Raw genomic sequence first — 72089 nt, 5'->3', positions numbered from 1 at the left:
TCACTTTCGTGTTATACCGATTCCTATGACAGAGAGATAGCCATGTGTTTATTTTTTTCTTTTCTATTGCATTGCACAATGCTACCTCCTAACTTTTTCCCTCCTCCAAGCCGGGAATTCCACGTTTACCAACGTGCTTAGCAGCGCAGCACTTCTGTTGCTAGAGGCAGCAATGACTGTAATGAGTGAAGCAATCAAATGAAACGATGGGAGGCAACAACGAAATGTGTCAACGTGAAGTGAATCTCGATCGAAGATCATATTTCCATATCAGAAACGGCTGATCGTCGACAAGTGCACGATCAAGAGACCATCATTTAATGGAAAACGGCGCATACAAATACGCATGTTTCCAGCGCGTCTTCGAGGGCATATTTGCATAGGTGTGCGCTGGCGATGTCTCATCCCAGCACCTTCCCCCCCCCCCCCCCCAGCCCTCATTGATAGAGGTCGAAAAACAAGAAGCGTTGTAGATGATGCAACAATGAGTAATGACGCGATGACGTGCTTCCAGCAACGGCCTGTCTTTGTTCCCTGGATTTGCGGGAATCAAAATGGGAAGTAAACTCTTTGAATGCAACACCGGTGGTCCTCGGCCACCATTATCGCCATAAACCTGAATGGCTGCAGCCTCACAATTTAAAACATTGAAGGGACAGGTCCGACTTAGTGAATGTACGGGGCAGACGCGACGCCCCTCTCAGACGTTTTGAGGGATTGGCTCCCTCCCCCCGTGCGCACGCCTATGTACTTTGGCTATTCTTGTCATTCATTGTGTATTATAGTTGTTTGTATAGGGAATACTTATTTTTGTATATCTATGTTCGGTTTTTCCTCTCCTGTTATAGTCCAAATGGGGCTGACAGTATAATAAAGTGAAATGAAATGCCACTTTGTATACACCCGCATTTCAGTGCACTCACCGCCGCTACCGAAATCTGAAAATCATAGAAGCATCGCTTAATGCGTGGGCTTGGAACAAATACGTGTGCAATTTAGAGTAGCACATACTCCATTGTTGGAAGGTCAGTAAGCCCTGCCTTGCAAGGACGAATGCCTTACCGCAAGCCATACCAATACTTGTTTAGAAAAAGTTTATTTCAACTCAAAACGCTACGAACACTCGCGTACAACAAGGACAGTAACATGTGCAAATAACTAAGAACTATATACATGAAACATTTTTATAGAAATGTTCAAGTCCACAGGATGTCCCTAACACATTCTACTAGGGACTAATATACACACTTATCACAAACTAATTTTCAGAAAACATACGTGACTTCGTGAACACGCAAGCATATATGTACAACAGACGTTACGGCGCAGGCAATTTGCATAATTCTATATGTTTACGTGAAATGTGTCTATACAGGAACACGCACGCACGTGGGGACGTGCACACATAGATACAATAAATACATACACATTATATATATACATTCGTCAATCACTGTCTGATGACCTGGCTACAAGCACCAGGCCAGATGAAAAAGCGCGTGGCAGCTCCACTACTACGAAACCTGAGGAAGTGCATAGCACGGGCAGCCAGCGATTCCTATAGAGTTTCCACTCCTCCGTTTACCAAAGCGTCGATAACTCCAATGTTTGAGGCAAGCATATATGGTTTCCCCGGCACGAGAACCTTGTTAGGGAGATTGCAACATGTGCGCTACTTTTTCCTGCGCTTTATCGACTTCCTGTTTGTTACGGCTGTTGAGATACACGTCGTCGGCAACCAGTTCCGTCAGATTGCTTCTCCCATCATATGTAGCAACGTAGCGCTCGCAAAGCACAAGGGGAGGGGCATTCGCTGGCTCGGTAAGGCGGTGGCGCCCTCTCTTGCGCCCCGCCGGAGTCAGTCGAATGTTTCTGAAACGTTTTTAGCGATATTAGATTAATTATTGCGATGACTTCTTCGTTACATTTGTCAATTACATTATTTTAGACCTTGCTGGTTCATTTTACCCATTTTGAAGCATTGTTAGCCTTGTTATGGCCTGTATTGAGCGCTTTACTGTGAGGGTGATCACGCCACATTAGGGCCCGTATTCACAAACGCTCCTCGACTCGAAACTCGACTTCAAGGGATCCTTGAGGACTGTTTCGCGTTGCAGAAATCACTCGCGACTCGAAACGCTCCTCGAATGGAGAGAATCCTCAGTGTGCTCCTCGAGAATCTCGAGGTAGGTCAGAAGCTCCCTTGAGCGCTCCTCAGAACAGTTTTCAGGCAAACATGGCAGACGTACCGTTACTTGACTGCTTTTTGGAACTTGCTTTTCACGTTCATGATGTTTCCGACGAACTTGCAAGAGAGTCAGATGCCACGAATTGTGTGCCTAGGCACTGGCTAAGGGATCGCTTGAACCCTTTAGAAGAGTACAGGGACACGGAGTTTCTCTCAAGGTTTCGCTTTACGAAGAGCACCGTAGCAAGTCTCCTGACATCTCTCCCGCTCAAGTCGAGCACGGACAACCGCGGACAACCGCGTGTGCAGTGCGCGGACAACACGGACAACCGCGCGTGCAGTGCGCACCAACGAGCCGACTGTTGTGTCGTCTGCCATACACAAGGGCCCTTGCACAGCATCGAGCACCCAAGGAAGTTGCTAGTTAAAATAAACTTTTGTATTATAATAACTACGTTGAGTAAATTAAGACTTTTCTCTTTTGTTGCTGTTAAAACTAACCAAAATGAACTACAGGTGCGAACAACTCATTTACAAACAGACGGCACTCGCAGAGAAATGCGGTCGTCTGCAACATTTGGTCGTCTGCTACATTTCGTTCGTCTGCGAAGCAATCGTTGCATCACATTTTCAGTGCGATAGAATCTATGCCGTGATATATAAGTTGAGCAGGTCAAGGTAAGATTCAGTTGTTGTGGTCTTCTGTTTTACACCATTTTATACTTGTTTGCCACCTGACAGCGGAATATATCTGTGCGAGAACTAAAATAAGAGCACACTGCGTGTGTCCCTTTCCAAATGGTCGTCTCGGGCGAGCAATTACTGATCCCATTGCCTACAGAACAATATGCAGGCGGCACGTACACGTGTTGGGATCTTCGATGCGTGTAAATAAGTAATATCGTAACCTGCTTCCGCTCGATCGCATACTAGGCTGTTATGTTGCCAGACACAACAACGTCAGTAGCTCAGTCGCCACAACACACGATAACATCCCCTCCGCTGCATCACCGACTCAAAAAAACGTACAATTGTTTAGAATGGAAAATAAAAAGAAACTTTCTTGTTTTGAGGCTCAAGGCATGCTTTAGACAGCATAATTTGCATATTCACTTCTCCGTGCGTCCCTCAAGTGCGATGAGGTGGAAGACGCCTTCGTGAAGGGCTCCTTGTCAGAGAAAACGTTGAGGGACATCCTTGAATGTCCCTCGCCCCTCGAGTTGAGGAGAATCATTTTTCTCAACTCCACGGAGTCGAGGTAGAGGGTCGAATCGAGAAGCGTTTGTGAATATGGGCCCTAGATGTATGGATGGAAGACAACCCGGTCCTCTAAAGTGCTCCGCACTTAAAACCAGCTGAATACGTTCATCAACCACCGACAGGAAACGGCACGATCACTGCCGTAGAAATTCCCCTTCCCCAACAAAGAACATCTCGTCCAACAAAAAGGACAGAAGTTCGGAGTATAACCGTACCAGAATCGGAAAAAGCACGGCGACGGCCCCAAACAAAAAGACACTGCTGCTCTTAGAATACGCAAGCAGCGGCCAGATGTGACGAAACGATTAACTCCTAGGCCACGGAAACCAGTGCTGACGGCTCCCCAAAATACCTTTGCAATTACACACTGCTGTAGCACATGCTGGTTTGACTCCAGTAGTGCGCAGTTAGGACAAGTCGAAGATGGGACCATGCCCCACATCTCCCGTCTGCCGCGTGCTGGGAGTACTCTCTATCCCCACATGAAGTGGCGTAGATGGCCAGGCAGAAAGGATGCCGTTATCGCGCTTCACGAGAGACGACTCGAACGTGCTATACGGGCTGGAGGGACCAGAGGGAGCAGCAGGCAAGATCACCCGTGGGACACTGATCACCGTGTAACAAGCGAAGCAAGAATCGCAGAACAAGCAGCCGGCAACGAACAGACATTGATGGAAACGCGAATCCACCGCTGGGATGGGGTTGCCCAAGCGCACCACGGAAAACCAGCTGAGTTCCACCTGACCAAACAAACCAATACCAATACGTCGACTGTATTAGAGATTGATTTTAGGGGCGAAGCTCCTTAAGGCGGCACCCGTTCGTCCCTCGTAGTCGTAGTCGTAGTAGTCGTAGTGCGTAACCAGTCTTACGCTTTGACCTCCAAGGTGGTGCCGGTGGGGGATTTTTCCTGTGCGTTGTTGAACATCCGAAGCTGCCCGACAAGCGGAAGAGTGCCGCCAACTCGCGCGCACCTTTACATCCCAAGAACAACAGCGCCAGAAGGAAAACAACGCCGACTCACTTCGAAGTCCCAGCTATTCCTCTGGATCTCTTGTATGGCTGGCTGTTCCCTACCAAACTCCTGGGCTTTGCTCAAAACTCGTCCCAAAGTACGAAGGGCCTTACCGTGTTTTGGAGCAAACATCCCCGGTGAATTTTATCATTGAGCCAGTTTCCCCATCTGACGACATGCGCCGGCGGGGACGTGACCTCGTCCACGTGGCACGTCTCAAGCCATACCACAGCCCTCTGCCTCCTGACTCCTAGGTCGCCAGGATGGCTCTTTTTCGGCGGGGGCGAATTGTGAAGAAGAAGACGCGCCGCCGGTCAGCAGTATCGCGAACGCTCGCCGCGCGCTGCTGGTCGCTGGCATCTTTCTGGACGGTGCTCTGCCCCGACTCGCTGTGTTTGGTCAAAGCGTCACCACAGGAACGCATCGCCAATAAACCTCGTCTCAAACAATAAAAAATTCGCAGCGTGCGCGTTAACTAACAGCCGAATTCTTCTGTCTCTCATTCCCCATTAGCAGCCATTGGCATGTTCCAGTAGGAAACGTTAGTAGAAGTAGAAGTTTAAGTGTTAGCTAAAAGCCGACTTCTTCTGTCTCTCATTCCCATTAGCAGCCATTGTTTACCTCCAAGGTAGTGCCTGGTGAGATTTCTCCTGTGCGTGATTAAACAATAAAAATTTTGTTCAAAACGCCGTTGATTGATGAAATAAACCAACGAAAGACGCCAGATGTTTTGTAAAAGCAAAACGAAAGAACGCCAGATGTTTCTAAAGCAAAACGAAAAGACGCCAGCTGCTTAACGAAAGACGCCAGATGTTTTCTAAAGCAATGGTTTTCTAAACAATGAAAATTCACAGCGTACATGTAAAATTAAAGTGAGCTGCAAGTCGTCATAACTCATCGAACCTTTAGTATAAACGCGCCCGATCTCACGTCGGTGATGATGTACTGGGCAGAATTCACGGAAGATTCACGGTTTACCGATGAACCTCCGCAGCTTCGCCCATTCATCATCATTCACTCCGTGGATATGCTGTGATTTTTTTAAGAGCACGTAACAAACATATGTACGCGCTCGTTATCTTACATTGCCTTCGTTATCGCTCAAGTTGCTTGCGCAGTTTTTATCAAAATATATCAGAGATGCTATTCGAGAAACTGCGGTTACAGTGCTTCTATTGCATATTTGCTTCAGAGAATCACGTCTTTTACTCGAATTTCAATGAGACATAATCGTACGTCGAAATGAGGTTTGTAAGTGACAGATAAGGTGGGGAGGGGAACTATAAAGCCGGCATAAAGCGACCATAAAAGAAATTGAAAGCGAATCGAACCGCACTTCATGCATGACGGAAGAACTACAGTGTTAATGAGACCTCTTTAAAGCGCTGTTTAATTCAATTCTAGTAATTTACCATCTCAGTTGTGCATACCACCCCCCCACACAAAACATTCAGACAACTTCGCACTAGTGGTGCCAAACCTGAAGTAAGTGCTGAGCTGGGCAGCCTTCTTTGTTTCTTTTCGGTTTTCTCTTTCCTTCATCCTGTCCTTCCTTCTTTTTCTCTTTTCCAGTTTTTTCTGCCTTTTTTTAGATGCGAAGCAGCTTTTGCTCGGGGCTGTGTCCAGAGGTGGCGTCCGCGCTCCACTGCGCATGCGCCTACTCTCTCTCCCGCTCTCCTCCTTGACACAGCTGTTCGATCGCCTTCTCTCCTCTCCTCGCCCGCGCTGCAGCCGCGGCGCAGCCTCTCCTACCACGTGATGCAGCCGCGCCGCAGCCAAATACTGCCTGTAACCCGCTCTCTGCTTGTCCTGTGCACTCTGTGTTCCCTTCGTCTCCGTCTTTAGCGCTGCATCAATCATGCATCAATCATGAACCCACTCTCTCCTCTCCCTCCCCCATTTCATGTGCATATGAGCGCGTGCGCTCGGTCCGCTTCCGTCATTCTCGCTTCACTCCCGTTCAGATGAGTTGTAACGTCAACGTCGGCGCCACACGTTCACTCGGCGCTAACGGAAAGCAACGCACAAACACAACGTAATAACACAAACGCTAACTACAAACCTCACACACTAACGGAAACGCCAAGTGAACGTAACGGAAACTTTGTGTGCGCCCCCAGTGCTGCTTCGCATCCCCTCATGGTTCCCTTGAGTGGGAGATGGTGTAATTTTTTCTCTCTTTATTTCCATTTATTTGCATTTTTCTCTTTTTCTCTCTCTCTTTCTCTTTCTCGCTTGCTTCCTTTTTCTTCTATTTTTATACGTGATTTTGCCTGCGTTCCGCCGAGCGACGACAGCATAGGACAGCCCGGGCCCATAGAGTGATCCGCACTGTTATCATGAGCAAGGCATTCGAAGAACAAGAGGAAGAGACTTCTCCTTGGCGCGAGCGCACGTTCAATATGCTACAGATGGCTATGACCCTTGCGCTGTTTACAAACACAGTTGCTGGACGGCTTCCGGTTTTGTCCGCCGGCGTAGCCCAGTAGCATTGACGGGGAACAAAAGCCTTAGCGAGTTTCCCGCACATTTTGGACACTTTCTCCCTGTGTCTGGCCAAATATTTAAAATTCATATTCTTATAAGCTGCACACACAACATTATAAGAGTTAGTCCTTAACTTTAAGCGCCTTCTTTTACCTGAAAACGGAAAAAGAATCTTTCCTTACTCTGGCACAACTTAAAAAACAGGCTTTCTGCTTCGGCGTTAGAGAGTGATAAATGAAGTGACCGGAAGTTTCTTGGGGTACAACGCGTGCTGCTGCTACCGCAATCTTGAAAACGACTGGAAGGGCGAACGCCAATCTGCATTAGATGACGGTCACAATATACGACAGCATACGACAGCATACGACAGCCCGGGCCCCTGAAGTGCTCCGCACTTTAAATAACGTCCCGCAGTCGCTTATGTAATCGTGTTATCCGACTCGAAGACGAAAGCCATGTTCTTTTTCTTCTCAGCCTCCACCCCCCAACTCCCACCCCCCGCCAGGCGGTCTTTCTGCACCTAACCTGGTTTTGCACTACCTCGAGAATCAGAGGCACTTCAAGGTTTAAACAGCGACGCTGTTTACGGGCTAGCAATGTCTGTGCAATGCCTCTGGCCGGCACGCAGAACGCACAGCTGGTACCCCCGCAGATTCCCCGCTGGGTCACGTGCCCTTGCGGTGTGGCCAAAGTGAGGCTCAGTAGAGAGGGGAAAGGGCAGCGCACCGACGGGAGTGTCGAGAAAGAGGCTTGCTCGGATAGGGAAAGGGTTTGACGACGCCTCGTCAAACATTCCCGAACATCTCTCTCTATCTTCTTGGCTAAGCGGGCATGTCCAACAAATCTTTAGGTGGCGTTGGCATGTCACGCACGGCGGCAACGCTTGCAACGCTGCTTGAGTTCAAGCGCAGCAGACTATTAACATGCGTTTTGGGCGAATGGCCGGGTGGAATGGACCACGGCTGCACCGTACCGCTACCGTAGCGTTCCCTCGCGGCCGTGAATGAGCATAAGGTCGCGCGCGCGATCCACATGGCTTAACCTGAAGAACAAATAAATCCTTAGTGTCCAGTTTTGAAACTATACCGTCGGCCTTAGCCTCCAGAAACCTGGGGGCCCTCTAAAAAGGTTCGACTCATTTTGAGGACGACACAGCGAGCCATGGAAAGGAAAATATTGGGTGTAACTTGAAAGGGCCCTTATAGAAGCTCGGAAAATCCGAAAGACGAGCGCGTTCTTCTCACTTGGTATTTCCCTTCTTTTCGGTACATTTTCGGGACTCCAGCTCTCTGTTCACGTGACGTCATAAGGAAATGAGCTCTCTATTGATCCATATACACGAGGGATACCAGTTGTGACTTGTCTCCCGCCCTGCTTTCCCATGCAGTCGCACGCCCGTTCTGCCTTGTCTTGCACGACTATCGCGCGCGATCAACTGTTCTCACTTCGTTTTTTGCGGTTGTGGTTGCGCAAGCGGAGAAAATAGCGTGTAGCCGAAAAGCCTGAATTGCTGATAGGCTCAACGCTTGGTGCTGAGGTTCCATGTGTGTTATGAAGAAATAAGTGGCGAGAAGAAGAGAGAGAAAGAATATAAGAAAGGTAGGGAGGTTAACTAAATTATAGCTCCAGTTTGCTACCCTACACATGGGGAGGGGAATAAGGGAGTAAGAGAGAAAGGGAGAGAAGGAGAGACACATTGCACATCACACACACACAGTGTAGGGTTTCACAAACGGTCGCTCAATGCTGTTGCCTTCAAGCACTGCAGGAGGGCTCGCGTGGCTTCCTGGGCAGATGTGCTGTGAGACCAGGCTCGCAAGATCTTTCCTTCAATAAAGGGCCGATCATTGAGTCTATTCAAGGCACACTGGAGAGTGCTATTGTTCAAATTTAGGACAGCGGCAAAAGAGATTATCAATAGTTCACAGTTGCGTTTATCGCACGTGGATGAAACACCAATCGTCGCCCACAGAAACTTGAGTCTTTACTCCAGCTACAACTGCGATCCAAGATTTCTCGACGTGACGCTACAATGTTATGTCGGCGAGAAGAATATATCACCTGCAGTAATGGTAGGAAAGTCGAGAAAGAAACCACTCCCTAGTCTTTGAACTTGGGGTGGCTTAGGGGTTCTTTAATGGACAAGAAGAGAGCAGAGTGGGTCAGGAAACACGCCGCTTTCGGTTGTTGCTGTTGTTTTGAAACGAAACTAGCGACATACGCCGATGCTTCTTCAATGGGAACCATCCGAACCATGCAAGGTTCCCTGCCTCTGCGATCCTATCGCGTCAACAAAGGTAATATATAGCACAAAAAGCATGCTCAATCGCGTTCTTCACAATGTGACCCGCTTTATCCTTGCGTTAAAAGTTGCGTCTCTTCTGTCAGCTTTCGCCGTGAAACTAGGTCATATGAGTGCCAGATAAACAAAGGGTAAATAATAAGGCACATTTCGCATACATATGGCGCCCACTTTACATCTACATGCGCGCATGCGCTAGTGCAACGTCCATGTCGTTACACCGCAGTTTGAGTCTACGAAGCTGCTCTTACATTTCAAAACCAAACATAACAGATAACAGAGTCGACGCATTTTTTTTTTTTGGCAGAAAGTAGAGCTATCACCTGTACCAGTTATAAAGATTTCTCACGTACCGCTGAATGGTAGAAAATAACAGGCCTAACATCGTTCTATAAAAACATACGTTTAAAGCAGCATCAGTAAAGAATCATACGACCCTCTGTCCGAACACGTAACCGCCGAGTAAGGCTTCCCGGAACAGAGATCACGCACATATCTCACTCACTGTTCGAGTGCGCCCGGGAGGATTGTCGTGAATAAGTCAACTGTACAACGGAAGGATAAGTCAGGCGTGCTCTTCCGCCCCGCAATGGACATCTGACCTGGCTCCTGCTTCTGAACTTTGAGCAAGCTTACAGATGCCCCCCCCCTTTTCTTTCCTTTCCCCCAACCCTTCGTTCGTAGCGAGCTTAGCTTCCCTATGTCAGCTCGTCAGAAGAAAATGAAGTAAACGGTTCCAGGGACTTTGACACGAACAATCCATTTTCTCGTTCACACAACGGCATTCTCAAAGTGCGTATATATCATGGCATTACTGCGCGCAAAAAAAAAGAAGCTGCATGAGGCGTAAAGTGCTTATCGCTTGGACCAAGAGGAAACAGACATCAGGTGCACAGCAGATCTCGCTCAGTACCAACCAGCAGCATGCCAACACACGCGAAAGAAGCGTTGCTCATTCTATCATCAATCGCTGTAATCTCAGTTCTCGGTAAGTAATGCTTGTAATTTCTCGAATTGGGGCTCCTCAACATTGTGGTGACAGAATCGCCGACTGAGTACACGTTCTTTGGGACCTTTCGCGGATTGTTCACCCAATCATTCTATCGACGGGTTTTCACCTCTTTAACGTGAATGCTTGGGAAGAGTTGGTACGGTGTACTTGAAACCTAAATAGCGCAAAAGACAGAAGGGCAGTAAAAAAGGACAAGAGAGCGTGTGCATTAGCAGGCCTTCAATTGCTTCATCAAACATATGTATTTCGTTGAGCCTGTTTTTACGTGTGATGTTCACGGCGTACATTGATGATGCTGAATAACAGGTTATTTTATCATTTTTATCAGTTTTATCGTTCTTTATTTGTTTTGTTACAGACTGCGCAGGTGTATATCGCGCGGTTGTGAGAAATAAACATTTCTATAAGTCAGTGCTATTGTCTATGTCCTTCTTTTGCTGGTCCTCTGTCTCTTGCGCCGTTTTAATTTCAAGTTTTCACCTCCTGCCTTCATCATGTACATGCCAAGTCTCAGAAAATCGGACTCGAATGAATTAGCGTGACCTGTTTCACTGCTTTAGACGTGGCCAATCATATCAGACGTTTGCATGTCGAGTCGCTTTTTACTCAAATTTCTGAAGAGTGGGTTTCTCTCGGTGGTGCCGGTCAAATGTGTTTTCAGCACCAGAAGAGGTAGCAGCTCTGACTGACCAGGACATCCTAAACGAGAGCGAAAAATCGATCCCACCAACCGCAGTGCTTCCCAGAGCTAAGGTGAGTGGTCTATTGCTATTTTTTCTGCAATTTGCTCACAAAGAAGTCATCCAACACATTATTCGCCTCCATGCATTGATAATTGATCGGTGGTTACAACATAGCAAACTTTCATAGTTACGTTGTCAGAAGCAGGAATGCGATTGGGATGAACGATATCGTCTTAAGCACAACTTTAGTTAAAAGGAATTTTGATGGCCACGTGGGAGGCCTAGGCCAAGGAGCTTAAATTGCTGGTTGATAATAAAGTTTATTCCTCTTTCCTGGTGAAAAAAAAAATGCGATAACGCCATTGTACTTTGATTTACGCGCGCGTTGAACATAGTGACTCGGCTAAAATTAGACAGAATTTTTCCGCTACAGTGTCTCATAATCATGTCGTTGCTTTGGAACGTAAAGCGCGTGTTGTTCTACACCAGAGCTATTAATGTCGAGGTTGGCGGTGTGTCGTAGATAGAAAAGAATTATCACCATGAACCGGCACGCGCCATCCTCGTCTTCTCCATCATCGCCTTCCTCTCCTTCACCTTCAGCTTCGATACCAGAAGATGCGCGCCGATTTGTTCGTCGAATGCTGCAGCAATAAGTTCATGGGCGAGAGAACGAGTTCAGAGATAGAGAAATAAAGAGAGAGAGAGAAAGAAGAATAGAGAGAAAGAGAAAATTTTTCGGCGAAGAAAATTTTTTGCCGTGGCCAAATTCGAACCCGCGCTCCCAAAATACAAAGGTGAGAGGGCTAACGACTCAGCTATTCAGGCACGCTGGTAGAGCAGACCATAGCTTTGTATAGTATAGTACAGCAAGAAACAGAGAAAACGATAGAAGGCGAGAGACCGACTACAGTAAGAGAGAAAAAGATAATTACAAATAGAAGAAACAGGTAAAAAGACAGAGAGAGAGAAAAACAAAGACATAGAAAGATCAAGAGAAGAAAAAGAGAAGGAAGGGGAGAAAGAGAGAAAAAGACAAAAGACAGACAAGGAAATAGACACAGCGAGAAAAAGATAAAAAAGCACCCGACACAAAAAAAGATACAAGAACAGAAAGCATAGACATGTATAGTACAGTGTAGCAAGTATAATTTGTCGTGTGGCGTAGAAAAATTATCATCTTCATGAACCGGCACGCGCTTTCTTCATTAACTTCGTCAACTTCGTCGTATTCTTCCTCTTCTGCTTCGCTCCCAGAACACGTGCGCCGAATTGTCCACAGTGGGATGCAATAACAACGATGGCCGAGAGATGCCACGTTGGACGACGAGGACGAGACGGACGACGACGATTGGTTCTAGCCATCAATTCAATACATAATAATTGCATTGCGCTAGTCCACCACCAGTACACCAGCTCTGCTGCGACCCACACTTGCGCGACTCAGTGCAAGCTGCGCAGTTTTTTGTTCTGTCTTTTTCTTTAATGCATGTTGGAGCCAGGGCTGTTTTCTTGCGTTTTGTTTAACGTATACTTCTCTTCCTGCTTTTTTTTTCAGAGGACAGTAGGCTGCTTCGATACCACGACGTCAAACGGAAACCTTTGTTATGTAAGTGAATATCAAGAAAAGTGCATTTCTAATGTGCATTAGGGTGCATTTTTACATGAGATGCAACTGTTAACTCGTTCATGTTACTATTAACGGTAACTATTATATCGTGGAAACCATCTACCTTATATAGTTCTTCTAATCGGTGATTGATTACCTTTATGTGGATTTGTCCTCTTAAAACAACATTAAAGGAGCTTTGATTGCTATGGGCTCAATCACCCGGCCTCACTATACGAGCGCATATGACCTTGCACGGCTTATCACGACATCTATGTGCTCCGGATATCTATACGATTTAGAAACTGCACCTCTGGTCAAAAATTACGTTGCGCTCTTTTCACCTCACAAACACTGAATTCCTTCACAGCGTAAACGATTCTTGACGTGTGATGGTGATCGGCTGATGCCGTCACCAACGTAAAGCTTTCAATGATTTATGGCTCTATAATACAGAGTTGGATGGATGGATGGATGGATGGATGGATGGATGGATGGATGGATGGATGGATGGATGGATGGATGGATGGATGGATGGATGGATGGATGGATGGATGGATGGATGGATGGATGGATGGATGGATGGATGGATGGATGGATGGATGGATGGATGGATAACTGTTATTCATCCAATCAGAGTTCTAGTGGTCGTAATTACATTAGTAGGAGCTTTTGTTGTCTTCGTCGTCATCGTGTCTTCGACATATCTGTGACTTGCCCTCACAAGATATCGACAAAATTGGAAGACTGCAGTTGAGCCCTCGCTGTCTTCTTGCATATTTAGGCCAGACACAGCTATCTAGATTTTCGTGCACGAGCTTCCATGATGTCCAAGTGAATAAGAATCACTAAAGAGGATATTTACATTGATTGGAAGAAATAAAACAGGCACTCGCCTTGTTCAAGGTAAAACGACAAGGCGAGTGCCTGTTTTATTTCTTCCAATGAATCCCCCTCGCCTGACGAGTTTTCGTCGAACCTTGGACTATATTTACATTGACGTCGTCGATTCTTTTACATCGACTAATGTATTAACGCGATAGCGTTAAAGAGCTCGTTCCGCTGAAATTCCGGTGTCGGCGTCGGTGTCGCTGGTTGTGAGCGAAAGACCATCATCTTGTCCGTGACCGAAAAAATAAATAAAAAAATCCTACGTTCGAGTGAGAATCGAACTCACGCCGTCAGCGTGGCAAGCAGGTGTTCTACCACAGAGCCACTCCATTCCTTGGAATGGCACTGAAATTAACTTTAATGCTTCACAAACATACGCATCCTGTGTACATGTGTCGCATTACGAGATGTAATATCGCAGTAAAACGGGATACAAGCGTATATTGTCATCGGGCGTCACACCATGTGAACTGCATAACGATTTGATGGTTTAAGCCGGCCATGCATTAAAAAAGGCACACACATTACTGCGCGTATTCCCTTACGAACACGTAGTGAGTGCATCGCAACTTCGAAAAAGTATCACGCGCGTAATTGCTACTGGTTTAAAGCATGCCACCCATTACAAAGAGCATACACATTAGAGCGCGCATTCTGTTACACACACGTAGTGGGTACGCTGTTGTCATAAAACTGCTGTTGAACAGGGCGGAAATCTTTACCTTTACTATAGGTATGTCCAGTGTGTGTGTGTGTGTGTGTGTGTGTGTGTGTGTGTGTGTGTGTGTGTGTGTGTGTGTGTGTGTGTGTGTGTGTGTGTGTGTGTGTGTGTGTGTGTGTGTGTGTGTGTGTGTGTGTGTGTGTGTGTGTGTGTGTGTGTGTGTGTGTGTGTGTGTGTGTGTGTGTGTGTGTGTGTGTGTGTGTGTGTGTGTGTGTGTGTGTGTGTGTGTGTGTGTGTGTGTGTGTGCGTGCGAGACCGGGCGACTGAACATCATGACAAACGAAACGGAGCACGTTGAGGATGGGACCGGATATCGCTATCGCGTTGAACTCTTAGAGGCGAAGCTTAAGCGTCCCCCAATTTTTCACTATCCCTGTAATTACCACCGTCGCCATCGTAACTAAAGCAAACTTAAACAGCGAGAACTTGGGAGTTTGTGCAAGCGTTTTACTTCAGACAGCTGTATGAGCACCGTGTAGATCTTTTTTCGTTGAAAGCTTTCTCTTTTTACGGTCCCACAGAACGCCCAGTGTCCATTTTTCTCCATGGGGGCCTGCAAGGACGGCTTGTGTGTATGCGCACCGAAAGGAAAGAACATGGCTGCAATCAGAGAGGTGTGCTACGACAGCTGCTACGCAAGTTGCACGCAGAGTTGTTCCATGGACGACTCTATAAGGGCAAGCCTGAAATCGCCCTGCGACACTCAGTGCACCAAACTATGCTATGACGATTAGCAAGTGCTGTAAAGGCTACCAACGAAAGCATGGTTCGAACTGCAAAATAAACTTTGAGAAGCATAAAAAAGCCACAGGCACAGAAACGTTTCATTATTGTTTTTACTAGACGCGATAATGAAATCCAAATTTACAGTATTAAACTAAAGCAGGGACATACGTTTAGAGCAACATACGAAAAGCCCCATGTGATATGATAAAAGAAAATCAGCCAAGGCTATCGCAAGGGCTTGCGGATATTGTAAAAAGCAAAATATGCGAAAACGCGTCAGCAAAATACAGTGTGCGAAGAAGAAAACTATACTACCAAATTTAAACAACAGAAATGCACTATTAATAACACGTGGGCGAATTTAAGAAACAAACGGTCATAATGACACGACCTTTATTACAGTATTTTTCTTTATGCACACAGCATAACTGAGAAACGTTTCTGATGTCGTGCCTCTTGCATTCAATAACGACCTGCGCATATTGCTCTTAGCCAACAAATGCCTTTTAATCTCTTCAATACGCAAAGCAGCAGTGCTGCCGCAAATATGTGTTTCTTTTTTTTCATGAAGTGTATTGAAAGGCGCCGATGTTGATTTTAATAAAAACGTGCGATCAATGCTTATGCAGCAGATAATTTTATGGCTCTAGCGCCTAGCGGCGTTCTGTTTTTCAAGGAGAACACCAGAATCCACTCCCAGCCAACCGGAAGCTGAGGGTTGGCTCGAAGTTTATGAAACCCCAATAAAAAGGTAAGAACTCGTGTAACAAGGACGTAATTGCTTAGTTTAAGTGTTCTGTACAATACATGTCGGAGAATAAGTTCATTTAAGATAACTGGCAGTGAACTGCCTAACTAATAATTAAAGTTAAATGAATGAAATGAATTGAAAGAACAAACTGCTTTCTTGTGAGCATCTGGGATCGTGGCGGCACCAGGTGGATCAGATCTTAACCCCGCCCCTCTTTTTGGAGGGCCTGTGCGGTCCGCTTCGGTGTCACGGCGGCGCACTGCCAGAGTTCATTGCTGGAGGTCAGGCAGAGGCAAAGCAGCTCAACTCGTTCAGTGCGTTCAAAATATATGAATGAGTTCAATGAGAGAGCAGACTGTTTTTTTTATGGTTTCTGCCATCAAGGTGGCATACACCCACTGCAGAACAGTCTTTTTTTACTCTAAAGTCTACCCGAGTGAACCAAAAGTTCCCTAAGCGCTACGGACTAGCACCATTAAAGACTCTCAAGTGGAACATCACGGTCGCCTAAAGTTTTTTTATTATTTCTTAGCGAGCTTGTCATCTGTGATACACTGTCAACGCTTCTGTGACGCCGTCCAGCCCCTTGACCACGCCAGCGTTGAGTGACGCCTGACATATGTTAAGGCGCTTTTCCTTCTCCACATCAAATCTTGCCTTTCTTGCTGCATCGTCCCAAACCACAATTTGTATATGAGAGACGCCGTAGTGGAGGGCTCCGGAAAATTTGACCACCTGGGGTTCTTTAACGTGCACCTAAATCTAAATACATGGGCCTCTAGCGTTGTCCCATCATGTCACGCAGTTATAATATCATCACAGGTGGCTAAGCAGCAAAACTAAATCTTGCTCTTGCTCTCAGTGTTGTGCACTCCAGGAAATAGAAGCAAGTGGTCGTTTGACTCTTGTTTGTCGCATATATAACTGTCACCTGTATAAGTATTTAAATAAACGCGTTAACTCTCTTTTGTAGACCCGTGGGACGCACGGCTCCCTAAATTTTTTTCTCTTTCATTTATTATTTCTAATATTACTTTTTCAAAGCACCACACAGTTCTTGGCTTAACCCCCATAGTGGGTACGTGTCAACAATCGTGATAATTATTGTTCTCGTCGCCATCACGAAGAAGACGATAAGGCACAAAGCTTGCTCTTAATCCTTCTTCTTATTATCTTCACCGTCTCCGAAGTACGACAACCGCCAAGGGAAGGTGTAGATAGCTTGGTCCAGAAAGTGAGTACGTCGCTTGAAGGTAGCAGATATGCTCTACCTTAAGGGCTGAATATCTTGTGAACTATAACGTCAATCAGCTTGTTAGAAGTATCCTAAGATCATATTTCGTCGTGTGATCCTTGGTGAGTGGCATGTTTCTGTAGAAGCTCATCAGGTCTTTGAGAGTCCTGAACACCAATTTTTAGATGCGAAGCATCTTATAGCTAAGTTCAAACCGGTGGTGGTGGTGGTGGTGGTGTGCGGCGTGACCACCCTTACTGAGCATGCCCATATCCTCTCTACACACCTCATCTTCACTCCCCCTCACCACTCCTCCTCTTCACTCTCCCTATCCCCTTCCCCCTCTCCACTCACACTCTCCGCTTCCCCTCTCCACTACCCATCTCCCCTTTCTCCCTCTCCACATTCTCCCTTAGCTTTCCCCCTCTTCACTTTCGCTCTCCCCTCCCCCTCTCCACTCTTCCTCTGAAACGCGGGCTAGACATGCTGAAATTCTCTCCTGCGCAACGCCGCGATGAGCGCCAGCGCATGCGCGTCTCCTCCCCCTCTCTCTCCTCTCCTACGCTGCCCCCTCTCGCGCGCCTGTCGACCGCGTTCCCTGCTCGCCCTGTGATAATTAACGGCCAGGCTAGAGGGAAGACAAGACGCACGTAGCGTTCCTCTTCGCGTTCCACGACGCGAGGTTGGTAGCATGCCCAACGAACGCCAACGGAACGCGATCGAGCAAGTTCTCCGGCTTCGCATCGCCTCATGGTCCCCTTTAGCGGGAAATGGTGTAATTTTTTGATAAACACTGGCCTAAAGCTTCGTAAAGCGTCCATCATGTTATTTCAGACAATCGTTCTTTTAGTCGCAAATCTGTAATTCCTGCAAATTACATCATCGCCACGAACGCTTAAACTCCGTTGTGTAAGGCAGTAACCACAGGACTTCGTAAAATAATTGCGGCTACGAGCAACATGATAGCGATAACGTGTTTTATCGTGCTCTACCTCAATGAGTGTGTGTTTCGTTATACGCATGCGCGAAAGGAAAACATGAAGAATGAAGGAACTTCAAGTATTTTAAGTCTCTTGTGACTGTGAACATCAGTACAATTAACACCAGTGCGCAGTAAAAACACAGAGCATGAAAGTATATTCAACAGCATCAATATAAACCAACGGGCAAATAGAAAGCCAAGAGGCTGTGCAGGATATAAAGAAAATAGATGTAGAATTAACTTGAGCGAAAACTTTCTCCTATACCATTATTTTGTTTTGTTTTATTTTTCATACAGCTCCCATATACTATAGCATCTTCCACAGCCGTCCTGCGATCAGCAGCAAGACCGCACGTCGCATGGCGCAGTCGACAATTAGGTAAGTGTATCACCGCCTTTATTAAGCACATATATTGATGAAACGAAAACCATGACGCTTAATGTACTAGAAGCCGAATCCACAACGCATTTTGTCCATACGTGCCTTCGGATGTTCACCGGCTCTCTTTGCTAATGACATATCCAGCGTTCAAGTCTTGCTAGAATATTCTATTTGGGACAATTGTACAGTTAGAGCTTTTTGTAAGCATGCGCGTATTTATCAAATTCCCAGAGCCTTTCCTTCGTGACATTTTTTCGCCATTACCTGGACCAGTGCCTTCGCTAATGTAACGTGAAGCATAGAGATTGCCTGGTGCGTTTTATTCCTAATTAATCTAACGAAACAATATGTTTGATAATACGGACACAGGGTCCCTTATTCACGAGAAAGTTCGTACGCAGGATTTAACTTCTCCACGGAAATATTAGTCAATCGTAATGCTAGATGTACGATTAGAGAAAACGGCTGGCCATGGGCAGGGAGCATTTACAAATAAACACCTTTCGGTATTCAGCCCCAAAACAGGTTTCGCGAGTGAGCCTACTTTTAATGGTTGGACTTGTGGGCAAACTACCTTTCACTTCAAGGCATGATTGTTTCACTTTTTCACTGCGAGATACCTTTTTTAGAACTTATTAATTTGAATACACCATGAAGAAATAATGTATCTAAGCAGTGCGCTTTGTAATGTACTACGTTAGGTGAACAGACGGGAGCAAACTATTGTCCAACTTAGTGTAAATGAGAGCTCGGTCAATGATACCAGGAAGCTTTTTAGAACTTACAGAGTAGTTCCCTCCGTAGTGAAATAATTTATCGAATCCATGCGGTCTGTAATGTTTTGCGTTGGGTGGATAGTTTTCGCTTTTTATAGGGTCTACGCATCAAGAATATCAGCCTGCACTCACAAAACTTTCTCACGTTAGAACTGATGTCAGTCAACCGTAGTATTACAATATTACAAAGTCATGCGTAAAACAGCAAGCAATCTTAATTTACGAACCAAAATCTTTGTAGATTTTGACCATTGATTTTAAGGTAACATTCTCTACAGGGTGTATTCTGTTATAACACAAAAAGATGAACACAAATTACCGCGAAGTATTTAACACAACAGCTTCAAGTGTGAAAAAATTATCTGAGACGGCGGTTATTTCTTTTATAAGCGTGCTCAGACCACTATAATTATATTAGTCAATAATTTCTTAGAACGTCCTATTCTTAGAAAAACCCTCTAGAAGAAAGACTTGTATCATGTTTGCATCTTCATGCCACAGAAATTTAATTTTTGAGAGGAACATTTACAGGAGCATATGACTTTTTCTTTTTGCATTACAGCCAGCAACTGGAAGACATGGTCGGGGCGTCCAGGGTAAGAACAAACCATAACTCAATATTTGATGGAAGTAAATAGAATAACGTTCTCTACGCAGGAGGCATAATCACAAAACTTGCTGTTCCTTTGGTACATGTGAATTCCAGTTGTCCGGCCACATCTCCTAGCACTGGCTAGAATTCTCGTTTGCGAAAAGTCCTATCGTAAGACATTCTTGAGAGCTAAGGCACCATACATACGTTCAGCGCCTCTTGTTGCATAGCATTGCGTATTGTCATTGTCGATCGGTCATTCTGAAAAGGCGTCAGGTGCGTTGCGAAGAACGTACTGTTTCTTTCATAAGCAGCGACCTCTTGCGCACAATGCATTTGCCCCAAAGCGTGTTTATGGAGGACAGGAGGATATTTTTGAAGCAATGTGTGCTGCCTTTCTCGACCACAACACAGCAGGTTACCTGGTTACTGAATTCACAAGCTGTTTTGTGACGTGCTTGTAACAAACATTCAAGAGCAGGTCTCGTACTCAACATTTCATTTTTAAGCCCGTTGATATAAGGCGTCAATGAGTGCAAAACGGGACAATCAAGGGTTGTGAAAATTGCACGCGAACACGAAGGCTGTTTCAGCACAATTCGTGAGCATTTCATGTCACCAAAATTGAGGCTGTTGTTTCTGTTAGTAATTGGTACGTGTGCAAAGTGTTATGTACTATGACAACCTTTCGTTGTCCTGCAGACTTAAGATGCTTTTGCTCTATGCCACTGTTTCCGTGCAAGTTTGTGTACGACTTGTTGGTACAAATTTCTACCGGCTATTAAATACTTTTGTTGTACAACCTTACTTGACGGTGCTCGCTGCACCTTGCGTGCGCGTCTGCTCACGCTTCCGTTATAACGCCAAATGCGTGTGAACTCAAACCTGCACTGTCTCCGAAATGAGTCTACCTTGTGGGGGCTTTTCTCAGATAGGCCGTAAGAAATTCCCGGTGACCTAGCCATAAAATGCATCCTCATCAGTGTGTACCTTACGGTATCCTGCATTGCTTCAGCTTTTGTGGAATGTCGGGATCGTGGACAGCATTTTTGCATTCCCATTCTCTGAATGTAAACGCAGGGCACGCGATTCTTCGTGTTCTGCGTCAGCATGGCAGGCGTGGTCACCAGCTGCTGCGTCACGGCGCTGCTGATGACGTACTACTACGCGGTCGTCGAGTGCGGAGCGCTGCCCGACTGGGATTCTCACGAAGACGCTGGCAGTGAGTGGTACATTTTGTTCCATTCATTGTCTGCTAACCTCGGTACGTAAATATCGGTATATTCGTTGACATGGGCGCGTATGCTACTATCGTACAAAAATGTCAACTGAGGTTTACCTCTGAGTGACGGTGTCAAAATCAAGGCCATCAGTTTATAATATAAAATGACAATTGCTTGGCTTTAACGTCTCAAAACCATGATATGATTATGAGGGACGCCGTAGTGGAAGGCTCCGGAAATTTTCACCGCCTGGTGTTCTTTAACGTGCACTTAGGTCTAAGTACACGGGTCCCAAGCATTTCGCCTCCATCGAAATGCGGCCACTGCGGTAGGGATTCGATCTCGCGACCTTCGGCTCAGCAGTCGACCACCATAATCACTAGACCGCCGGGGCGGGTTTTAATGCTCACAAATGAGTATGCGCCTATTTTCGAATTGTATTCAAACAACTGCACATTAACACTTGAATGCTGCAACGCCTGTGCTTGCCAGAGGATGCTGATATAAGTTAATTAAACCTACGTTAAACAAGTACGCGTATAACTCCAATGTAATCCTGCTTGGGTAAATTAATGCTCTGCAACTAGTGCATGCCATTTTCCTTGTCTCAGCGGCACTGTAAAAATCGTATGCGCTTAAATCGAAAATGTTGCTTAGTGAGTGTCTGTAGCCTCTGTTTGGTTTCTATGCGCCAGTTGACAGCCAATAAATAATTTTAGCTCGAGGTAACATGTCGTCTTAAGATATAATATCCTGAGTGCGTGCTTCACACTGACATGCGCTCTTCATGCCTGCGTTATTTGCTCAGCTTTCTTCTACGCTTGCATATTAACATTCTCATTAAACAATTATTTAAGAAACATTATAATTCATCTTTACATGCTGCTGTGCGCTATATGTAACTCCTACCTTAAAACGATCGTGAGGACAGATAAGTGAAAATCTGTAAAGGCGGTCTAGCGGCTGTCATCGGCCGACTTCGCAAACTGGACATTTCGAGCTACTGAAGAGGCTTTTAAATTTCTCGTCCATGTGCTTCTGTCAGAGGGCTGCCATTCGACGAAAGCCTTATACAAAGAAGAGTGGCGCTACGACACCTCCCTTATGAAACTACGCACTGCGAACGATTATTTATTTATTTATTTTTATTTATTCAGTACTGCGGACTCGTGGTCCATGCAGGGTGGTTATTACAAATACAAATACAAAATACGTAGCAATGACACAACAACAATAAAGGGTGAAGAACGTTATTTTGCAGTTTGATCACATGTATCGGTAAGGCAGTTTCATTCACTAATGGTTCTCGGAAAATATGAAAACTTGAATAGGTCAGTGCAAGCAAAATATGGGGCTAAGGCGTTCGTGTGTTGGTGTCGGGTGGGCCTGCTAGTTACGGGCGTCGAATACGGGGATGGATCTAGAGCTAAATTTTGTTCCAAAGTTGATAAAGAAATTTTATTCTAGCGTTTTGCCTTCGTGCCTCTAATAAGGGAATGTCATTGGTTTGCATTAAATCTGAGGGTGAGTCCCAACGGGGAAAATTTGTTAAATATAAATCTAACAGCCTTTCTTTGAATACGTTCGATAGAATTAATATTACGCTTAGTGCAAGGGTCCCATACTATGCACGCGTACTCTAGTCTTGGTCGCACAAGGGCAGAGTAGCAGAGCAGTTTAACATTTCTGGGAGCAGTTTTAAGTTTATGTTTAAGGAGACATAGTTTACGAAAGGCAGATGAACAAATATTATCAATATGGAGATTCCAAGATAAGTTAGAAGTAAGTGTCACGCCGAGGTACTTGTAGAAGTTTACTTGTTGCAATGGTGAAGACCCCAATATATCAGTATATGATATTTGATTTTTTTTACGAGTTACTGGACGGCAGACACATTTGCTCGGGTTAAGACACATTCCCCATTCATTCCACCATTCATGTATATTGCACAGGCTACTGTTCAGGTCGTTTTAACCGTCATTGGAAGTGATTTCTTTAAACAAAACACAATCATGTGCAAACAATCTTATTTCTACACTAGGGTGGATAACATCAACAATATCATTGATATACAATAGAAAAAGCAAAGGGCCTAACACACTGCCCTGTGGTACGCCAGATGTGACCGGAAGACAGTCTGAATGTTGACCCCCTACATCAACGTACTGTTTGCGGTTATTTAGATATGCGGAAATCCATGAAACATATATTTCTGGTATACCTATTGTTCTAAGTTTAAAAATCTTTGGCTTCGGCTTTTATCAGATCGTGATACCCTCTGTTCGCTTGTTGATAACGAACAGACAATCAAGCCATGGAAAGCATAGGGGACGCTATTTGTAGTAATTGTAATACGTGTGAAAAAACTAATGTCGACGAAAAGACAACATGCCGCCGGCAGGAAACGAACCTGCAACCTTCCAATAACGCGTCCGAGGCTCTACCAATTGAGCTACGGCGGCGGTTGTCCTCCCGTCCACTTTATCGGGTATATCTTGGCATTTAAACCAAGGAATGTTAGCCAGCGCACCGCGTAGCCATGACGGCCAATGTGGAACACTCCTTTTTTTGCCTGCTGGCATCCCCTAGCACGTGATCTTTTATACGAGCTGGCAGCTGACCAGTAATCCTCGCATACTACCTGAAGGCATCAAGTCTGTCGGGGGCGCTGACTAAGACGCCCGGGTTTAAATACACACATGTACTCGATACATTTGACAGGAGGACCACCGCCGCTGTAGTCCAATTGGCATCGGATGCGTTATCCGACGGTTGCAGGTTCCGCCCCTGGCGGCGGCAAGTTGTCTTTTCGTTACCCTTAAATTCCACATTTATATCATAATTACTAGAAATAATGTCCCTTATACTTCCCATGGCTTGTTTGTCTCTTGCTTCTCATTAAGGTTGCGTCTAGCAAAGTAAAACGAGCCCTTAAACTTCCCTTCTTTCATTCCGTTGTTCGCTTAGTATTTCTCGTCTGCAAAAATGATGAAATGTTGTGTCGTGTTTGTCGCAGAGCGTCTGAACGCGTGCAGCGGGGACCCCTGCAATGCGACCAAGTGCAAAGCGGCCCCTGAAGAAGCCACCTGCCACGGAGTAGTTCGCACCTTCGCCGACGGGTGTCGCTGCTGCCCAGCGTGTGTTGTTGCACTTGGTAAGGCGGCGGGACTTTTAATAATAAAGTGCAGTGATATAGTACATTGCAAAAATATACAGTCGTGGACAAATCAAGTGCGACTGTGAAATTACGAGGTGTAGCTGTGATAGCTCGACAACACCATCTCGAGCTGTTAATTATGTGGTTGCCAAAGGTTGTTTAGGCCTCGAATGAAGCGTGCAAGCCGAAATAATGGTGACATTACGCGTACTGGCGGAAGCAAGAAGCAATGAAGGCCTTTTTGACAACCATAACTTGTCTGAATTTCAATTGGCCGTGAGTGTACGTGTAATTGAAGAAAAGTCGTCGCATAATACATCGCATAAGTCTTGTATTTTGCTTATTGTGAAACTGTTCTTATTCTAGATGCGAAGCAGCTTTTGCTCGGGGCTGTGTCCGTCCTTCCCTCACGCTCCGCTCCTCCACGCGCTCACGCGAGGAGGTGGGAGGAGGTGGCGTGAGCGCTGCCTCCGCTTCGTTTCTCCTCTCCTGCTTCTCTCTCTCCGCCACAGCTGTGCGCTCGTATCTAATGCGGCGAATCTCGAAGCTGCGAGGCAACGCGAAGCCGAACGCAACGGAAACATCGCGCTGTGGGGGGGCGGGGGGGGGGAAGGAGGGGAGGAGGCGTAACATAAGCGGTACACAACATATACACAACTCCACATACAAATGAAACATACACAGAAACATAAAAATGGAAAAACAATGGAAACACAAGTGAACACCCAGCGCTGTTACGCATCCCCATATGGTTCCCTACAGTGGGAGATGGTGTAATTTTTTTTCTTTATTTTGCTGTGTTCACCGGTTGTGTTCTTGTGTATTTGGCTTCCGCTTGTGTTTGAACGTGGTGGAGGGAACCTTCACGACGTCAGCGCATGGTATTTGTTTCTTTCATTGTCTAGAACAAAAATACTTCGAAAAAAATCAAAAGAAAGAAAGTAATGGCGTGGTTAATAAACCCTGAGTTGTGGTCCCCTATGATTATGGGCATATTTATTTGTATTTTCAATACCAAGACTAGGTCAGGGCGCATAATTACGATAATCAAGACAACATTCACAGTAAATAATACCAATGCCCGTCGTGGTGCACCTAAGCGGCTAAGGCGTTGCACTTCTAAGCCTGAGGCCGCGGTTTTGCATGCCGGTCACGTCTGCCCTATTTCGCTTGCGTGAAATGTGAAAAAAACACCAACTGTCTACTTAGATTCAGGGGCATGTTAAAGGGCCCCTAACCACCTCGCGTTCAAAGACGAGGGAGTGGTTTCTTTCTCGCATTCGCTACCCTTCCTACAAGCGATATCTCCTCCTCGTGGCTTAAGTTACTCATTTCAGACCACTTTCCGTCGCTCAAATGGCAACGCTGTCATTTAGCCTGCCTCACATGTTGTATCCCGCACGAAAACACCGACGCAGCCGATGTTCACGAAACGTTGCGGCTGGTATGCCACTGGTACACGAATCGTAGATTTTTTTTTCCTCTATTGACGAATGGCGATTGGGGGTGTTCATGGCAGTAAGGCTGATGAACAAAAAGCCCGAAAGGTGTTTGTCAATAAATTATGTATATGTGTATTAAAAACATGGCCACATTTGGGCATATAATTATTATTCCATTAAAATAATTACCTAGTATTGCTTACAACTTCTTTTTTCTTTCTTTTTTTGCGCTTGCGTACTCTGGCGCTTGGTGAGAATACTAGTTAGTTGTGTAGACTTGATTATAGAGGTCCCTACAATCCACGTCGTAGTGTTTGGGAAGCTTCGCGATTGTTTGAGATCGTTCTGTTAAGATTACTTGTAGGACGCGAATATTCAAATTTATTCAAGAGATTACGCGAGCACAGACTACTGCATAGAAGACGATGCGTTCCAATGATGATCAGATTACTGCACGGCCAACGCTGTTCACGGCGCTATGAGTGTGCAGCTTGAATTGCTTGTACTTTTACCTTTCTTTTTTCAGGGCACAAGTTCGCCCAAACAAAAAATTCCGTATTTCCAAGTCCCGCTGGAGACTTCGTCATCACGGCCACGTGCCAACGTGGGCTTACCTTAAAAAATACAGTTCTATAAATGATTGTGCAAGCTATGCGTACGTAAGGTTAACACACCCCTGCGTACTGGTACCCTAGCTGTAGATGATGTTTGCCCTCCGTAAACTCAAAAGCAAGAGAATTGCTGTCGCCGCGTCGTCAAAATGATATGATTGTGAGTGAAACAACTTTATTGACGATCCGGCATAAAGGGGGGAAGAGGTAGGGGAATTAAAGCCAGACACTAGCGTGCTCGGACGTCCCGGAGCAGCAACCTACTCGCGTCAAACCCTTGGGGGCGCCGCTTTCGGCCGCTGGCGTTCCAGGATGCTAAGCACGCGCTGGACCACGTCTCTTTGGTTGCCTGGCTCTCGGCTGATGATCTTGCTGCTGATGGCAGTTGGCATTGCTTCTTGTTGGTTACCCGGCGGTTGCGCACAGTCCCATAGGTGTCTCTGGGTGGCTCGCGCCTTCTTGCAGTGTTGGCATATATCCGTGGTGTATACCTCCGGGCAAACGTGCTTTGCCCAGACGGGGGTCCATATGGCTTGTACTTGCAACTGCAGTAGTGTGGCTGCTTCGCTGCGTTGTAGGTCTCGGTGAGGCAGTGGGTAGAGGCGCCTGCTCGTTCTGTACCACTGCAGAACGTCGCCGTAGGTTGTGATGGAACACTCTTCGTCTTCGGCATCGAGTCGTTGCGGCTCCGAGGAATGCGTGAAAAATTTTGCAGCACGCAAGGGCGGAAATATCTTTAAATAAGAGGCGTTTTCCTCATTACCCACCACTTAAACATTGCCGTATTTGAACGTAGTTAGACCAGCTTGTCAGGCCATAGCAGCAACTACCATGGAAAGCATGGCGCGGCGGTTTCCCACGAGTCGGCGCCCGCGTGCGGCATGCAGCGCCATGCTGTCTACATTTCTCTTCGTATTGCCAGCGCGTAGTCACATGACAGGAATTCAGTGAGTCGAGGTCTGGAGGCACGCGCGGCCGCCAGTTCCCGGCTGTCGCCGACCGACGGAGCATGGTGCGCAGGAAGGAATAAACGGACACTGCGCATGCGCGTTTCTATGACGACGCGCATGCGAGAAGAAAGAGGAGAAAATTGACGCTGGCTGAGCTTGAAGTTCCAACGCATGCACAGGATCGTTTTCTGGGTTTGTACCCGGGAGGATAGAGCTATTGCTTTTACAGTATTACCGCCTCGTGAAGCAGACAACTCAAACAAACGTTTCAAACGTGTGCATATGATTTTCAAGGCAATAAAATAACACTTATTTCCACAGCCCATAAGCGAGCGCAGCGCAGCGTCAACACATTCACAGCGAAGCGATTTATAGGGTAGCAATAATGCGCAGCATTTACTTATATGCGCCGAATAGAAAGAAGTGTGGCACGTCTTGGCAAACGCAGTCATGACAACGAGTTACCGTTCCAATAAAAATCGAAATGAACGTCACTTAGCTTTGGATACGGCTTGAGCAAGTCGAATGTTAAGTCGAATGTTAATGAAAGAAGTGGCTTCCGCTTGACACATGTGCAGTGATGACAATCAAAGGTGACTGCATACGCAACGCTTAACGCACCCAGTTCTCAATCTTCTAAAAGAAAGTTGACAATTGCAACTTTAAGCTCATACACGTAGTCAAGAGTACTACGCGCAAGCCTGATGGTGAATTCCACAGGTGGATCTGGAGCGAGATTTTTTGCTCAGTGCCTGGAAAGTTGAATTCTACCGGTCGATTCGGAGCGACCCGCTCCGCGACAGAGCGCTCCGCCTTGATCCGTCTCGTACAGCCGGATGTCGCCGCCAATTCTGATGCAGTAGGGCACCTCGACTGTTTTCAGTGCCTTTTGATGCGTCGTCTCAAAACCCTGTGCGCTGTTCACGATTCTGAAATGACTTAATAAAAAATGAACAGCAATATTCGAAACCTCCATTGCACTACAGCACGTCGGTTGAAACAATGGCGGGATAAAGCAAGGTGCGAGGCCGGTCCAGTGCAAGGTTGCCAACGTAGGCAACCAGATGCGTGCTACAACTTCCGCTGTGCTCCCCGCCGGAGCAAGTTTATTTTATGGTACATTCGACTGGTCGTTTTCGAGCGCTCCAGAGCGCTCTCGCGACGCGCGTCACGGTCGGCTGGTCGAAATCGAGCGCTCTGAATACGTTCGGCTGGTTCTTTCATAGCACTACGCTCCATCTCAGAGCGCTCTGAGGCGCTCTCACTTTGAAGTCGAAGCGTGACCGAGATCTGCACAGCTCCGGTCACGCGAGTTTGACGGTTTCCGTCAGTGCGTCATCCGCTGCGGCGTTTGTAGCAGAAGTTCTGTGCGAGCGCCGTCCGTGTTCTGCAGTACGCTGCTTCGCAACCTCAAGGACGCACGCTACATGAAGCATGCCGAAGAAACGGTACGCGAAGGCTTTAGCCATGCCATCGGTGCTTCTTTCTGTCATGGAAGCCGACGACGACGGTAGCAGCAGCAGCGGCTCCGACGACATCCGTAGCGTTTGCGAAGACAAGTTTGATCAATTGTTCGACCCCCCGAAAAGGATTTAATTATGTTGGAAGTGCAGTCCGGACATATACCGAAAAGGTGGTAAGCAATGAAATGAAATAAATACCACAAAATAAACTACAAAAAAGAAAACAAAAGTACAATACTTTGTTTTTTCTTACTATCAGCACGTTAGCAGTTTCGCAAGGTTTTTATGTCTCTAATTATGTACTTCCGCTTTCGGTTTCTGGTTGCTCCTGCGAGACGCTGTACGTTCGGCTCGGACAATCTTGCTCCGTTTCCCATCTCGAGCTTCCCAGGTGTCGTAGCAATCTGAGTCAGAGCGTAGCGGCGCCCAGTCGAATGTACCGTTAGAGCGCAGCTCTCATGTGCCCGTTCCTGCGTTGAACGAACGCGGAGTTTGTCGATATCACGAGCCACTGGACTCTAACCTTGTTTTCTTCTTCCGCCCTCCGCGCTGGATGCTCGGTCGGGGCTCGTGCGCATGCAGGGCTGGCACGTGCACTGCGGCTGGCTTCGCTTGTCATAGCAGGGCTGTCGGCGTTACGCTTAGTTTGCGACGCTTGCAGTGCACTGAGTCATGTGCGTAGCACTCGAGCGCTGGCAGTTTCTGTGGCAAGATGTAACCAATGCTACATTGCTGCAACTGCGGATCGCCAAAGCTTCAGAAACAGTTAGCGTTGCTCCAACACGAAGCTGCGCTCAGAATTCGCATTATGAAGTATCGTAGTCGTCGATTTCTTCTCTTTTCTTTTTCTTTCTTTTTTGCTGCGGGCCTATACCGTACCACGTAACACGGGATGCCATTCTGAGTGTATTCTGGACACAGTCAAATTCCGCCATATTGTCAAATTTCGTAATGGCGGCATTTAAAGCCAATGAGAGAGGCCGTAGCAGCTCTATGGGCCAATCATAGTTGACCAATGGCGGAATCTGACAACATGGCTGAATTTGACAATGTCCAGAACAGCACTGTCTGTTTGCTGCGTGTCGATACGCTTCGCGCTGCCGGCGCTGCCCATGTCTGTGTGTTTGTGCGTGTCAGTCATTGGGTGGGGGGTGGGGTATTTTGAAATGCCCAATCAGGGAACACCAACACAAAATATCATTCCCTGCTATGGTATAGGCCCGCTGGTCGATCTGGATCGGGTTGCTCCGCGCCGGATTTTGTGGCTCCCTCGTGGATTGGGCACACCGCTCGAGATCTACCAGTGGAATTCACTATCATCATCATCAGCCTGTCTACGCCCACTGCAGGGCAAAGGCCTCTCCCATGTTCCGCCAATCAACCCGGTCCTGTGCTTTCTGCTGCCACGTTATACCTGCAAACTTCTTAATCTCATCTACCCACCTAATTTTTTGTCTCCCCCTCACGCGTTTTCCATCTCTTGGAATCCAGTCAGTTACCCTTAATGACCACCGGTTATCCTGCCGACGTGCTACGTGGCCGGCCCATATCCATTTCTTCTTCTTAATTTCAACTATGATATCCTTAACCCCCGTTTGTTCCCTGACCCACTCTGCTTTCTTCCTGTCTCTTAAGGTTACACCTATCATTTTCCTTTCCATCGCTCGCTGCGTCGTCCTCAATTTAAGTTGAACCCTCTTTGTAAGTCTCCAGGTTTCTGCTCCGTAGGTAAGTACCGGTAAGATGCAGCTGTTATATACCTTCCTCTTGAGGGATAGTGGTAGACTACAATTCATGATTTGATAGTGCTTGCCGAATGAGCCCCATCCCATCCTTGTTCTTCTAGTTATTTCACTCTCATGGTTCGGCTCCGCGGTTACTACCTGTCCTAAGTAGACGTACTCCTTTACAACTTCCAGCGTCTCGCCACCTATCGCAAAGCGCTGTTCTCTGCCAAGATTGTTCCACATTACTTTAGTTTTATGCATATTAATTTTCAGACCTACTCTTCTACTTTCCGTATCCAGTTCAGTAATCATGAGCTGTAATTCGTCTCCCGCGTTACTCATCAATGCAATGTCATCAGCGAATCGCAGGTTACTGAGATACTCTCCATTAACTCTTATCCCTAATTCTTCCCAATCTAGGGCCCTGAAAACCTCCTGTACACACGCGGTGAATAGCATTGGAGAGATCGTGTCTCCCTGTCGTACGCCCTTCTTTATTGGGATTCTGTCGCTTTCTTTATGAAGGACTATAGTGGCTGTGGATGCGCTGTAGATGTCTTCCATTATGTTTATATAGGCCTCGTCGATGCCCTGATTCCGCAGTGCTTGCATGACTGCTGATGTCTCCACCGAATCAAATGCCTTCTCGTAATCTATGAATTCACTATATAACACCATAAACTGTAAACCAACGCTTGAGGCACGAATACAGACAAAGATCGTAATCTGCTGCTGTGTTATTTCGTGCTGCAGCCCTGGACCAAGACTGCTCCAATCGCGTCAGCGACCATCGCGACGTTCGGCAGTGCGGCACGGGCCTTTACTGCAACAAGCACACCTGTACCTGCAAGCAGTACATCCGGGCACCTTAAATGCTTCTCAAGGATTTCCACTACACATCTTAGCCCTTGACGCCTGAAATACTTACGGCCACTGGCGATTACGCGATTATGTTCGTCGTCTTCCTTGCGTAATTCGCGACCATATTTATTCATTAAACCAGACGTTTGGTCTAAAATGAACATTTTTTGTGTCGCTGCTTAAGCTCGAGTTCTGATTCGACATGCCCAGTACGGTGCCGCGTGATTGTGCTTGGTCAGCGTCAACCATGAGTTCACTTTTTGTACTTTGGCATACAAAACGCCCGCTTTCTTTAGGTGTCGCACGCATTGTCCTTTACAATCACTGATCGTATTCAACTTGTATCAAGTACAAGCTCTTCTTGGCTTGTAAAGTTAGCAGAAGTAAAGTTAGCACCAGAAGTGGAAGCCGAAAGTCATGCAAAAGAGCAGAAGAAGAATACTGAAGTTTACTTCCATAATCAAGGACTACAGTAAATCTCCTCGATAGGTGTTTAAAGAGACAGCGCTTATCCACTACGGTAGTTGGCGAACTTCCGGTCATTTGGTTATCATACAGTAATGGGATGAAAAACGAAACTACGAAAATATTAGGCGGCCCGTGAAAATGACACCGCCGCTCACCCTCCGTGTAAAATACGCATTTAAAAGAGATAATGATTTCTTTAACACGTACTACAATGGGAGATGCCTTCGTAATAAATAAAGATTGAGAAACCATGTTCGCAGTAATCTTTGCACAGAAAGTAGGCAGCAAATATATACAAGGTCGAGCTTAAGTACAAAGCCACCTCCGTGGTTTCGCGTCTCTTCTGGACGTAGCTCCATCGTCTTCGTTTTTCGCAGATTTGTTTCTTGTTTTCAGGTATGCTTCTCAGTGCTCTCTGACCAGTACTCTGTGGTAGAAGACTGCACAGGATAAGAAGTACGCCTGCAAATGAAAGCACGTGAAAGGTGTTCATTGCTTGATTGCATACGTCACTATTTGTATACAAGGGCGCCATCTACACACAAAAAAATTATCGCTTTAATTCCTAATGCCTAAATGTAGCGGGACTAGCAGACGATCATGCATAGGTATCGCGGGGTGCTTATTCGAGAAGACTGCAAAATTTTCCTAAAGATAGGATCTTGCAAGAAAGAAAAGAAAATTTATTCAAAAGAAAGTCCGGTCCGACGGTCATCCGTAAATGTCACAATTACGGTAATTAATTAAAAATCGTTCAAAAGTGAATGCAACCAACGGTTCGACAAGTGGACTTGTGTTTGTCAGGGCCCTGACGAAGAGAAGTCCGCTTGTCGAAACTTTGGTTGCAGCGACATTCCCTGTCTAACAATCTTTTCATCTCTTCAAGTCTCCATCTTTCCCTGAACTTCTTTCTAGTTTAGACTGTCACGGTAGCTAACCTTAATAAACTTAGATTTGTTCACGAAGCAAACTATATTTTGTAAGCATTGCTAAGCAACTTATTAACTAGGAATTTCTAAAGGAGATACAATAAATAACTTGTTATTCACTTTACGGCAAATATTGTTAGTGACGAATTGTAGCCGACGAGTTAGCGATGCACATTCGCTTTGAATTAATTTTGAGGGCGACACTCGTTCGGAGACATTAATTTCAAGAGTGTTGTAATAAATACATAATTTCTGGGGCTTTAGTGCCAAATTCAAGATATGATTATGAGGCGTACCGTAGTTGGGGACTACTGATTAATTTTGACCAGCTGGAGTGCTTTAAGGAGCACCTAAATTTAAGTACACGAGCGAATTTGGATTTCTGCCCTATCGATATGCGATCGCCGGGGCCGGGAATCCAACCCGCGCCCTCAAGCTTAACAGAGCAACACCTTACCTTCTAAGCTAAGACCGCGTGTCTACAGAAACATGGGAGTTCCACTTATCTCTGTCTTCAGGGCATGAAACGGCGTGTTGCAAGAAACAGTGAATCTTTACCGCAAAACTGATGGCGCGTGTCTCCAAATCGGCGCCATCCACAGAACGCGATCTAAGTGAACATACCTTGCAAACTCACCTGCTGTTATACAACTCGTCAATTTGCAAAGCGTGTCATGAAGTATTTAATTAAATAATTACCTACTGAGAATTTGGTGATTAACTACTAATTAGTGTGATTTCCACAAGTATATTGTGCCATATTTCATAGTGAATTTTAATGGAAGTGTTCTTTTTCCATAGGAAACCTGTTGTATTAGAAAAATACGCGCCAGTATTACCGTATAGTCTGATGGCTTGATATGGTGAAAAACGGCAGTTGTATACGACAGTTAGACGAACTGGAGATCGAAGAAACCTGCGATGTCACATCTGAGACCGCATTTACTTGGCCGTTTTTCTTTTTTTAGATGCGAAGTATCTCTTGCTCGGGGGTATGTAACGCGGCGTGGTCATCCGCACGCAGCGTTGTGCTCCGCACTCGCACTACGCATGCGCGACTCTCCTCCTTCCCTCTCTCCAACAGCTGCGCGTTACTCTCTGCACTTCTCTACCAGCACCTGCTTGCGCTTCTCCTGCGTTCTCGCTTCTGCTTTCACGGCGCATACGCTACTCTCCTCCTCTAGTCTCCTCTCCTTCAAGTGGTAGAGCCAGTAGAGCGCTGCGCGCGTTTAGTCCAGTGCTTGCCTCGGTTGGCTCCTCTGAAACGCGGGCTGGACGTGCCGAAATTCTCTCCTGCGCAGCGTCGCGATGAGGGCCAGCGCATGCGCGCCCCCTCCCCCTCTCTCTCTCCACTCCTACGCTGCCTCTCTCTCGCGCGCCTGTCGAGCGCATTCCCTGCACCCCCTGTGAGAATTAACGGCCAGGCTAGAGGGAAGACACGACGCGCGTAGTGTTCCTCTTCGCGTTCCACGACGCGAGGTCGGTAGCATGCACAGCGAACGCCAACGGAACGCGATCGTGCAAGTACTCCGGCTTCGCATCGCCTCATCGTCCCCTATAGCGGGAGATGGTGTAATTTTTTTGTGGGGGGGGGGGGGGAGGTGGAGGATGGTGGAGAAGGGTCGCCTCTTTGCAAACAGAGCTAGGACTGCTTTAGAAAAGGTCTGAATGATTGACTGCGGTGCACAACACTTTGCAACAAAGAGCAAAACCATCAGTAGGAAAAAAATTATCCAAATAAAACTTCTCTTGCACCCTATTGCAGTATAGAGCTAAATTACTGTAGGCACTGCAACTTCTATTTTCTGATGCCGTTATGCTTACGTAATTTTTTTTCTAGGCATAGTACGTTGGTCTGTATTTTGAACGTATGTTCTTGTGATGTACTCATTGGAACAGCCGGCTTTGATGTAGCTTGCCTTGCGATTTATCAATGGGCATTCATATATGAATTAAATTGTTGTCTAAACAAACATGTGTTTTTTATAGCGACTTGCTCTGCAATAGGCTATATACGAACTTCTGCATTCTATAAATTTTGGCGTCTCTAACATGTTCAGCTGTACTCACCTGGACAAGTGCAAACGCAAACATCAACGTAGAGCTGACAGGATCCATCATCTGAAAAACGTAAAAATCATTCGAGCTCGTGCATGTTATATTAATAAAAATATCGTACACCTCAATAAAGATAACACCAAGAAATTTTTCTTTTAAGTATTTGCGTTAATTGAAGCCATAGACAGCACAAAGATCACTTCGCACAGTGCAGCGGCCGTGTTTTCTAAAGGAGTGAGCTGCTAGCCTTTCTTCGTGTGACACTGCAATCCGTTGCTATTACATTCAGATGATGATGATGATGATGACCTCTTACTATTGGCGCTTACCCACAAAGGGGGGTGGGCCAAGAGCCGGGCGGCAGGATCTTTGAGGTAAATACCTATGAGGCTAAAGATAAACGTAATTTAGACTAAAAGAGATAAAAAAAACATAGCTAATACTTGAAAATTCTGCAGAGCACACAGTCAGACTATCAGGTGTGATGTTTGACGGATGTAACAACACTTGGAATTAGTACTGAAAAGAAGCCAATATAAACTAGCATGGTAACCTTTTTGTTTCCTGTATGTAATTAAACACTGCAGAGTGGACCTCGCTGTGGCTATAACCTAATGTAATGCCACCAAATGATAAAATGTGCGGAACATTGATTTGTAATCCTAACTTTTGAAGGGGAGCGACGAGGCATCTTTTTCGCTAATTAGAATACCGGTGACAGAACAAAAAGAAATGCTCTATTGTCTCTATTTCACCGCAAAATTGACATAACGGAGACGCGCTGAGTCCACCTTTGTGTAAGTAATAATTCAACTTCGGAATTCTGCAGCGTAGTCTGGTGAAAGTAACTTCTACTTGCCGTGATACACACCACTGCTTATTCCAGCAAAATCTTAGATGTGCGAAGTCGCTGAATTGATCCCATGAAAATTTGCCTATTTCATTAAGCAGACACGCATTTCGAAATCTTACTGCTGTCGCGTAAGCAGTATCGGGTATAATCGGTGTAATGGGTCCCCTTAAAAATATTGTGGCTAATGTGTCCGCCATCTCATTTAAATATATTCCGCAGTGGCCTGGTACCCATAACAGCTGAATTTTTCGCAAGTTTGTCGGTACTAAATGATGTTTCACCCTTGCGGCGAAACTGACTTCTTTTTTATTGCTCACAGCGACCGCAGCAAAGACGAAGTGTGTGAGCAGCTCGCGCGCCTCGAGCGATGCTTGGGAAGAACTCCGCTTTTGCAGCGTATCTGTTAAGCTTTTCGTTATGTCGTGCCGAGCCCACAGAAAACCATAATTGTTTGTTTGTTTGTCGCCTAAAGGAGACTGGCTCATACCCGCGAGGGGGATTGGCCACATTGACAATTATAAAGGGAAATGTAAACCCTGTGAAACGCCAAAAAGAGAGAAGAATGAAACGCGATATAAATAAAAAGTGAAAGAGTTAAGAAATTCAGAAAGCCGTAGGATAAAGAGTGAAAAAATAATAATTTATAAAAAAAAGGGAGGGGGGGGGCGGAGTTGGTTCAGTGGTCGGTAGCACTAACAGAGTGCTATTATAACTGCGCTACACAAATTCATTGACGCAACCGGAAGGTTGCTTGAATGAATTTGTGTAGCGCAGTCATAATAGCACTGCGGTTTGCCGCAAACCGATCGGCTCCAAATGACAACAGGCTAGAAGAAGTAAATGGTAAGCCCAGCCTACCACTCGGCATTTCAAGAAACATTCTACGGAGTGAGGCGAAACGGCGCCATGATAGAAAAAAGTGAAAACCATCATCATGAACCGGCAAGTACTCTCTTCGTCTTATTAGATGTGAAGCATCTTACAGCGGAGTTCAATCCGGTGGTGGTGGTGGTGGTGTGTGGCGTGACCACCCTTACTGCGCATGTGCAAACCCTCTCCACTTCCCCTTTCCCTCCACATTCCCCTTTTCTCCTTCCCTTTCCCCTTCCCTTTCCCTCTCCTCTCCCTCTCTCCCCTCTGAAACGCGGGCTCTACATGCCGAAACACTGCTTCGCATCGCCTCATGATCCCCTTTAGCGGGAGATGGTGTGATTTTTTCATCTTCTGCTTCGCTCCCAGAACACGTGCGGCGATTTTTCCGGCGTAGAATGCAATTACTCTAATGGGCGAGAGAACAAGTACTGAGATAGAGAGAGAGAAAGAAAGGGATGAAAAACAAACAAGGATAGAAAGACAAAGAGAGAAATAGTCGAGATCGAAAGAAACAGACACATAAAAGCCGCACGGAAGAGAAAGAAAGAGAGATAGAGAGAGAGAGAGAGAGAGAGAGAATCAGTAAAAGCGAGACAGAAATAATTAGAGAGACAGAGAGAAAGGGGAAGCGAGAAATAGAGAGAGAGAAGAGAAAGAAGGATAGAAAAAGCGAGAAAGAAATATATGGAGAGAGAAAGAAGGAAATAGAATAAACAGAGACATAACAGAGGTAAGAAAACAGACAAAAATGGAAAGTAAGAGAGGAGGAAAGAAGGAGAGAAAAGAAAGAGAAACAGGAATGCTGCCCGGCTCCGCACTTCCTTCATACTTTGCAACACTAATAAGAAGGTGGCATAATTTTTAGGGGCGAAGCTCCTTAAGGCGGCACCCGTTCGTCCCTCGTAGTCGTAGTCGTAGTCCGTAACCAGTCTTACGCTTTGACCTCCAAGGTGGTGCCGGTGGGAGATTTCTCCTGTGCGTTGTTGAACAATAAAAAATTCGCAGCGGTAGCTAAAAGCCGACTTCTTCTGTCTCTCATTCCCATTAGCAGCCATTCTTTACCTCCAAGGTAGTGCCTGGTGAGATTTCTCCTGTGCGTGATTAAACAATAAAAATTTTGTTCAAAACGCCGTTGATTGATGAAATAAACCAACGAAAGACGCCAGATGTTTTGTAAAAGCAAAACGGAAGAACGCCAGATGTTTCTAAAGCAAAAGGAAAAGACGCCAGCTGCTTAACGAAAGACGCCAGATGTTTTCTAAAGCAATGGTTTTCTAAACAATGAAAATTCACAGCGTACATGTAAAATTAAAGTGAGCTGCAAGTCGTCATAACTCATCGAACCTTTAGTATAAACGCGCCCTATCTCACGTCGGTGATGATGTACTGGGCAGAATTCACGGAAGATTCACGGTTTACCGATGAACCTCCGCAGCTTCGCCCACTCATCATCATTCACTCCGTGGATATGCTGTGATTTTTTTTATTATTTTTTATTTTTAACCCGATAGCGTCAAAGTGCTCGTTCCGCAGAAATTCCGATGTCGGCGTCGCTGGTTGTGAGCGAAAAATCATCATCTTGTCCGTGACCAAAAAAATAAATAATAAAAAATCCTAGGTTCGAGTGAGAATCAAACCCAGGTCGTCTGCGCGACAAGCAGGTGTTCTACTACAGATGCACTCCATTGCTTGGAACTGCGCTCAAATTAACTTTAATGCTTCACAAACATACGCGTCCTTTGTACAGGTGTCACAGTAGGAGATGTAATATCGCAGTAAAACGGCGTACAAGCGTATATTGCCATCGGGTGTCACACCATGTGAACTGCATAACGAGTTGTTGGTTTAAAGCCGGCCACCCATTACAAAAGGCAGACTCATTACTAGGCCGCAGTCGTCGGTTCTCCGGATGCTGCAGGCAGGTTCCTTCCCGTCTCGCAGCACGTTTAGCCACTTTGCTGAAGGCATAAATCCAGGATGTCCTAGCTGTGGGGCGGATAATTGCACACTCGCTCATATGCTCTGGCAGTGCCCGGCGTTACTTAGCGCAAAGTTCAGCACAGAAGAGGACTGGGAGAGGGCTCTTAAAAGCAACAAGCTCTCAGTCCAGCTGTGGGCAGTCCAGGAGGCCTGCGAACGGGCGGAGGGCCACGGTCTTCCAGTACCGGCGTGGGTGCAGCCAGCAACTGCGGCGCACCCCCCTTCGGGGGTTGTCTGATCGGGGTTCTCCAGGACCAAATAAAGCTCATTTCATCATCATTACTGCGCGTACTCCCTTACCAACACGTAGTGGGTGCATGGCAACGTATCACGCGCATAATTGCTGCTGGTTTAAAGCATGCCACCCATTACAAAGGGCGAACATATTAGTGCGCGCATTCTCTTACACACACGTAGTGGGTACACTGTTGTCATAAAAGTACCATTGAAGAGGGCGGAAACCTTCACCTTTACTATAGGTATGTCGAGTGTGTGCATGTGTGAGACCGGGCGACTGAACATACTCACAAGCTAAATAGAGCACGACGAGGATGGGGCCGGATATAGCGATCGCGTTCAACTCTTGAAGGCGAAGCTTAAGCGTCCCGCAATTTTTTGGTCGCACGAAAGCCGTAAAGATGAAGTGTGAACGCAGCTTGCGTGATCACGTCACAGTGTTTGCTTCACTTCGCTCACCCGCTCACGCCGGCATTTCGTTCAAGGTCACGTTCGCATGAGACATGTAAGGCTGCGCAGTAAGGGTGGTCATGCCGCACACCACCACCACCACCACCGGATTGAACTCCGCCATAAGATGCTTCGCATCTAAAAGCCAAAACTTCAAACACAGTTGACCTTGCCCCGACACGAAGCTGCGCTCAGAATTTGCATTAGGCAGTATCGTGATCGTCGATGAATTTTTTGTTCTTGAAGTACGTGTATGTAACTAGCGTGCCAATCGTAACATGTCCAACAAAGCTAGCGCTTTGTAGTGTGTCGAGCAAATTAGGTTCGACAACGAATCCAGCGCCACGCGCTAGTGCGATCGGATATTTGTATTCATTAAGCACTTACTTTGGGGTTCACGGCAGCCCAGACAGCCGCTCCGATGAGCCACAAAATGAATGGCACCATGGCCAGTATCCATGGCACCATCAGTGCTGATATTTTCTGCGTAGAAAGAAACCTTGATTCAGCGGCACTGCTTTCGAAAACAATGCAACCTTCAGCGCACGTTTCCGTTCTGGTTTCGCTACGTTTTAGAGAGCGTGTTCCTTCGAGGCAACATGACATTCGCAAGCTCTCGCGTCACAGATGTCCAGCGTGATGCAAGCACCGGTTCTACCGTCACTCTATTGACATCACGGAAGTGGCAAAAAAGTGCTGCATTTAGAGATATGTGTGCGGCCATACAACTTTGAACTTACTAACTACTTTAATGTCGGCAGTGACATAACTTCTTACTAGGCGTGTGTGAATATTCGAAAATTTTGAATAACGAATCGAATAGCCTTCTGTTCGATTAGGTAGTGGAATCCAATAGGGCATATTAGGAATGCCGAATACTTTTCGAATAATAGGCACCGATGAAAAAAACCTCAACGAAACAAAGCGTTGGAACAGACAGCGGTAAAGTGTCTTGTCATAAACATTTATTTATTTATTTATTTATTTATTTATTTATTTATTTATTTATTTATTTATTTATTTACATATACTGCCATCTCACAGCGAGACATTGCAGGTATGGGTACAGAAGTTGCTTGCAAATCAGGCATAACATAAAACAAAATAGCATACAAATGAACGCTAAACTGCGTGATTTAAAAAGCACATAAAAAAGCAAGTTATACTAATGCACGTATAACAAATCAACATTGCATCAAATAACACTTGTTAGGTGGTAGAAAAAGGCACAAATGTACAAAAATTTCATTACCAACATGCATGCGGCCCGAGGTTTTCGGGGACGATTGACGCTATATCGATTACAGGATGAACGCGCTTCTGCTTAAAAATCCAGTGTTGCCGAAGCGACAGTCATCAGTCTACTATATTCATCATTACATTTATGGTGATGTTGACTCGCGCATATTGTTTGATATTTATAGATATATCAGTTTGATTTAAAATCTGTTAACAACGTGCCATGATATTTCTAAGGCCCTATTTGCTGCTCCATACAAGCTTGCCTTAGTTTACAAAATTTGTGGTATTTTTTGTCGGGTAAAAGTAATCGTAATGTTCCTTTGTCAAAGTTAGTGAATATTTGTTTCAAGTAAAATGTTGTGGAATTCTTGGGTTGTTTCGAAAATGGTTACATAACCATTCTAGGGCTGCTTTGAAAATGGTTGCCTTACTATGTGAAAACTATTCGAATAGTATTGGGTTCGTATTCGTATTCGATTCGGTGTCATCGCTATTCGATTCGTATTCGATTCGGTTCTAAAATTCACTATTCGCGCACCCCTACTCCTTACATATGCACAAAGGAAGTGGCGGGGGTGGTACGCTAAGATCAGCCTGTCTAAGCCTACTCTAGCCCCACTCCCCGCCATTATTCAACGGCGACCGGTAGTGTGTCATGGTTAACCATATTTGCTCACACACTATAGACACTACTCACACACACTATAGAGGATTTACAAACGCGCCTTTTATAACTCACACTTTCCTCTCGCAGTGATTTTGGTCGGCGGGGTGGTGTCGGCGTCTGGGAGCGGTAAAGTGAAGTAATTCATCATGACCGTGGACGCCGCGATTAACTCCTGCAACGCGTCGTTGCTAAGCGTCCGTCCCATTGGGCGCGTTTCTAATAGAAGTGCAATTTTTTGAACGCCTTAACACACCGCGAGGTGGCTACCTTAACCCAAACCACGGCCTCACTCATAATATCCATTCATATCACATTAATTCTCACAGGGCGAGCGGGGAATGCGGTCTACAGGCGCGCGAGAGGGGTGGAGAGTGAGAGAGGAGAGAGAGGAGGAGGGTACGCGCATGCGCTGGCGCTCATCGCGGCGTTGCGTAGGAAAGAATGAGGCGCGCGAGAAGGGGGGAGTGGAGAGGAAGAGAGAGGGAGGGTTATTGGAGAGGGTTTGCGCATGCGCAGTGAGGGTGGTCACGCCACACACCACCGGTTTGGACTCTGCAATAAAAAGCTTCGCATCTAAAATAGGTCTGCAACGCGCGCCTCTCTCGTCCTGCCTCGCCTGGCTGTAATACCGCGTTCCCCGCTTAAGCCGCGTGCAAACTGCGGAATCCGCCGTCTAGAGCGACCGTAATTCTCGCGCCGCCAAAGTTCCGCATTGTTCACACTACTTACCAACCACACCGCCGAAATTTGGGCGCCTAGTTGTCATCGTTCCTTCGCGCGAAGGAACGCTGGCATCGACGCGCTCTGCGTTGTGTTCGCGTTTCGTTACTGCGAAGCGCATAAACAGGAGCAGGGTCGTCGAACTGCTGTGCCTGCTGGAAAGCAACTTTCTGGCGATGTCTGACGACGAGAACCATGCATTCGCGGAACAAGAAACGACGCAAGCAGTTGTGGTTGGTTCGTCCTGATTTGCAAGACGTGAGAAGCTTGGCCGAGCCGAGATAATGCTACCTGTTCTGCGAGATCGCGATGGTGTATTGCAACGATGCTAATCGCGACAACACTTGGCAGTTGCCGAAAATTACAGGATGATTACGAAAGACTTCGCTGTCGCTACCGGCGTCGACGACTGCGATATCACAAGCACACTGCCATTTTAACACGAACGTGTTTTATGCCGGGGTCCACCAAGACTTCAGTGACGTATTTCCGTCACGGAAAAGACGTCGAAAAAATATACAGAATCAGATGGCAAAGAAAAAAAATCACAGCATATCCACGGAGTGAATGATGATGAGTGGGCGAAGCTGCGGAGGTTCATCGGTAAACCGTGAATCTTCCGTGAATTCTGCCCAGTACATCATCACCGACGTGAGATCGGGCGCGTTTATACTAAAGGTTCGATGAGTTATGACGACTTGCAGCGCACTTTAATTTTACATGTACGCTGTGAATTTTCATTGTTTAGAAAACCATTGCTTAGAAAACATCTGGCGTCTTTCGTTAAGCAGCTGGCGTCTTTTCGTTTTGCTTTAGAAACATCTGGCGTTCTTTCGTTTTGCTTTTACAAAACATCTGGCGTCTTTTGTTGGTTTATTTCATGAATCAACGGCGTTTTGAACAAAATTTTATTGTTTAATCACGCACAGGAGAAATCTCACCAGGACTACCTTGGAGGTAAAGAATGGCTGCTAATGGGAATGAGAGACAGAGAAGTCGGCTTTTAGCTAACACTTACACTTCTACAGAGACAGAAGAATTCGGCTTTTAGTTAACGCGCACGCTGCGAATTTTTTATTGTTCAACAACGCACAGGAGAAATCTCCCACCGGCACCACCTGGAGGTCAAAGGGTAAGACTTGTTACTCACTACTACGAGCACGGCGAGGGACGAACGGGTGCCGCCTTAAGGAGCTCGCCCCTAAAATCACAGCATATCCACGGAGTGAATGATGATGAGTGGGCGAAGCTGCGGAGGTTCATCGGTAAACCGTGAATCTTCCGTGAATTCTGCCCAGTACATCATCACCGACGTGAGATCGGGCGCGTTTATACTAAAGGTTCGATGAGTTATGACGACTTGCAGCGCACTTTAATTTTACATGTACGCTGTGAATTCTCATTGTTTAGAAAACCATTGCTTAGAAACATCTGGCGTCTTTCGTTAAGCAGCTGGCGTCTTTTCGTTTTGCTTTAGAAACATCTGGCGTTCTTTCGTTTTGCTTTTACAAAACATCTGGCGTCCTTTCTTGGTTTATTTCATCAATCAACAGCGTTTTGAACAAAATTTTTATTGTTTAATCACGCACAGGAGAAATCTCACCAGGCACTACCTTGGAGGTAAAGAATGGCTGCTAATGGGAATGAGAGACACAAGAAGTCGGCTTTTAGCTAACGCTGCGAATTTTTTATTGTTCAACAACGCACAGGAAAAATCTCCCACCGGCACCACCTTGCAGGTCAAAGCGTAAGACTGGTTACATACTACGCTACGAGGGACGAACGGGTGCCGCTATAAGGAGCTTCGCCCCTAAAAAAATGGTACCGTCAACGGGCATCGAACCCACGACCGCTCGGTCCGCAACAGCAGATGCCGGGCACGCTATCCACTGCGCCACGGTCACAAACTCTGGAGGCTTTACGAACGCGCCTTTTATATCTACCACTCTCCCGGTCGGCTGCGTGGTGTTGACCTCTGGGAGTGGTAAGGTAAAGTAATTCGTCGTTGATGTGGCCTCCGCGACTAGCACCTGCTATGCGTTTACGCGTCCGTCCCATTCGGCGCGTTTTCAATAAAAGTTGAATTTTGTCAATGCCTTACCACGCCGCGAGGTGGCGACCTTTGCCCGAGCGTCGTAAAAGCGTCGGCCTCGCTCAGCATCACGCTAATACAAACCAAAAATAGCTCTGCGACGCACGCCTGCCTCACCTGGCTGTAACAGCGCGTTCCATGCTCACGCTCTCGCCCCGAGAAAAATTGTGACCGGGCTACCGGGGCGACACGACGCGCTTTGCGTTTCCCTCTAGTCCGGCCGTGGTGTTCATCGCATTTTAACATGCCGCGGGATGGCGACCAAGTTCTGCGCCCAATATGCGACGCTGTTCTGGCTATCACACCTCGTTCTCTGATTACTCTTTCACCGTTAACTACTACAGCTACCACAAGGGTTTGTTTAATAATTTAACGTGGACGTTAGTCGTTGGGACGGAGACGTACCACCAATCACCAATGTGGGTGCATACACGTTAAACGGCGCCATTAGCTGCCAGGCATCAATATACATTGTGCAAACTCTCTTATATCAATGTACAGTAAGCATTCAGTTACTTCTGTAAGGGCACGCTTTACTTTCGTGTTATTCCGATTCCTATGACGGAGGGATCAAGCGTGTTTTTTCGAGTGTTCGACTCGCGTTCCGATTGGTTCGCGCTGAGAGAATCCGGCGGCAGCAGCCGCAAAAATTGGTCCGGGATCGATCGGCACGGAAAGAGCTTTACCGGCGGATCTCGCTGCCGCTGAAGCGGATTCCGCGCGCTCTCGCCGCCGAATGTCTCAGTGTGAACGCGCCATTACGCTCGCCGCGCGAAAAATCGCGGTAGGGCTCAAGGAGGTTTAAGAAAAATGCCAGGCCTGCGCGGAAAGCGCAGCACAGTCACAGCGAAAGCTGGAAGAGCGGCATTTCTAGAGCCCGTTGTAAACTCTCTTGGGGCTACTAATAGAAGCACACTAGCAATGTACCCACTACGCCATAAATCACAATATTTGTGAAATTGAGAAGCACCTACAACGCCATTATTCTTCATTGTGCGCAGAAGCGAGGTTCCAGCTACACATATGTAAGGCATTATGTGCACTTTGTTTACGTGCCAACTGATGACGATGAAGAATTGTGGCTCAGCCCTTTATAATGGGTTGGAAGCTTTAAACGGCTCACCAGTTACGTAATTCGCATTGTGTGACGCCCGGTCGCTATTTAACTCTCCCACCATGCAACATACATTGACGTGAGAAAGAGAGACAGAGAGAGGGGGGAAGAACTTTATTGAGACCCTGAGGAAATGGATGATGGGCTCATGGGCTTCCTTGGCAACCAATGCAAGTGCACTTGCGAGGAACCCACTGCGCTATAAATCATAATTTCTGTGAAGTAGGGAAGCAGCCACTATGCCATTTTTCGTCATTCAACGGAGAGCCGTGGTACCCGCTAAAAACATGTAAGGCATTATGCGCACTTTGTTGGTGTTGTGCCTGATGACGATGAAGAATTATTGCAGAGCCCCTTGTAGTGGGTTGGAGGCATCCAACAGCCCACTCGTTGCGCAATTCGCATTGTGTGACGCCTGGTTACAGAATTCGCGTTGTGTGGTGCGTGGTTGTTATTTCACTCTTCTAGCACACTAAATTACATATGTTAATGTGGTTCCTTCTGGACATGAAGCCTGTATAGCGTCGTTTTGCAAGGCAGTTCCAAGCACATCAGTACACTGCCCATTCGTGAATATTTCCGCCAAATGATCACGAAGTTTATTGAGTGTAAAACTAAAGACCCAATTCCAGAGTAGCTCGAACATCTTGAGCCACTTATCCGTATAAAGGAATTCTAGTCACTATGTAACCATTCCGGTCTTTACCTCTGTATGTACGGTTTATGCACTGTAATATTATTGTATGAGGTGCAAAAGTAAGTAATAAAGAAAAAAAAACCGGCATGGCCCTGAGGTTCAACACTGGGCTCCCACGCAGAGGGCCCAGGTTCGAACCCCGTTCCATCCTGGAAATATTTTATTATTTCGTTTTTTATTTCGAGCGATAGCGGTTACGGACACCGGCGGCGGCGGCGGCGGCGGCGGACAACTACGCCACCAAAAACGGCCGTCGAAATGATCTCATAACAGCTTTCGCTGTAAAAAATCGCAGCATATCCACGGAGTGAATGATGATGAGTGGGCGAAGCTGCGGAGGTTCATCGGTAAACCGTGAATCTTCCGTGAATTCTGCCCAGTACATCATCACCGACGTGAGATCGGGCGCGTTTATACTAAAGGTTCGATGAGAGTTATGACGACTTGCAGCTCACTTTAATTTTACATGTGCGCTGTGAATTTTCATTCTTTAGAAAACCATTGCTTTAGAAAACATCTGGCGTCTTTCGTTAAGCAGCTGGCGTCTTTTCGTTTTGCTTTAGAAACATCTGGCGTCTTTTCGTTTTGCTTTTAGAAAACATCTGGCGTCTTTCGTTGGTTTATTTCGTCAATCAACGGCGTTTTGAACAAAATTTTTATTGTTTAATCACGCACAGGAGAAATATCACCAGGCACTACCTTGGAGGTAAACAATGGCTGCTAATGGGAATGAGAGACAGAAGAAGTCAGCTTTTAGCTAACACTTACACTTCTACTTCTACTAACGTTTCCTACTGGAACATGCCAATGGCTGCTAATGGGGAATGAGAGACAGAAGAATTCGGCTTTTAGTTAACGCGCACGCTGCGAATTTTTTATTGTTCAACAACGCACAGGAGAAATCTCCCACCGGCACCACCTTGGAGGTCAAGATCTGGTACTAGCGTTACGACTGGTTACGCACTACGAGGGACGAACGGGTGCCGCTTTAAGGAGCTTCGCACCTAAAAAATTCTGGAGTGGAAGCTCTCGCAACGCCTTGCCATCAAAAGTGAAGACAGCTTTTGCCCACCAAAGAGCTCGGAACGCTTTTCTGGTGGTGCCTGCTTAGCATCAAATGACTGACCTTTCATAGTGAGCACTACGTTAACTATAAAATAAAATATCCTTGTTGCCGACGAAAGTAACCCGTCGAGAGGAGTATTGGCGATTGAACTCCATTAAAATTTGCATTGACTTTGAGGCTTGTTTACAAAAACTAGTTACACAAAGACACGCTTGGAGCAGTATCTGACCTCTAAAAGTTGCCATATTAAACTCGTTTGGCGTGCGATGAAAACGCCGCCTTCTTTCGCCAAACGCCGATGGTTTATCGTGCCCCTACTAAGGTGGCGGGCGCAGCCGCCATCTTTTCGTGGGCATGGCTTCACTCTTGCGCAATAATCGCCACTCTAGCAATTTCTTTTTAACCTCGAACTAGAGGGAGGGCACGACGCGAGTTGCGTTTCCCTCTAGTCCGGTTGTGGCGTTCAATATGGATAGTGACCTTAGCCCACGTGCCTTAGCCGAAGTTCTGCGTCCAATCAGCGATGCTCTTCTCGCTGTAACACCACTTTCTCTGATTACGCTCTCGCCATTAACTACTAGAGCTACCGCAAAGGTCTGTTTAATCGTTCATCATGGACGCTAGCGGTCGGGATGGAGATGTGCCAACAAGAGTCAACGTGGGTGCATCCACGTTAACGGCGTTGTAGCTGCCAAACACCAACATACATTGTGCAAGCCCTCTGATATCAATGTACAGAAAACATTCAACCACTTCTGTAAGGACCCGTTTTACTTTTTATACCGATTCCTATGATGGAGGAATCAACCTTTTTTTAGGGGCGAAGCTCCTTAAGGCGGCACCCGTTCGTCCCCGTCGTAGTGCGTAACCAGTCTTAAAGCTAGTACCAGATCTTGACCTCCAAGGTGGTGCCGGTGGGAGATTTCTCCTGTGCGTTGTTGAACAATAAAAAATTCGCAGCGTGCGCGTTAACTAAAAGCCGAATTCTTCTGTCTCTCATTCCCCATTAGCAGCCATTGGCATGTTCCAGTAGGAAACGTTAGTAGAAGTAGAAGTGTAAGTGTTAGCTAAAAGCCGACTTCTTCTGTCTCTCATTCCCATTAGCAGCCATTGTTTACCTCCAAGGTAGTGCCTGGTGAGATTTCTCCTGTGCGTGATTAAACAATAAAAATTTTGTTCAAAACGCCGTTGATTGACGAAATAAACCAACGAAAGACGCCAGATGTTTTCTAAAAGCAAAACGAAAAGACGCCAGATGTTTCTAAAGCAAAACGAAAAGACGCCAGCTGCTTAACGAAAGACGCCAGATGTTTTCTAAAGCAATGGTTTTCTAAACAATGAAAATTCACAGCGTACATGTAAAATTAAAGTGAGCTGCAAGTCGTCATAACTCCCATCGAACCTTTAGTTTAAACGCGCCCGATCTCACGTCGGTGATGATGTACTGGGCAGAATTCACGGAAGGTTCACGGTTTACCGATGAACCTCCGCAGCTTCGCCCACTCATCATCATTCACTCCGTGGATATGCTGTGATTTTTTTAATTACGTAGTAACGGGTGGCAGCGTGTCATGTGGACATAGACGACACCTCATGTGCGGCACAGGTCCGACTTATAGTTTCTTTGTCGTCTCAGAAGCGTACCTACAGCCCGGTCTCCTAAACTAGCAATAGTTTTCCTAAAGGACCCCCTCACGTACTTATCAAGCTGGAGTGGAAGGTGGTGGTGGTGAAAACATTTATTAACAGAATTTCTGCGGAGAAGCTCCGGGTATGCGGAGGTTCTTGACTTGCGGTGGGGTGGGGGGGGGGTCTCAGTTTAGGGCTCCGCTCGCAGCAGCCGCTCTACGGGCCCGGTCAGTTAGACTCAGCTGATCATCCAGGTTCTCGCTGGCCAGCAGCTGTTCCCATCGCTCCGCTGTGGGATTTTGTATCGGGGGTAAGGCTGTAATGGCCTGGCATGCCCACGTAACGTGGTACAGGGTAGCTTTTGCTGGGCACCATGGGCAGTGAGAATAGTATGCAGTAGGATGCATTTTACTGAGGGTGTGCAAATTTGGAAACGTGCCGGTTTGAATTTGCCTCCAGCTGACCGATTCTTCTTTATTTAATGCTCGATGTGGCAGGGAGTAATTTTGCCTGAGTCCTCTGTAATGGTTTAGGATGGCCGAGTAGTCGCAAGGGACGGGAACGGGCTCCTCAGAAGCGGAGTTGAAAGGTGCTCGGCTCGCATACCCTCGAGCTACCCTATCAGCTGCCTGGTTTCCCTCCAGCCCCATGTGACCCGGGGTCCATATATATGATCCGATGCCAAATCCGGGGAGTGTGTGTACTGGAATGCTCGCCAGTGTCTGTAGCGTTCAGGAGGATATTGAGGGCGGGTTGGCTGATGCGGCCTTTAATATAGTTGCGGCAAGCCGCTTGAGAGTCGGTCAGAACAGTAAGCGATCGTTGATGTCTGTAACCGAGGGCGAGAGCGAGCGCGATGGCCGTTTCTTCATCCTCAGTGATGTTGTGGCACCGCACGGAAGCACTGGTACGTTCTTTGAATGTGTGGTCCACGACTGTGGCTACTGCCTTGGTGTTCGCGAGATCGTAGTTGGCGGCGTCAACATAGTACGTGGTGTTCTTGTGCCCATGCTCTCGTTTGAGGGCTTCCACTCTGGCTTCCCGGCGGCCTTGATGCAATCGTGGATCCATGTTACGGGTGATGGGGGCGACTTTATATGTGGTACAAAGGTGGTCGGGAATGGATTTGCGGCGAGCAACGTCCTGAAGCTGGCTGATATAGCCGAGGCGTAGGAGCAGGTCGCGGCCTGTTGGTGTTAGCGTAAGCCGCTGCAGCTGCGTGGTTAGTTGAGCTTCGCAAAGTTCTGAATAGGTGTTGTGGAGACCCAATGCGAGGAGCTTGCTTGTGGGAGTGCTCGGTGGTAGCTTCAGTGCCGCCTTGTAGGCCTTGCGGAGCATTGCGCCTACTTGGTCCTGTTCGCTTTTGGTTAGCCGTTGGTAAGGCAAACTGTATGTCACCCTACTTACAACGAGGCTACGTACGAGTTTCAGAGTGTCCTCCTCACGCATGCCGTGGCGACGAGTGGCGACCCGCGATATCATTGTGGCCACCTGTAGCGTGGTGGTACGAAGGAGGGCAAGTTTGTGATTGACATGGCGGTTTGACTGTATCCACATACCCAATATACGAATGATGGTTTTCTCTGGGACTTGTTGGCCAGCAACGACGACTCGGAGGCGGTAGCCTGGGTCATTCTGCGCTGGAGTGGAAGCTCTCGCAACGCCTTGCCAGCAAAAGTGAAGCCAGCTTCTGCCCACCAAAGAGTGCGGGAACATGCTCTTTTCTGGTGGTGCCTACTTAGAGATCAAATGACTTTGATTTGTTAGTGTAAATACTACGTTAATTATAAAATAAAAGATCGTTGTTGCCGACAAAAGTAACCCGTCGAGAGGAGTATTGGCGATTGATCTCCAATAAAATTTGCCATGACTTTGAGGCTTATTTATGAAAACCAGTAATACCAAGACACATTTGTAGCAGTATCTGACCCGTAAAAGTTGCGATATTAAACTCGTCTAGCGTGCGAGAAAAACGCCCCCTTTCCTTTGCCAAACGCCGATGGTATATAGTGCCCCTACTAAGGTGGCGGGCCCAGCCGCCATCTTTTGGTGGGCACGGCTTCACTCTTGCGCAATAATCACCACTCGAGCAGCTTGGTACTTACAATATAAGTTCCCAACTGCGACTGTATGGCTGTGTGCTTAATAAAGTTCAAGCTTCAAAAAGTTTCGGGAAAATCTTACAATGTCACTTCGGGTGAGCTACAGTTTGTGTCTACACGAGCACGGAGTAGAAAATGCAGACACTTCAATATTTCAACAAATATTTAACGAAAACAGTGGTGCTCTTATAACATCCCAGATAGTAATCACAAGCCGTCAATAGCCAGCGTTGCTAGCACACGAGTAAATGCGGTAAATGAGATATGTAAGCTTTTGTCGTCGTCGACGAAATCGTCGCCATCATACCCCGTCAGTGAAGGCACTGCCACACAAAAAAAATTGTGCGGGAACTACCGACCACAATTATCAATACATGCCAACGACAGCGAATAGCCGAACGCTTCAAGAAAGATATTTGCTCTATTAAGAGAATGGTGCCCGAGGAGACACACAGTTGTTTAGGTGTATGTATTTAGGCTGCTTTTGTTGTTTCGCCGCGTTATTCATTAGAAAACGGAATAAATTACTGGCGCTTCAATGGCTGTAGAACTTAGTGGGGTATATGGTGTGATGTTGGATTCCGTGAGCTTTCCAACACTTTTACAAGCACAAGTAATCTTATTGTACACGCTGGTTAGGGGCAGCTACACACAGCTCAACCATAACATACATATATAGAGTGAGTAGTACTTTAAATCTCACCTTTTGTTCCAAACAGATAATTACAGTCGTTTACTAAAGGGCCCCTGAACCATCGAGAGGCTGAAATTTAGTTGTGGCGTTGCAGTTGTGCACGCGTCTACAGCGAACGCTAGCGTGGTTACACGCGTTTTCTCATTTCGCTCTTTCCTTCGCTACGCTCCGTTCGTCGACTCGTCTGTGCGCTTCTCCGAATGCCCTTCCTCGGCGTCCGAGGTGGTGTTGGGTGAAAACGCAAGGAGCGCGCGCGTCTGCTCGCAAAAAACAGGTTCTTGTTCACCCACTGCACGGTGTAGGAAATACACCGTTCTTACACCGCGCCCACTCACAGTGTCTGTTGCTCGCGACGTCACCTAATCGGACAGGTGACGTCACGACGGCCATTTCGGATAGCGGAAAGGCACGCAGAGGAGCACGCGAGCGTGTGTTGTTGGTTTACGGCCCCCTTAAGGGAATGCCTAATTACCTCCCAAATCGCTCCCGTTTTCTTCTAAACCTGCATTCGGCCTATTAAGGCGAAACCCCTAGATGCCTCATCAAAGGCCAAAAATGAGCGTTGGCGTCAACACGAGTGATGCAAAAAATCATCACACGATGACGTCACAGGTCGACAAAATTTTTGACATCATCATGACGTCACATACCGAGACGTCATATGGTGACATCATTACATAACATCGTCGCTTGGTCAAAGCTGGGCCTATCCCGGAGGCAGTGCAATAGAACGTAAGGTGCATAAAACATCCAATGCGTCCGATCCTCGAGGCAGTGCTAAACCACGTTGCGTGCAGAATGCTTTCGTGGGGAAGGGGGCGGGGATCAATGCAACCGATGGGGAAAAGAAGAAGATGGATTTCGCCTTCGAGTTGTCTTAGGCAAATGCGTAAGGGACCGTGTGACTTTCGCCGCCAGAATAGATGAGAAGCATTGTCGAGGAACCGCCTAGAGCTTTCGCATTGGCAGAGTACACACTACTCCATATGGTCTCCGTTCTTTTTATAAACGCCCGAATACATAAACACAAGCCTGTTCATGTCACAGATACATTTTGGGAGATCCATTTTCCCCGGAAACCGGCAAATGTACGAACATTTCTAACCGAATTCAGCTTATCGTCATGACTAGAACGTGCAGCCGACGACTCTACTCGCATCGCGGTAGTTGCATGCGTGAGCTTCAAGAACAGTTCCACATGCGCCCGCGTGCATTATAAATTAAACATAACTGCGTTTCATACATAGCGCGCAACGCTGTGGAAGCTACGCAAGTGGTTCGGTCAATAATATTCATAACTCTGCGTGTTTCGAGATTTGTCTTACGTGGTTTCATTTAAGTGCTCATGCGAGCTAGCTACGAGCCTGTGCGTGAGGCGCTCCACGACGGATTGTGAATAAATAAAACCGGAAATGGAAAACAGCAATACTCACAGGGTCCCTTATGTATTCACCATAGACGATTTGAAGGAGAAAGCCAGTCTTTTTTTGTCTTCTCAGTTAATGTATTCATCCAACTCCCCCACCTCCGAAAGCTTCCTGCACCTCACCTGGTTTTTTGCACTGCTTCCGGAATCGGCCCATCTTTAACAAAGCGACGATGTCATGTGATGACGTGATCATGTGACGTCACTTCATGATGACGTCATATGGCGATAAATTGCCTGATCATTATTTTTTGCGTCATTCGTGTTGACGCCGCCGACGATGGCGGCCAATGTCAGCGTTTGCGCCTTAAACTCACTAAATGATCGATAACGATGCATCAACAACCGTGCAACAGAATATGTTTATTTGTGAGGCGCAAACAATTTTTTTATTACCACTAATGATCAATGAATAATCATTCACGTCCTGGCTGGTAAGGACATCGAACAATATTTGTGGTGCGAACGCGTCTGTAGCGCCACCGACATCGACGGGATGGCACAGTGAAGAAAGAAGAGGTCGGACGTGACCTCGTGCGGCGCGGTAGCAAGGCTGGCGCGAGGGGCGCAGAAAAATAAAGAAAAAGTTGGTTGGTTTTAGGCTTCGGCGCTAGACGGACGTGTCGAGTCGTTTTCTTATGTGTGCTCCACAAATTGGTGACCCGGACGTTTGGATCAAGTAGCAACTTGTGCCTGATCATAACGTGCAACACGAAACAAAAAAATCACAGCATATCCACGGAGTGAATGATGATGAGTGGGCGAAGCTGCGGAGGTTCATCGGTAAACCGTGAATCTTCCGTGAATTCTGCCCAGTACATCATCACCGACGTGAGATCGGGCGCGTTTATACTAAAGGTTCGATGAGTTATGACGACTTGCAGCTCACTTTAATTTTACATGTACGCTGTGAATTTTCATTGTTTAGAAAACCATTGCTTTAGAAAACACCTTGCGTCTTTCGTTAAGCAGCTGGCGTCTTTTTCGTTTTGCTTTAGAAACATCTGGCGTTCTTTCGTTTTGTTTTTACAAAACATCTGGCGTCTTTCGTTGGTTTATTTCATCAATCAACGGCGTTTTGAACAAAATTTTTATTGTTTAATCACGCACAGGAGAAATCTCACCAGGCACTACCTTGGAGGTAAACAATGGCTGCTAATGGGAATGAGAGACAGAAGAAGTCGGCTTTTAGCTAACACTTACACTTCTACAGAGACAGAAGAATTCGGCTTTTAGTTAACGCGCACGCTGCGAATTTTTTATTGTTCAACAACGCACAGGAGAAATCTCCCACCGGCACCACCTTGGAGGTCAAAGGGTAAGACTTGTTACTCACTACTACGAGCACGACGAGGGACGAACGGGTGCCGCCTTAAGGAGCTTCGCCCTTAAAAGACGTGGAGCCATGTCAACCACCGGCAACGAACGCCAGCAAGCCTCGACCAACTCGGCCAACGCCGAGACCTCTTCAACCGCTGCGGTTATTTCGAACGCCATCCGACTGCCAGAGTTCTGGGAACAGAACCCCTCGGCGTGGTTCATCCAAGCAGAGGCCCGTTTTGAACTGTCGCGGATTACGTCCCAGACTCGCAAGTACCTCCTCGTGGTCGACGCGCTTCCAGCGGCCGTCATCGACGAGATTTCCGACCTCCTCCATTCGTTCGCGCACGACCTGCCAGAGTCGCCTTACGACGTAATTAAGGCTGCTATACTGTACCGCACGGCTATGTCGGAACGCACACGGTTGCAACAGCTACTCTCAATCGAACAACTCGGCAATCAACGGCCAAGGCAGCTACTGCATCGATTCCTTAATCTGCTAGGCCCACGCGTTTCCACTACGGGCAGCACCTTCGTCCGTGAGCTATTCCTTCAGCGCTTGCCCACCCAAGTCCAGATGGTGCTGGCAACTGCTTCAACCCAGAATTTGTCAGAGCTCGCTACATTGGCTGACAAGGTTATGGAAGTTGCCAATCCATTTCCAGTGGTTGCAGCTGCTATTCCGGCTTCTGCATCGCACGCCGTCAGCCCTTCACTAACAAAGCGGTCCGAGCCAGAATCACCATCATTTCCCGTCGCTGAGTTATGCGACAGACTGGAGAAGCTTCTGGTTGCCACTACTCGTAGGAGCGTTTCTCCTCCTTCACGTCGACGTCGCCGTTCTCCATCTTATCGACGCTTCCCATCCATCGAGAGCCAGCGCAACAGTGAATCACAGCAGTCTGACATCTGCTGGTACCACCGCCGTTTTGGCGCTCGCGCGCGTCACTGCCTCCTCCCTTGCACCTGGTCGGAAAACTGTCCGGCCGACCGCTAGCGGCGACAAGCGGTCACGGGCCTACCCCATGTCGCCTCTTCTATGTCAACGACAAGGTCACTGGGCAACGCTTCCTAATTGACACAGGCGCACAGGTCAGCATTCTCCCTGCTACACGAATGGATCGCACCGCTACTCCCATGCTGTACTTGCAAGCTGTGAATGGAACGCGGATTCCAGTATTTCGACAACGGTCGCTCACCCTCAAACTGGGACTACGAAGACCGTTCCGCTGGCTGTTCATGGTCGCCGACGTTCCTTCTGCCATTATCGGTGCTGATTTCCTCACCGACCATGACCTCATTGTCGACGTCAAGCGACAACGTCTCCTAGACGCGACAGCTTACCTCTCGGTGAAAGGCATTGCTGCGCCTGGAACCACAAATTTAGCCCTCTCTTGTGCTACGGTTTCCAATGAACCCTTCGCGGCTTTGCTACGAGAATTCCCTGACATCACCGCACCGCCTAATTGGAAAAAACCAGTGTGCCACGACGTACGTCATCACATCGCTACTGTCGGACCTCCTGCTTTCTTCCGGCCACGTCGACTTGCTCCGGACAAACTCAAGGTTGCACGTGCAGAATTTGAACATATGCTGGAATTGGGAATTATTCGCCCGTCCGCAAGTAACTGGGCAGCTCCACTCCACATGGTGCCCAAGAAATCGGGTGACTGGAGGCCATGCGGAGACTACCGATCTCTGAACACTAAGACAATTCCGGATCGGTATCCGTTACCCAACATACAGGATTTCACTGCCGCTCTGCACGGCGCCAACATCTTTTCGAAGATTGACCTTGTCCGCGCCTACCACCAAATTCCCATGGCCGAATCAGACATACCCAAGACGGCTATTACAACACCATTCGGACTCTTCGAGTTTTTGCGAATGCCGTTCGGTCTCAGGAATGCCGCTCAGTCCTTTCAACGTTTCATCGACACAGTCACGCGTGGTCTACCCTTTGTTTTCGCCTACGTCGACGACTTGTTGGTTGTCAGCAAATCTGTGGAAGAGCATTTACAACACCTTCGTTGTCTGCTACAACGACTATCTGACCACGGCATCGTCATCAACGCCTCAAAAAGCGAGTTTGGTGTCACTAGCTTAGTCTTTCTCGGACATCATCTGGACACCAGTGGCATCCGCCCACTTTCATCAAAAATCGAAGCAGTCCAGAGCTTCCCTAGGCCCACAACGATCACGAAGCTGCGGCAATTCCTCGGCATGGTTAACTTTTACCGCCGCTTTATCAAGAACTGTGCCGATATACTGGCGCCTTTGGACCGTCTGCTTACCAGCAAGAACAAGACGTCCTTACTACCTTGGGACTCCACTGCTGAAGACACCTTTATCAAGATCAAGGGCGCGCTCGCCAACGCTGCCTTTCTTGCCCACCCCAACCCCACGGCATGTCTAGCCATCATGAGTGACGCGTCTAGCACAGCCGTGGGAGCGGTTCTCCAGCAGCGTGTTGACAACTCATGGCAACCATTAGCATTTTTCTCCAAGAAACTCAGCCCAACACAAGCTCGTTACAGCACCTTCGGTCGAGAGTAACTTGGAATTTACCTCGCCATCCGACACTTTCGCCATATCGTCGAAGGTCGACCATTTACAATTTTCACGGACCACAAGCCGTTGACATACGCGCTTTGCAGAGAGTCGCCGACGCACACGCCACGAGAAATCCGCCATCTCTTGTATATATCTGAATTCTCCACCGACATCCGACACGTCAGCGGCGACCAGAACATACCTGCTGACACACTCAGCCGCGTGGACGCCGTGACATCACCTGCAACTCCTGCGCCACTCGATGTGCCGACGCTCGCAGCACACCAAGCTAATGATCCCGAGCTCATACAACTGCGCTCATCTAAAACAGCACTGCGATTGCACGATATCCTGCTTGATGGCGCCAATCTCGTCTGTGACACTTCTACAGGCACACCCAGACCATTTGTCCCTCGCACGTTACGCAAGCAGCTTTTCGACACGCTGCACCAGCTCGCTCACCCCGGCGTTCGTGCTTCGCAACGCCTCGTTTCATCGCGTTACGTATGGCCACGGATGAACGCAGACGTACGCGACTGGGTACGTGCATGTACACCCTGCCAACGTGCCAAAGTCCACAGGTACCCTGTTCCCCACACACGCCAGTTTCTCCAGCCTGACCCTCGTTTCGATATTGTCCACATCGACATAGTTGGATCACTACCACCGTGTGACGGATTTCGTTGCCTGCTCACAGCTGTCGACAGATTTACTCGATGGCCAGAAGCGACCCCGCTTCCAGACAGCTCTGCTGCAACCGTCGCAGCAGCATTCGTCATAACATGGGTTGCCCGCTTCGGATGCCCTACCAAGATCGTGACTGACAGAGGACAGCAATTCGAGTCTGCCCTCTTTCACGAGCTCCTACGCTTGCTTGGCACGCATCGTCTTCGCACGGCTGCCTACCACCCCCAGACCAATGGCCTCGTAGAACGCTTCCATCGACAGCTCAAGGCAGCACTGATGGCCCATGGCACGCCATCGCAATTGGTTCAACGTCTGCCACTGGTACTTCTGGGTATCCGCTGCGCCTTGAAATCGGACTTCGGGTGCTCGAGCGCGGAGCTCGTCTACGGCACTCCGCTCCGTCTGCCCTGCGACTTCTTCTCCCCAGAACCACCCTCGGCAGCTCTGTCTACTCACGAATACGTACACCTTCTTAGGGACCTCTTCCGGTATCTTAAACCCTGTCCGACACGTCCTCCTCCAGACCGCGCACCATACATTACATCCGACCTGACCAATGCAACCCACGTTTTCGTGCGCTTTGGACCTATTCGGCCTGCTCTCCACCCACACTACCTCGGGCCCTTTCCGGTACTGGAGAAACGCGAGTCGACATATGTCGTAGATGTTCATGGCAAACCTGACACCATCGCACTGGAGCGCCTGAAGCCAGCCTACTGTGAGACGACTCCCACAGTCGCCTGGTTCAATCCAGTTCCACATGTCTCCGTTCCCGTCGCTGCGGACACTACTTCAATCCGCAGAGTTTCCTGGCAGTGCTGATTTCGTTCGCAGACCATGCTGCTCTCTAGGGGAAGGAGCTATGTAGCGCCACCGACATCGACGGGATGGCACAGTGAAGAAAGAAGAGGTCGGACGTGACCTCGTGCGGCGCGGTAGCAAGGCTGGCGCGAGGGGCGCAGAAAGATAAAGAAAAAGTTGGTTGGTTTTAGGCTTCGGCGCTAGACGGACGTGTCGAGTCGTTTTCTTATGTGTGCTCCACACGTCCACTGCATGTTTCACTGTATCCTACATATAATTGCGTCCGGTGTATGAAACGGAATATAAGCACTTCTGCTCCTCTTGCGGATATTACCTGAGAGCGTCGGTCAGAATAATCAATCCATCGCTAATTTTACCTGCTTAAGCATACAGTCCTCAGCTTTAGTTTGGTCATGTGTGTTTCAGAAGCATGGGCGGTTAATTGTGCAGATTTACAAAAGCTTAGTAACATTTGGACGCTTTTCGAGTATTTATAATTGCCAACACTTACCTGGAATCCGTACCAAAAGCGAAGAATAACTCGCTAAAATGTTTCTACGTGCGTGACTAAAGTAAAACATGGGATATTAATATGGACTATGTGCAGAAACACCGACACTCACGTCACCAACTCCCTTGACGAAGAGTAACGATACGATGAGCAACAGTGATGCCATGCAAATCCACGTCAAGTGAAACTCTGAGAATGCTGCGAAGAGAAAAAAATTCAGAGTACGTCGATATATAGCTTCCGTATCAAGCGATGCTCCCAAAGATATCATTTATTAAAAAAGAAACGCTTGCATAGCACAGGAAATGTAATTTTCATTCCGACGGCTCCACTCCTACTGAAGTGTTCCATGTGCTACTCCAAGAGGTTGCTAATGGAATCCATATACTTACCGTATGTTTGACATATATTTCCGTAAGAATCTTACAGAAAGACATGGAAATACTGGAGTGGCATGCAGAGCCGTTCAGTGGGGACAATTTGATTCTTCTTTATTTGACTTCATCAACGTTTTGTTTATAGGCGTTGCTTGTGGCGGAGAAGAAAAGCCTTGGGAAGTAACCCGCTGATTTTCAACATTTCTCTCTCTCTGTTCAGCCAAATATTTGAAATAAACATTCTTCGAAGCTACACAAAAGATCCTAGGATGTGCCCTTTTAATTTTATGAACCTTCATTTCCCCTGAAAACGGAAAAAGAAACTTTCGTAACTCTGAGACAACTTAAACGCACGCTTTTCGCTTCGGTTTTCGGGACCGATGAATGACCGGAAGTTCCTTGGGCTACGACACTTGCTGCTGTTATCGCAATCTCGAAACCGCCTCCGTAAAGCGACAGGTCACATTGCGGTGATCACAGAATTTGCTGCTTAAGTAATGCACTTATGTGAACGTGTTAATAACCTATAATAGGCTACCACCTAAAGACAAATACAAGCTCCACCCCCCAGTACGGCGGCGTCCCTGTCATTCATCAGCGCAAAAGCGTCGTTCCAGGTGGTTTCCGTTCTAACCATAGGTACTTTTTCGCCACTAATGTAAATACTACGAATATTATGAATTAAAAGTTCGTCGTCCACATGACAGAGCAGTGAAGTCATAATCTTCGCTGAAATTTGCCAGGAAGTTAAAGTTTTCGACCGAAAACTAGCGACACGGGCATGTGCGTGTATGGGAAAGCGACCTACTTGAAATGCGGAGACGTGTTTGACGTCATGTAAATAAGCAATTGCAATTGGATGGGGCGTTTATGCAAATATATATGGGTGGCAAGGCGACGGCTGTGGGCAGAGCTTACATTTCTTTTCTTGTAACTGAATATAAGTTGTGTATACTTACAGGACTCCGCGTACGATGCAGACCCCGCCAGGATTATGAAGATGCTTTGTATCTGCACAAAAGACAATTCAAGTCAACGCCATCCTTAACCAAACACTTATCGCTGTTCTAATAATGCTTGCGGTTTGCTTCAAAACAACGCAATCGCATCTGCTACCTTATTAGGCTCCAGTATGGAGGTGACTCTGGCAGAGATAACTGTAACAACGATAAATAAGACAACGAGCGTTTTGCTCGCATTACTAAATTACCCTTACACAATAACAAAAGCAACACTCTTGCCACGAGAAGACGCATGGTAATCCAGAAAATGCACAATATATACATACATAATTAGACAAATAAATAAATCAACAACCAAATGAATGAATAAAATACACGTGGTGACGCCTTCTTTGAGGTTCTGGCATTAACTCACTTGACATCACAGATATTACGGTGTGCACTTCATAATTCTTAGATCATTCTTCTTCAATAAACATGAATGACATCGCGTTCCAAGTGAAAAGGGACAAGCTTCGTGAGATCTGATTAAGCCAGCGTGACAAAAATACGATAAACAACACACCTAAATCCATGACGTCATGCTCGAATTCAGGCGCTGGTGTTTCGGCGCAAAATTTAAAGTAGGAGACTTTAACCTTCGCTTCTCTTGAAATAAAGAAGCCATGATCGTGAAAATAACGACAACAGGTTTCTCAAACAATACTTTATCAGTCTAAAGTGATGCAGCGTTTCACTTTAGTGTCGCTTCAACATCAACCTAGGTCATTTGAGTAAAATCATGATGATGATGATAATAATAATAACAGTAACAACAATCAATCAATCAAATCAATCAAACGTTTATTTAACGTGCCCCGGAACAACCATAAGGTCTTTGTACTGGCGCACGAAAACAAAAAACAAAACAAACAAACAAAGGCCAACATTCATAATAAAATATCAGGGATAAAAAATGTTATAAAATTGCACATATACAGCTATGCGCAGAAAAAAAAAGGTCAACAGTGTACGAGGCTATGTAAGTACAGTGCAAAGCTCGGAGCAGAACAATGGCTGGGAGCTGTGAAAAACATCTAGCTCCAAAAAGTAAGCATTGTAAAGACGCTGTATCCTGCCAATGGTCGAATGTTCACAGAGGCAGGCAGTTACATGAAAAGGTCTATTCTCTCTGGTCAGCTTGCGTGGAATTCGGAAATTAAGACAGTTGAGCAGTACAGGGCAGGATATGATACCATGCACAAGCCTGTAGAGAAATAACAGATCAGCGCGATTTCGTCGGCAGCAAAGTGATGGCAATGATAATAATCCAGCAGCGTTAGAACGATATCCAGAGTCATTTCTAGCGAAACGATGGTTGTAAATGCTTAGGAATTTTTTCTGGACTCGCTCAATGGCGTTGCTGCTGGAATTAGGAATGCCATTCCAGATCACAGATGCATACTCATGTTGAGGAAGACATAGCGCGGTGTACAATTTTCGGAAGGCCATAGGAGAACGGAATTCTCTAGACATTCTGCAAACACAGCCTAGGGTGCGAAGACCCCGCAAAGCAACACGCTTAGCGTGAGCAGAAAAGTGTAAGGTGCTATCAAAAAGAACACCTAGATCATTGATTTCACATACCTTACACAACGACACAGAATTGACAGAATATAAAAATGGCACACTAGATGTTTTTCGAGTGAAACTCATTACCTTGGTTTTTGAAATATTTAGGGAGAGGTTATTGCTCCTGCACCATTCAGAAAAAGAACACAAATCAGATTGCAGCAAGCGACAATCGAGAACTGAATGAATTTCCTTAAATATCTTTATGTCATCGGCATACAAAAGGAAAGAAGAATTCCGAATGACAGAAGAAACATCATTAACATAAATTAAAAAGAGGAGTGGGCCCAGTACCGACCCTTGAGGAGCCCCACTAGTAGCTTTGTACAAAGAGGACGTTTGGCCATTAACGGCAACATAACATGATCTATCAAGGAGATAGCTATGGATGAGATTCACAATTGAAGAATCAACATCAGAGTATGCAAGCTTATCCACAAGCAGCGAATGGCTGACAACGTCAAAACCTTTGCTGAGGTCACAGTAAATAGCGTCAACCTGTCCTCTCTGCGAAATAGGCGTGGAGACTTGCATCATGAAACTGGCAAGATTAGTGACAGTTGAGCGGCCAGCTAGAAACCCATGCTGATTCACAATCAATGATTTTTTTACATCAAAAGACAATATTTTGTGAAGAGCAAGCTCAAAGGTTTTGGATGCGGCACAAAGAAGGGAAATAGGGCGGTAGTTCGAGACGTCACTTTTACAGCCAGACTTAAATACTGGGAAAACACGGGCAGTTTTCCACATGCTAGGAAAAGTTGAAGTATGCAGACACTTATTAAATATGCTAGTCAATACTGGTACAAGTATACTGCTTAGGCTTTTAGTATGGCAGAGGGGATGCCATCTGGGCCAGCTGAAAAGGATGGTTTCAGGCGCTTCATGCATTCTGAAATGGAATCTTCATCTAGCGACACAGCATCAGCTGTGCCAACTGCCTTAACCTGTCGACCGTTACTAGCTACAGAGGCTGGAGACTTATAGACAGATGAAAAAGGCACGGCAAAACAGTCAGCAACGGCTTGAACGTCTACTCCATTTGGGTCCAGTATCCTGAAGGACTCGCCACTTTTGCTCGACCGTTTGCGCACATACTTCCAAAACTCAGCCGGCCTGTCAGACGCGCTTTTTTCTAAAAATGAAATATATAGACTGTGATCCCGTTTATAAAGGCGTTTACAAAGAGTACGAAAACGACAGAATTCTTCCTTCAAATGAGTTGATGCAGGACGTGTATACTTCCTGTGTGCACGATCTTTATGTTTCAGTGCACTTATAAGTTCTGATGAGAACCAGGAGGGATATTTACAATGATGAGGTGTATACTGGGGAATGAACTTGCGCATGCTGGTCAAGATAAGCTCCGTAAACTGATCGACTTGATCATCAACATTGGGTTTGTCAGTTACCAGTGACCAATCTGTGGTGGACAAGTCATGGTACAAGCCAACGTAGTCACCTCGCTTGAAGGCAAATCTGGGCGTTTTGTCGATTTTTCTGGGAAAGCTTGGTTTTTCTGGTGAAATACAGAGGGTTAGTTTGAGTGGTGGGTGAAATTTGTCAGGACGAACAAGAGAGATGTGAGAGAGTGATACTTCGATAGGTTGATTATTAGAAATACACAGATCTAAGACGTCACCACAGGAATTGGCAATACTATTGCGCTGCTGTAGGGAATTAAAAGCGAGAAAATCTAACAATACGCTGCATTTGTTCTTTAAAAAATGATGATAATGAGAAAATTTAAGTGTGGTCCAGTCAATTCCTGGTGTGTTAAAGTCGCCAAGTACAAGAATTTTGTGCTTCTTATGTGAAATTATCACATTTTTAATAGAAGAGACGATCTGATTAAAAGCAATTGGTGAAACGCTAGGCGATACATAGAAACATCCAATCAACAATTTTTCACAGTGCTCAAGACTAATTTCGATCCAAATTGATTCAGAAATTGTTTCTATGTCCTTGCGTCTAACAGATCTTAGAGAACTGTCTATAGCCATCAATACACCACCACCTTTTTGTTTAGTTGCACAGAAGTCCCGATCACTGCGGTAGGTGGTGTAGTTCGACGGAAGATAGTCACAGGAAGGAATTTCACTGCACAGCCACGTTTCAGAAATCGCGATAAGGTCAAAAGAAGACGAAACAACATTAGCAAAGAATTCGCGCGTCTTAGTGCGAAGACCACGAGCGTTCTGATAAAATATATCCAAATTACACGGCACCGTTGCTTACGGGTGCGCACTCTGAGGGATGGAGCATGTCGTCGTGGAGAATCCCACGGAATGGTTTGAAAATGCAACCGCACGGCCACATTGACGGGTCATTCAGACGTTTCGATGTATCTTCGTCAACTGTAACGCAGAACGAGGAGTAAGAAGGATATTTTGTTTTGAGCCGCCGGCAGGAAATGGCAGAAAGGTCAACAGACTCAATGTGTTTCTTGAGGTCAGCAGATGTAGTGTCAGGGCTCAACTTGGACACAAATATAGCACACTGCCGCTGGGGTCGTTGGGGGATTTGAGCCACTAACAAAGCGGACGAGTCCATGGCTCCAGTAGATACATGTGTTTTTCTTTTCGTTTCCTTTCTTGCACTCACTGTGACATTGGCCGAAGAGGTTTCCGTACGATCCACAACGCGGAGCTTCAAATCACGCTGAAAACCTGGTGGTGGGGTAAAAGATGGGAGCGTTTCGGTGTTATGAGTCGTATCAGAGGTCGCAGGGGTGTCGGAGTTCACGGAAGACTTTGCCGTTGGAGACGTTGGAGATGTTGGAGAATTTGCAGCCGTTGGAGACTTTGCAGCCGTTGGAGACTTTGCAGGACGTTCCCCTAGCTTGGGGGTGACGCAGCGTGTCAGCTCATCGCGCAGAAAACGAACCTCACCACGAAGGGAGGCGACGATACGGACCTGCTGCTCAGCCACTCGGGAATGTTCCTTTCGCAGGCGCTCATTGTCCTCCCGCAGCTGTGAGACCTCGTCACTCAGGAACTAAATCCCTTCCAGCGCGTCGAGGAGCAGGCGGCGAAGGCCGGCTACCTCCTCACCCAGGTCACCCGAAGGGGCGAGAGGTGGACCGGTTGGGGAACCACGTGGCGGCAGGGAACACGCCGCCGTCGCGCATACCTCGGTCTCGTCGTTAGGCCTGTCACCATGCTGGGCAGAATCGCACAAATTGCACGAAAATGTACGCGATCCGGACTTCAAGAGCTGCAGTTGGTCATCCGGCCAAGTCACACACTTCGCGTGCACACGTTTTTCGCAGATTTCGCAGCGGAAAAAATGCTGCTTACCGAAAAAATAATCATAACTGGTGTTTTATGTGCCAGAACCACGATATGGTTATGAGGCACGCCGTGGTGAAGGGCTCGGGATAATCTCGAGCACATAGGATTCTTCAGCCTGCACTGACATCTCACAGTATTTGGGTCTCTAATTTTTCACGTCCATCTAGCGTAGCAGGTACTGTATAACGCACACCCAGTGGCATTAAAACACGCTGGATTGCGTTCATTGCATGTAGCTCGTCATTCAACTCCTAACTCTCACGTACACGAGTTTCCTCGTCGAAACGTGGGTTCCAGCGGCAATCCTCGTTTGATCACCTCACAATCACTTCTTCCGCGATCCGGCGTAAATTCTACGAAAGTTTAAGTCGGAAGCAAAAGGAGCTACAGTTTTCTTCGAGCAATCCGACTGCTGTCCTGAAACACTTAGACGTTATGCGTATCGCATAGGAGCGCGCACAGAGTGAGGGGGGCGTAAAGGCCCCCCCCCCCCAATACCTCGTCTATGCAGTGTTATTATCATAAGGGCTTTAGTTGGAGGGGTTTGGCAAGAAGCGGCGGGGAGCGCTGCGGTAACACTTCGCCCCCCCCCCCCCCCTATTGAGAAACCCTGCGCACACATATGTGTAATCGCATGGCAATCCTCCTGTACGCAAAGTATATAGTATAACACATTACTAATATAGCATCGCCAGGAGCACACACTAATGGCTCCGCGTCGCCAAACCCGCCCCAGCATGTCCATGGCGGGAAATACGCACGCAGAGTCTCATACGGCAAACGCTGGCACATATCAGGAACTCGTTTTCATCAGGAAAAAGAATATGGCTCACGAGAACAAGGAAGGGAGGGGAGAAGAAGAGGGATCTCGTCATCGAGCATTGTTTGTGTAACAACATAGGAATCTTCCGAACATGACAGTAAATAGATATATTTTTTATGAGCTGTAAAGGTTTTAATTGTTTTCCCTTCTGCGTGGCTTGCGAAACGCTCCCAACTTTCACTCATGTTGCGAAGCCCCAACGGCAACGCCATCCACTGATCGGCATTCCAGCAGGAACATGTGTTGCATCTATTTCCAAAACAAATAGCGTTTATCAATATATCAGCTCGAGAGTCAGGGGCAAATATTTAGCGATCTTGTACATTTCGGAAAGATAAATAGGAAGAACTCAAACGTGCTTACAGCGTGACATAAGATTCCTGCAAAGAGCGGAAGATGCCTTTCATTGCACATAACATCGTAACTCAATTCCAGTGCAAATTTAGGAACCCTGGCTCTTCGAATGAAAATAAATATTGTCTAACACTAGTCAAAGGCCAACACATAATATGCCACCTCTCAAACGTCACACCATTAAAGGCGTTAGAAAACAGCTCCTTCACGAAACAGGAACAAAAAAAAGGACATCTCCAACTTACCACCGACACCACTCCGATGAAGATGTTACCCGTCCGGAGCTCAAAATAACACAAAAATTTCTTCATGCTTATCTGGCGTTAGCGCTTCTCTGGTTCCTCTTAGTCTTTGTACGCGTCCCAACCGGCCGAAGATTTACGTAATTAGCTCTCGATGCGCCTCAAGCGCCGTCAACAGTCCGTTGTGCCAACAGTCAGACACCACCGACACGTGCATCACTGCCGGCTCGACATCCCGGAAGTGACGTCATCGTCGCGGACGAGCTTATCACTCGCTGGCGCACGTGTGACGTTCCCGGATGAGCAGGAAAGAGTTCAAGAAAAAAGAGAAAAAAGGAGTAAGAAAGGCAAGTACGAGGATCGAGGACAGCATTTGTAAGTCGATCGCTCGAAATGCCACAGATGGCAAATAAGTGTTTTCGCTATTGTCACGATGTTCATGCGTTGACACAGACAGACCCCTGCTGTTGTTAAAATGTATAAACAATGACTACTATTGTGAATGGGATAGTACAGTAAAACCTCGGTGATACGAATCTCGGGGGGTTACCAAAAATATTCGTATCACCCAAATTCCTATCACCAGAAAACATGAAAAAATTAGTATGCGACAGAAGAAAGTTGGCATACGTTTTGATTTAGTGTTTCTCAGGGCTGCAGCGACGTCACGAACCGCCCTCAATGATTGCCAGTAAAGTTTTTAGACGTCAGCGATCATACTTGTACTCGTAAATATAGGGTGCGTGCGCGCGTGTGTAATTAATGAACCAGATGTGTTGTGCCCTGTGACAGCTAGTAGCCCCTTCCTAATCTTACTACGCTTTTCTGCATGACAACAAAATACTGCGGCGGAAGTGGCTCCAAACGCCCTTTGCACACGATAGATAGAGGCCAAGCTTCTTCGCCAAGACCGTCCGCTTCGTCTCTTGGGGTCTTCGTCCACCTTTAATGGGACTTCATGACGGACCCGTAGCCCAAGTTTCAGTCTTGTTTCATAGAACGTCGGATTGCGTTGACATGGCTTGCATCGACGTGGTAGGCACGTGTTAACACAGTACAAAGACGCTGCTGCCTCGAGCACAGGAGCACGCGTCGACGCGTCGGGAAAAAAAGCGCGACGTCAACGTCATCTGTAATCTAAACACGAAGGCGCCTAAAGGCCTCCAAGATTCTCGCGCACTATCTTGGAAGCAACGACGCACCGTTGATGGTCGCGCAGCGCGCATGCCCACGCCCGCGCGTGAGTGCCGGGTCTTCCGCCACAGCGTTGGCAGCACCTGTTCGTACCTGTGCGCTAGCGCACGTTCGTATCAAACGTCGCGGTGTGCAAATCGCTTCGCAGCAACCGTACTCCAACACATTACAGGCTAATGGGCCTTGGCCGGGACCGCAGAAAAATTCGTGTCACCCCGAAATTCGTACGAGCCGCGATCGTATCACCGAGGTTTTACTGTATATTTGAAATGGTGCGGTACCGCAAATACATGCCGCGTTTATAGAACCGTTTATCTACACAGAGCGTGATTACAACAATAATGCAAGTCACGATGGCGAACAGCATTACGCGAAATAACAAAAGCAGCTCAGTGACAAACGGTGACCATTTCGCCCTCTTTTTTCTTCTTTATCTTATCTTTGAACCCCATATCTTTAAGGTGAAATGGTGCGAACATGTCGTATGGCTAGCTGTTCCGTGTTTTATAGCGGGGACATGTCACGTGACTAGCGCTCGTGTCATCACATCCTTGGTCTGCGTCCTCGTCTTTTTATTGCGCCGTAAGCTGATCGAAAAATGAACTATAACCAACTAGCCCAAATTTCCCTTCTATTACACCACGTTGCGTGATTTCAGTCGCGTGACAAACTGTTACGTGATTTTTAGTCACGTGACTAGATGTTGCGGGATGTTACGTGATTTTTGGTCACGCGAGTAGTTACATGATGTTGCATGATTCTAGTCACGTGGCTGGTTACGCGATGTTACGTAATTTTAGTTACGTGAATGTTACGTCGTTTTTAGTCACGTGACTGGGCGTGACGTGATTTTAGTCAAGTGACTAGATGTTATGTGATCTTTGTCACGTGACTCGTTGTGCATTCCTTTTTTTTTTTTTTGAAATCCGGTCCATGTTGGTATTCATTGGAAGGTTTAGTGCTGCTTTGGTAGCCATGCCGATTAGTGCATTGATTTTATCTTTGTCCGTATAGGATAGAATCAGGGAAGGAGGCGCGTAATGACATTAAATTGCCGTGAAGTCAATATTTTCCTCGTGCGTACAATACTTCGTGTGGACTTTAGACGTTGCCGTAGATATATGTGTTTTATTCCATTTTTTATTGCAATATAGACTTGCCCTTAAGGCACAATATTTTGTTTTTATGTGTATGTGTGGGTGCTACGTGTCCGTACTGTTCTATTCCAGTGATGCAAGCAGATGCATACCATCTTATATGGACAGGCCAAGGGTTACAGTCAGAACGCTCCCGTCACCTCCTACAAGCCGGCCTTCGCTACAGTGACACAACCAGTTATGACCGCTGGATACATGACAACAGATTGACGCTGCTTCACTTTATACACAACACCGGCCTAACGACGCACATTTATTGCGTGTTTTATTCCACCACCAAGAAATATTTTGATCAGGCCTTCATAGCAACTCTTCTCATTTTACGCTTGTTTTTATCGCCGGTACAATTCATTCATATGTTTCAGATATAATCACTAATTCTGCTAGCGTGTGTGTGTATAGACTATTTGGTAAGACACTCGATTCGGAGAGTGGAACCCCAGGTTCGCAAATCCAGTTCCGCCAAGAAAACTTAGTCCGTTCCACGCATTCCCTTCGCTACAGCGGTTCTTCTGACGTGACAGATGGAGGGACGGCCATACAGTTTCCTCGTCGAGTAAGTACAGAAGTGCTTACGCGCTTAACAAAGGTGAACGATCTTTATTATAATAGTAGGACCTGTACCATGTTGAGTGTTGTATGCAGCAGTGCCTGAAAAGTGAGCGTTAATGACGCAGACAACCAGCTGTAAATCATATATTTAAGAACAGTTTCATCATCAAAATCATCATCATCATCATCATCATCAGCCTGACTGCGCCCACTGCAGGGCAAAGGCCTCTGCCATGTTCCGCCAATCAAACTGGTCCTGTGATTGCTGAGGCCCCGTTATACCCGCGAACTTCTTAATCTCGTCTGCACACCTAACTTTCTGTCTCACCCTCGTGCGTTTGCCTTCTCTTTGAATCCAGTCAGTTATTCTCAATGACCAACGGTTATCTTGCCTACGCGCTACATGCCCTGCCCACGCGCATTTCTTCCTCTTAATTTCGAATAAAAAAAGCCCTTAAAGAGTAACACCCGTTTGTACCCTGACCCACTCTGCTCTCTTCTTGTCCCTTAAGATTACGCCCATAATTTTCCTTTACATTGCTCGCTGCGTCGTCCTCAATCTGAGTTGAGACCTCTTTGTAAGCCTCCAGGTTTCTGCTCCACAGGTAAGCACCGGTGAGATGCAGCTGTTATATACTTTCCGCTTGAACGATAGAACAGTTTAACAGCATTTAAAGAGAGGTCGGAATGATTTCGAGCACTACGTAGTCGCCCATCGGAGACTGCATGAAGCCATCCCTACATTCTCTCATAGAAAAGGTTGAAACAAGAGGTAAATCGCTTAGAACATAGGGTAATCTGCTATGGCATAGCTTCGTGCAGCTGCGTGTTTAGAAAAAAAAAATTTAGGGGCCCTTTCTTTATCGAGAAAATGGGGGCGAGCGAATCCAGGCATGCGCGTGCCTGACGTACTAGTTTCATTTTTTTTTATTTATTTATTTCTATCGCATTGCGCAGTGCTTCCTCCTAACTGTTTCCTTACTCTACGCTGGGAATCGGACCTTCACTAACGTGCTTAGCATCGCAACCCTTCAGTGCAAGCATAACGAAGGTCATGGCTCATATCCAGGCGACAGTGAAATGTGGCAACGTGACATGACAAGTCACGTGGATAAAAGATCACATTGCCACATCATAAATGGCTGATCGCCGACAAGCCCACGATCGCGACAGCATCAATTATTGGAAAACGGGGCATACGAATACGCCGGGCTTTTCGCGTACGACGCCACCGAAATCTGTGAGTTATAACAAGCTTGGCTTGAAAACTACAGGGGCCGAATTCACAAAACTCACTTACGAGCAAATTGTCGCGTAAGAGAAATTTTGTCGCGTAAGTCGATTCACGAAGCGAAAAAAACGTCGTAAGAGGCCATCGTTATCACATCGGCCGCTGCGGTAAAGCGCGCTGTGACTGTCCAGGAACATGTCAGCGATGGTGATGCAGTTGCTATATTTGGTGACGTCACTGAAAAAGGCTCGTAAGTGGATTCACGAAGCAAAAAAATTGCGCGGAAACAGCGTGGCTACGAGAAAATCCCAAGAGTGGTCCGGACCACTCTTACGAACAATATGGCTGTTTAGAACATGCAACTGCGGCGGGTATCTGGGTGCCGTGGCTAATTTTGAGCTAATTCACGGCCATTTAAGGCTTCTTGATGATTGCTGGTACGTTTTATTTATTTCGGCGCTTTGAGTTTCGTGTGTTGTTTCGCTTGTACGCTATGGACTGTATTGGCACTCGTAGTCGTCCAATAAACTGGGAGTCGCAGTAATTAAAGAAGCCTATTGGGTGTCAATGGCGAAACATTATGCATGCAAAGACTTGTGGTTGGATTAAAACCAAAGGTCTACATGAATGGTCGATGAAGTCCAAAGCGGCGCGGTATTTGGTCAACATTTTTTTTGTTATGTTGTTGTGTTGCGTCCGACTTCCTCCAATGAGACGTCCAACTTATCATGATGTACGCAGCATTGGTCTAAACCACCACCAAAGAGGTTCAGAGGAGCACATCAGCTGCACGCTATTGGAAATAAAATTGAGCGGAGCATTTCAGTTAGCTGTTATTAAAGCCTATTATATGATTCCACAACATGTCTAGTTGGATTGGCTTTAACTGCCCAATAGGCACGATCGCTGAAACGCAGCTGTCACTAAGCGCTTTGGGTCAATCCAGAGCAGGCTCGTACATTGCAAATCGCAGCATATTATAGATGTGCGAGATTATGCATGAAATCTCAAACAAATCAAGCTTTTCGATCTTCACTGTTCGGAAACCGAAACGGAACGCCTTTATACGGCGAGCAGTCAGAAGTAAATGGATCCAGTAATTTGAAACGACATCAAAAATATGTGCGAATGCTCACGATTCTCGAGTATAAACAAGCCTTTGCCGGATTCACGTCCCTTTGATTACTAACTGCCATTTACCATGGCGTGAGAATATCAATTGAAGGTGGCTTCACCCACTCATAAATGTATTTTGTGCTCATAAGCGTCAGCTTGACCTAGAAATCATCGCGTAGATAAGGCGAAACCCCCGCAGGAGGCTACTATCGTAGCAGACGACAAACGATAGCAGACGACGGCTTGGGCGAGAGGTGCAACTCGTGATTGGTTGGGAAGCAGTACTCTCTACAACAGCCCATCATATGACGTTGACAAAACACTTCTTTCATCGCGCGCTCCTGTCGTGTTCGTCATATCTTCCCCCTCGCACATAAGAGAACTTTTATCTTCTCGCGATCAACGCGAAAGAGCTTTTTCTAAGTTGTCTTAGCGCCTACCCCCTGCTGCGCAGTTTGTAAGAACAACATGGCGCCGTAAACTGTAGGTGTCGGCGCCGATTTTCGCAAACGCACGAGTTCCTTCAGCGTTCGACTGGATGTGCTGTGAATACCGCTGCTTTTCCGGTGCGCGCAAGCAGTGTGAAGACCGACGGCAGTGTCTCTTGGTGTGCCGTGAAGCGTAGCGAAGCCTGTGCCACGGAGTGTTTATGAAGCGGGGATCGGCGCCTGTGTACCGACGGTAACTGGCACTGGAGGAGCCTGCAATGTGTGTTTGAGTGTCGGTAACAGTTCGTTTGCTTCGCGTTCCTGTGTCTCATTAAGGTGCAGTGCGGCATTTCGAATTGACAGCATTTTGGCACGTTACTTGAGTGATTCCGTGCTTCCGTGATTCCGTACGGTAACGCATGAACTACGCTCTGTATTTGGTTCTTGCTTCGCCAGTGGTTAGCCCGTGCGCTTCTATTTTCTTGTGAGCAGTCCAGGCAAATGCAGTGTTCGGGAGTGAAACGATGTGCGTTGT

The 72089-nt window shown here is 46.8% G+C and overlaps 2 protein-coding genes across 2 annotated transcripts; one reads left to right on the top strand and one right to left on the bottom strand.

Annotated features, from left to right (window-relative positions):
• Positions 1-10094: 10094 nt before the first annotated feature.
• On the top strand, positions 10095-15508 carry LOC119373432 (uncharacterized). The gene is made up of 4 exons (XM_037643457.1): positions 10095-10240; positions 10926-11017; positions 12506-12556; positions 14690-15508. Exons 1-4 carry the CDS (start codon positions 10177-10179, stop codon positions 14900-14902), a joined length of 420 nt encoding a protein of 139 aa, XP_037499385.1. The 5' UTR covers positions 10095-10176; the 3' UTR covers positions 14903-15508.
• Positions 15509-31519: 16011 nt separating this feature from the next.
• LOC119375658 (uncharacterized) lies at positions 31520-66108 on the bottom strand. Its single transcript, XM_037645893.2, has 6 exons — positions 65880-66108; positions 59551-59602; positions 58327-58412; positions 39281-39376; positions 34513-34563; positions 31520-31975 (listed from the first exon to the last, which is right to left on the bottom strand). The coding sequence occupies exons 1-6, from the start codon at positions 65943-65945 to the stop codon at positions 31919-31921; spliced, it is 408 nt and encodes a 135-aa protein (XP_037501821.1). The 5' UTR covers positions 65946-66108; the 3' UTR covers positions 31520-31918.
• Positions 66109-72089: the final 5981 nt, after the last annotated feature.

This window comes from Rhipicephalus sanguineus, chromosome 11 (assembly GCF_013339695.2).
Source record: "Rhipicephalus sanguineus isolate Rsan-2018 chromosome 11, BIME_Rsan_1.4, whole genome shotgun sequence".
In the NCBI taxonomy this organism is placed as follows: Eukaryota; Metazoa; Arthropoda; class Arachnida; order Ixodida; family Ixodidae; genus Rhipicephalus; species Rhipicephalus sanguineus.
This window is presented reverse-complemented; position numbering and strand designations above follow the sequence as displayed.

Bases quoted from the DNA above. Each gene is read 5' to 3' on its own strand.
- LOC119373432 (XM_037643457.1), top strand. From the start codon at position 10,177: ATGCCAACACACGCGAAAGAAGCGTTGCTCATTCTATCATCAATCGCT. The intron at 11,018-12,505 runs GTGAGTGGTCTA...TTTTTTTTTCAG, and splicing joins CAGTGCTTCCCAGAGCTAAG to AGGACAGTAGGCTGCTTCGA. The intron at 12,557-14,689 runs GTAAGTGAATAT...ACGGTCCCACAG, and splicing joins CAAACGGAAACCTTTGTTAT to AACGCCCAGTGTCCATTTTT.
- LOC119375658 (XM_037645893.2), bottom strand. From the start codon at position 65,945: ATGAAGAAATTTTTGTGTTATTTTGAGCTCCGGACGGGTAACATCTTC. The intron at 59,603-65,879 runs GTAAGTTGGAGA...TCTTTTGTGCAG, and splicing joins TCATCGGAGTGGTGTCGGTG to ATACAAAGCATCTTCATAAT. The intron at 34,564-39,280 runs GTAAGTGCTTAA...TACGTTTTTCAG, and splicing joins GGGCTGCCGTGAACCCCAAA to ATGATGGATCCTGTCAGCTC.